At 37.0% G+C, this 72,089-nt stretch overlaps 4 protein-coding genes across 8 annotated transcripts; 1 reads left to right on the top strand and 3 right to left on the bottom strand.

The window, feature by feature from the left end:
* Nucleotides 1–14,834: 14,834 nt before the first annotated feature.
* LOC135470980 (sulfoquinovosidase-like) lies at nt 14,835–22,402 on the bottom strand. The gene is made up of 10 exons (XM_064750028.1): nt 22,262–22,402; nt 20,400–20,546; nt 19,786–19,974; nt 19,340–19,535; nt 18,666–19,003; nt 18,044–18,185; nt 17,300–17,518; nt 16,748–16,963; nt 15,796–16,038; nt 14,835–15,352 (listed from the first exon to the last, which is right to left on the bottom strand). Exons 2-10 carry the CDS (start codon nt 20,535–20,537, stop codon nt 14,835–14,837), a joined length of 2,199 nt encoding a protein of 732 aa, XP_064606098.1. The 5' UTR covers nt 20,538–20,546; nt 22,262–22,402.
* A 5,017-nt stretch (nt 22,403–27,419) lies between these two features.
* On the bottom strand, nt 27,420–35,618 carry LOC135470129 (histone-lysine N-methyltransferase SUV39H2-like). Its single transcript, XM_064748890.1, has 6 exons — nt 35,317–35,618; nt 34,219–34,298; nt 31,236–32,096; nt 30,816–30,968; nt 30,066–30,195; nt 27,420–29,027 (listed from the first exon to the last, which is right to left on the bottom strand). The coding sequence occupies exons 1-6, from the start codon at nt 35,495–35,497 to the stop codon at nt 28,711–28,713; spliced, it is 1,722 nt and encodes a 573-aa protein (XP_064604960.1). The 5' UTR covers nt 35,498–35,618; the 3' UTR covers nt 27,420–28,710.
* A 1,819-nt stretch (nt 35,619–37,437) lies between these two features.
* LOC135471720 (glucose-6-phosphate 1-dehydrogenase-like) lies at nt 37,438–55,270 on the top strand. 2 transcript variants are annotated; one of them, XM_064751039.1, is made up of 13 exons: nt 37,438–37,561; nt 40,748–40,785; nt 41,489–41,597; nt 42,456–42,664; nt 43,033–43,194; nt 43,545–43,670; nt 44,860–44,953; nt 45,632–45,758; nt 46,760–46,849; nt 47,550–47,764; nt 48,138–48,307; nt 51,373–51,479; nt 53,182–55,265. In XM_064751039.1, the coding sequence occupies exons 1-12, from the start codon at nt 37,457–37,459 to the stop codon at nt 51,455–51,457; spliced, it is 1,530 nt and encodes a 509-aa protein (XP_064607109.1). In that variant the 5' UTR covers nt 37,438–37,456; the 3' UTR covers nt 51,458–51,479; nt 53,182–55,265. The 2 variants fall into 2 exon arrangements, with proteins under 2 accessions (XP_064607109.1, XP_064607108.1); XM_064751038.1 differs by lacking the exon at nt 51,373–51,479 and having other exon boundaries at nt 53,182–55,270.
* An 885-nt stretch (nt 55,271–56,155) lies between these two features.
* LOC135471721 (isocitrate dehydrogenase [NAD] subunit gamma, mitochondrial-like) lies at nt 56,156–66,800 on the bottom strand. 4 transcript variants are annotated; one of them, XR_010444465.1, is made up of 15 exons: nt 66,705–66,800; nt 65,746–65,811; nt 64,653–64,747; nt 64,247–64,362; nt 63,792–63,849; nt 63,114–63,246; nt 62,666–62,799; nt 62,079–62,181; nt 61,271–61,417; nt 60,929–61,023; nt 60,582–60,642; nt 60,090–60,178; nt 58,377–58,412; nt 57,446–57,508; nt 56,156–56,589 (listed from the first exon to the last, which is right to left on the bottom strand). XR_010444465.1 is itself a non-coding variant. In XM_064751042.1 (15 exons), the coding sequence occupies exons 1-13, from the start codon at nt 66,789–66,791 to the stop codon at nt 58,406–58,408; spliced, it is 1,191 nt and encodes a 396-aa protein (XP_064607112.1). In that variant the 5' UTR covers nt 66,792–66,800; the 3' UTR covers nt 56,156–56,589; nt 57,491–57,508; nt 58,377–58,405. The 4 variants fall into 4 exon arrangements, 3 of the variants coding, with proteins under 3 accessions (XP_064607112.1, XP_064607110.1, XP_064607113.1); XM_064751042.1 differs by having other exon boundaries at nt 57,491–57,508; XM_064751040.1 differs by lacking the exon at nt 57,446–57,508.
* Nucleotides 66,801–72,089: the final 5,289 nt, after the last annotated feature.

The raw sequence follows: 72,089 nt of genomic DNA, 5'->3' as shown, positions 1-72,089 counted from the left end.
CATCAGACAATGCTTAAAATTAATTAAATCCTATGATATAATTTTATTTCTCTTATGTTTATTAGAACTGAATAATTTAAATTTTGCTCCTTTGTCTTTTTTTTTTCATACAAGGGATGATGTTTTTCTTTTTTCTTTTATGAAATACAGTAACATTATTGAAACGCCGTTTTCAAGCCGATATGCTTTCTCTGACGTCCGCTATAACTAGGCCAGCACTGCTCTCATCTTAGAAGCCACCAAAACTGAAGCATTGTATTCAGCGAAAGTCGAATGCCTAGATAAGGTTTCAAAATCAGCAGCACAACCCCTCCGGAGGTTACGCCCTGAACCAGGAATACCCTAGCCGTGCATCTGCATGCTACTCGCCCAAGTCAACTTTTATCTGCCATAGGCTACTGCTTTGACTGTAACACGGAAAATAACTTCGTCGTTAGAAAGCTAGAGTAAACGTGGCCTCACCTTTCTGTCGATAATGGAGAAGCGCTGAAGCCGAGTCAAGACCAGGTTCCACTAAACTTTAACTGGTTTGAAAAAATTATAATAAAATATTTAGTGCTGGTTTAAGATACTTTGAATGGTAGTCTTTCAGAGTACATAAACATTAGTAAGGTGTTTTTACTTTAAATCACGTCACGTAGCGATAAGTAATCAGCTAACATACCACCAACCAACCCCGATCAAACCCATGTAGATATACAGGTAAAAATGGGGACGATACAGAAACTATGTTGAAGAATTATCTCGAAGCAATGGAAAGTAAGACTATAGAGAACGTAACAAGACTTTGAATCCGGATTACATCGAGAAATAATTCTTTTGGATTCGCGAGGCCTGGGAATTGCATTATACAACCGTAGGAGTTTATCGATTCATGAGCTTTACAAGTTGGGGTGGACCTGATGTTTATAACGTTAATTGTAATAAAATTTGTAATCCGCAATACGGAACTGACAAAGCACAGCCATCGGGTATGACAGTTATCTAGTTTTCTTGCATATGGGTATTTGTTGTACAGCTTGCAGATAGACGGTAGACTTTGTTAATTGTTTTCAGAACAATGACACTCAACGAAACTGACAATGGTATAACTGGGCTATCCATACGATTTGTGTCAAGCGGCAAGATAAAAGAGGCCTGTGAATGCCACATTGCGTGATCAAGACTATCTCTTGTATCTCCTCACAATTCCGACCGCGTCGAGATATGTAGCATACTCGCATTCAGACTCGACTCCTGCTATCAAGAACAAGCTCCATTAGGTTTTCAAGCCATAATGAATGACGTGTAACAGCTTAAAACAAGGTGGGCGCGCTATCAACTACTTCTTACACATTGTCAACGCCTGATGAAATTGACGACGCTTCCATAACAAGAACTATGCATCATCACGCAATCATCTCTAACAATCCGCGGAGAAGTGATGGTATCTATAGCTTGTATTTTATTTACCTAATAACACGTCTGATAGCATGTCATCTGGATTGAACTTTTAGAAGAGTAGGCAAAATATTTATACTTGTAAGATTGATAAAGGTGGCTTCTTCGATGATATACAACCTGTAAAGCATTTCACGAAGTCCTTTAAAACCTCGAATATATGTCACAAGATGGGAGATCATCCCGGCGTAGTGCTTAGGGCTGATTTATTACACATTGAATCTGGGTTATGATATATTAACACTGAAATGCTTAGCCATTCTAATCCACATAGATTTGAACCGACCTGGATAGCGCAGTTGGTAGAGCGTCCGCTCCGGAAGCGGTAGATCCAGGGTCAGTCCTGGGTCGATGGAGGGGATAGTACAACGACTGGTTGACCCTTATCGGTATAATGACTCGGGCGGGGCGCCTTACTTGCCTTCAGTAAGGCGTTTCGGTGAAGTAGCACTAGATAAAAGAGCGTTGAAAATCCGTCCAGTAGCAAGGAAGCACTTTACATGAACTCTAAGGATTCATTTGTCGTCTTAGGACTGAAAAATTGTTGAGTACGATGTTAAGCCCCAAGCACTCACTCACTCACTCCACATTTGATTTGACTTGATTTGATTGTTGTTTTACGCCGCACTAAAGAATATTTAATTTATACGACAGCCAGCGTTATGGTCAGACGAAACAAGGGAGAGCCGGGCAAACCCACGACCGTTCCCAGGTTGCTTGAAAACCTTCTCACGTAGGGCCAGAGGGGAAACCAACATGAGTAGGACTTGAACTCACAGCGACTGCATTGGTGAGAGGGTCCTGGTTCATTGCTCCACGCAGACAAATAATTTAAAAAAAGGAGTAATAAGAACAAGAAATACCATGTATAGGTAATCTTTCAGAAACCCAATATATGATGTACTGGGTTTATGAAAAAATCTGATGTCTGTATGTCAAAATACCTATTATTTGTTAAAAACGTTGCTGTATCTTCAATAAAAACGGAGTGCTCTGTGTGCCAACGGGCTCAGTAGATATGATTGTCATGTTAAAATACAAAAAGACGACATAAATAATACATAAATACATATTACCCGAGGTTGTGGTTATAGCAGACATAGACATATTCTTGGACTGCCATTCTGAATATGGATTTCAACACATTTTTCCACTGGATCCTTTAAATCGGAGTCTTTTCGTTGAACACTGAAAAGTGTTCTTGCATGCTCCAGGGTCATAGCTATCTACTGTTTACATGTAACTTTTGCAACGGAGCTTCTGTTACCGCTAAGCAAAACGTAATAGGGAAAATATGGATAAAATTACTCTTTTAGATAATGTTACATTCATCACAAATATCGAATTGATATGATTTTAAGCACTAAAGTATATCGAGGCCATGCGAATACACTGAATACTATGGGGCTTAAACTCATGGCTTCAAGTGTTTAAGATTACCGTTATATCAAATATACTATCAGAACAGAAATGAATGTTTTTTTGGCGATGTTCGCAACAAAGCTTTCGAAGCAGCGAGTCGTATCAGTATACCTTCAAAAGAAATGTTGTGAACTTATACAAACTGATACATTCACTGTAAAAACGAAAGTGTACATGTAATTACAAAACCTGTCCAATCTTGTTTCATAGCTCCAAATGATTAGCGAGGTGTGGCTGGACATTTTAATACTAATGAAATAAGATTTTATTTAATTTCTATCGATTCCAACTGATTCACATTCAATCGGAATAAATCTTCCGTTTACACACTGCCACAAGAAGTATATGTCCACAGACCTAATCATTCCTCGTCGTCATATGACTGAAAACTTGTTAAACACGACATTTAAGCCCAATCATTCATTCCAATGCGCATCAATGCGTATCATCGTGGATACACTGCACTCAGTTCAATACGGTCCCTTAAGCGTTGTTTTGCGGGAATTCCTGCCTAATGATGTTTCGATACGTCACACTTCCGGTAGAGTTCTGGGAATCCGTGAATTGCACACTTGCAGTTTTGATCGATTTGAATTTAGCAGAATGGAACCCTATTGCCGAGGACACATCATACCACAGAACACAATCGAATCGAATTTCCCAAACCATATACGTGGTTACATTACAGTAAATGGTCATCGAAACGAATTTACAATGGAATCTCTTGTGTCCACATCCGAATCCAATGCGAACCTATGAGCATCAACGCACATTCTATTTTGTTGTATCAGCAGTATTAGTCATCAGCAGAGTTCAAATATCCCTCAGGCGATTTTTTGCACTGAACGCGATTTAACTTGAAATATATATCTAGCCCAGATTTTCAAACATTGTAATATATGAGTTATTCGTTTCTAAACAAAGAAATATGCCCTAACAATGAAACTATATCATAACATGTAAGAGGAAAATCGGAGGCTTGGCTCAGAATCTAGGATAGAAACAGACTGACCAATAATAGTGTCACACCATATGAGGTGGACAGAAGGTCCCTTGGGCTAATAGCCCCAAAGATAGGGCAACATATGATGGGGTCTCACACCGCTCATTCTGATCCATTCCAACCATACTATTGGATTTTGAGATCCCTTACAGTCCACACACGACTGGCTGCTAAATGCAGCACCGTTCCGTGACCTTTTCGCCTAACGAAGCCACGTGTTAATCCATAGCACGATTCTACACCCAGTCGTCACCGGAGGCCACATCCCGTAAATACTGAACAAATTTTAGCCAAGATAAATGTGAAATTAGACACCATTTACGTGAGGATTTGTCGGTTTTGCACTTTTAGTCATCGACCTCGGTTAGTTCTTAGACATGACACGAACTAAAACTTGTCTGATTGGACGATAACTATGGATCGTTCATTTCTGTATATTACCAACACATATTACAGCTAGGAAGTAACTTCGTGAAAACCACATTTAGGATTTGACCTTACGTTAAATACCACACATTTCTATGCATCTGTTTAAATAATATGCATACTTTTCCCACCTTTCACACTACGCAAAAAATGACCGGGAAAATGTATTACAATGTATTTATAAGCGTAAAATGGAATCTTAAGCAGATTCAAAAGGAAACACAAGTTCAGTTAACTTCTCTTTGACCCAGTTAGAATAAAATTACCTCAGTTAGTGAAGATAACAGAGAAAAGTGTTAATTGCGAGAGGCATGACGCGCTTTAATCAGCCATACGCGCTGTCCTCGCTGGTCAATTCATCTGGACTCAGACTGGAAGCGTGTTGTGTTACCTCGCTACTAATTAACCTTTGCAAACGTTGACTCCACAGCGGACTCGTGGGTTCAGGCTTGTTCACCGCTGGTCAGCCTTATAAGATATCAGTTCGCTAGGGATCGGAGTTTTTCTCCAGAAAGGTGTGTGTAATTTGTCTCGTTCCCGTTACATTTTACTGCGTTTACAGCCACCTTGAGCCTGGCCGAACGGGATGGGTCAATTAGGAAGTGCGAATTTACGATGTCCAAGTAACGGCCACGAACAATCCTGATTCTTGAGCTCATTATGACGCATACTGATGTGAGTTCTCACAAATGTCCCTAAATTTATATACACATGCAAAGTAATGTTTACTTCAAAGTGGTATATATTAAAATGTTTAGTGGAAAAGTGGTTCTTTTGTATATACATAAAGAGTAGCCAACTTTGGGATCATGAAATATAAACATGAATATAGACATTGACATGGCGCCATTTTCCTTACAGGGCACTTGTCTGTGTGCCTGTTTATTACATCACATTGACGCTATAATATGGAACTATATATATATATATATATATATATATATATATATATATATATGCAGTTATTTTCGTGAGGCTACAGGCGACATGGGCAACTGCTATTGAGCACAGATTTTGTACGACTGACTGTAGACTAGGACACATTTGTAGTCATGGCAGGAGGGTGTGTGATTTCCGTCCACTCTGTCTGAAATTACAGATTTGGAATTATGTGTAATCCTTCTGGCAATCCTCCCAACGTCCATGCAGGACTAGGCCCACGGACGACTTTTATTATGATCCCAAAGATTAAGGGAAGCGAAAGCTATGCCACTGGAAGTTTATAGTGGTTCCTGTACCAACAGCAATTCTGGGATAAGCAGATTGTGTAGGAAAGAGCGTTCATAAAAGCGGACTGATCCAGACGAAATTCCGTTGATAAGTGCGCACCAAATGTCTGCTTGGCTGTAGACAACGTTAAGCCTTGGTTGAGTGATCGGCCGCGGATATGTTGTTCTCACGCAATGTTAAAGAGTGTATCAAAAAGATATAAGTAAAGCTTGTCATACAAATCGTCCTGAAAATACCACCCTGCGCCTTATGAGCACCGCAACATTCACCACAGTCACAAGCGGCAGAGTCCCAGTGGGTGCTTGGATTTTTCATGAAGGACCGGGTACGCTAAGGCGGATAATTAGTCCCAGAGACGTACGATAAGAAAGCGCAAATTTCAAAATCTCACCACAATTTTGTAAATTTCAGAATCAGAATAATAAAATTTGTTCGAAGCGCCTTTATAGGTTATACAGTCGTAGAAGAGTTGGCTGCTTAGCAGTAACCCGCTGAATATGCACTCTCAATCAAAAACGCCAATTTTGAGGTTTACTCTTTTGTGTGAGTGAATACATAGGCCAACTTGTATTAAATAAGTGCTTTCATGATTCAGAATCAATATCTGTTAAGGTATGCTAAAATGTAACATATGGCAACTATTCCGAAATCGTTTGTCAATCCTGCTTGAAAGCTTATGTGATCGTACATCATTGACTTGCCATCTATCTATGTGTAATATAAGTTACATTCGTTATATATTTTTTTATTTATTTGGTTGGTGTTTAATTGCGTCCTGAAGAAAATATTTCATTATTATTATTTCAGTAAATAACATTTGTGGTGCACTGACTTTGCCCAACCTACAGTGTCTAAAATTTAACTGTTGGTGTATTTCAGTGTAACTAGAGCACAGGCCACCATGTTTTCGATTTTACGAATCTATATCACTAACACGGATATAGATTCGCTTCAGTGCATGTTTGCAAGGTCCATAAATCGCCCACTTGTCAAATCAAAAGAAAAGGGGGGCAATATAAGGAACTGAAAACAGGAGTGGCCTTACACAAATGTCAACAGCTATCAATCACAGATGTAGTTTCACTTCTTGAGATACACACTTTCTTGCTCTGGGCCGTTTACCCGCCTTACCATACAAGGTCCATTACGCCTTATGCGCATATACTCTGTTTCTATTACGATGCTGAGGTGGACAGACTTAATTGGTCTTAATCTTCAAATATACAACTAAATTATAAGTGGTCCTTGGCGAAGCGGCTTAGACACTGTAAGATTGATAATATATTATATCATACAATATGATGTACAGATTTGTTTTATTTAAAGTCGTTTAAAGTCACATGTGAATACTGGAATACTCTCCAAGGAGCTTATACATGTATAGTTTTGACATATTGTAGCACATCGTTGACAGAATCTTCTAGACTGTATGACAGCTACAAGCACCCCACACTCATCAGACGTTTTCAATCTTGTTTCAATGGACACAATGAACAGCTGAAAGTTATAATTAAGCCATTGAGACCTGATACATATCCGTCTGGATCAGGTGTCACATTGAGTTATTGTTCGCTCTACAGTGGTAAGACAATACTATAGGTGGCGTCGATATACACAAACCATTATACTGCATATATTTACTGCTGGCACTTGTTCGACAAGATCAAGATGGGGACCAATGGCCTTGACAGCCCTGTGATATACTTGCATTTTTTAATTTAGAGATTTTGAAAAAGTTGGCACCATTGTCCGTACATCGTTAAGTAAACAAAGTAAAATCATCCTTGCAAGGAATAGTTATTAATTTTCAATGAAGATTACACATTTAGATATTTACATGTGTATTTATTTACTTACCATAGATTTGTGTTTAAAGCTGTAGTAAACGTTTTATTTATATCGCGGCAGTCAAGTTTATAGATGACGGGAAACAGAGTGCTCAAAGTAAACCACCGACCTTCACCTTGTACCAGACAGACCTTCTCACTAAAACGTGCAAACGAAATAGCCAGAGCTGGATTTGAACATTATCGATCAAAAGTCTGTAACAATTGCAGCCAATCACGATTTAACCGTTTGAAGAGCTCTACTTAATACTGAGCAGTGGACTGTACATGTAACTTTTATATCTCTACATATCTCTGATATGCAGTGCACTATACGATCAATTATGCCACTGTGTATTTGTGGAACGTATGATACAGTTACAGGTTGGAGGAAAAAGTAGAGAACGACTGTGTAAAAAAAAAATACCATGCAAAACTCCTGCGCATCGAGTCCTCATTCAAAAGAAAAACATTAAAGGCTGGTTTCCTGTTGAGTTTAAAAGGTTTTATTGAAAGAAAAACATGAGTTAGATTTCCTCCATTGGTATGTGACTCCCGTTCCAAACGTTGCGTAATTAGGCAGATTGATCTGAAAATACAAGGAAAGTCAAATCGGAAAGTGTCTAAAGCGATATTATAAGTGTGAAATTACAGGGAGATGACATTGTTTGTTATGTGATAAGTTAGTTATGTGACCTGCATTCACAAACAAAATGCACAAGTCTACTCTGTGTATGCCGATGTATGCACATTCTCTCTGTATAATGTACATGTAAACACAGCTAACATGTATCTCAAACATGTCGCCTCAAATTTCCCTGAAATGTATGTCCATATTTAGCATACCGGAAAGAACTGGTGAGTCCAGTTTCAAACGTTGGAAATTTAGGCAGATTGGTTTTAAAATATAAACATAGTAAAATCTGAAAGTATCTAAAGCGATAGTATAGGTATGAATTAGTTGCGGTAAGCGCATGCACTACATGTACCCAGTGACTGTGAATGCTTGCTATCGCATCTTCCCTTTAACAACTCACTCACTCTCCGTATAGCGTACATGTAAACACAGGAAGGTAACCTATATAATGCTCAGCTTATATGTAGGTTCTATTACACATGGATTTTAACGTGTGGGCTAACTACTAAGGCCTCAATTTTGACTCATACTTCCCTGAAATGTGTAGCAAACATACTTAGCATACCGCAAAGAACTGGTAAGGGGACACAAACACCCTGTGCGTCCATTTCCCACCATTGTGGTCTTCCATCATATGTCTGCCCATCTTCTGTCAAGCACAAAAGTCCGCTTTTGCACCTGAAATGTTTTTTAAGGATTTGTCATTGATGAACTCTTCTATTCTCCTACAGTTTCTAATAAACACGTGTATAAATGGGCCAGTTTTTAAAATATGTTACTAATTCACATGTTTTCATATGTGTAAGTGTGTTTTCATACACCTATTTATCCTGTATAAACATTTCTCAGTGAAGAGTATCTTTCACATGTTTTCCCCTTTGTCACTGAGACAGCAACAGTCATGCCATACAGTACGTCTAAAATACGTCAACGGGATTGACTTTAGGAACTGAGCGACACACGTGAGCAGTTTTAGGTACAGTCTAACCACTAATGTCCTAGAGCGGTAATATAATCCGAAAATTCAATAAAATTGTTTTATGTGTCCACTGGAATCGTCTCAGATAAAAAGAATGCATATATATAGGTTAATCAAGTAACAGCGCTTTCGTTCTCTCTAACATTTGCTGTCACATCATCCTTTGACCTTGGTATTGTTTAACATTTCTATTCAAAAGTTGCTGGTTGTGGAGGTTTATGTACAGTGAGCGTAGAAAGTGGCATCTGTGCTTCAAGGATTATGGTGAGTTAATCCGATCGATGTAATTTAGTCTGACGAAAGTTTGCCCAGTGAACTGCTTTGCCCAGTGAACTGCAGCTGTCACCACACTATCCTAGTAACAAACTTAATTGTATTTCATAAGTTTAGAAAGCAGGGCAGATAAAATCTGGTTCGGAACAGCGTGCTCTTCCCTATATTGGAATAAATGTAAACACCTGGGGCATGAACACACCTTATGGCATATAGCACCAGGTATGTCGAGGCGTTGTTGGAAAGCGTTGTCGGAAAGTCGGGAACTGTTAACGTTTTCTCATGTCATGACATGTGTAATAGATAATTCTTCATAAATTTCTCGCAAATACATATCCCATGTCATTTTATAAACTTTAATTAAACTGAGTAAGACTTAAAAAATCTGATATGCCTATAATAAGTCTATAATAAGTATGCGAATATTATTACTATTAAGTTCAGTAAGGATTTAGTGATAACTTAGGATTTAATGGAGTGAGTAGGTGAGTGCTTAGAGTTTAACGTCGTATTAACCATTTTTCAATCATATGACGACGAAGGAGTCCTTACGTGCCTCCTTGTCGCAAGACGGATTTCCACGCTCTTTTATCTTGTGCTGCTTCATTAGGACGACTTCCCGAAAGCAAGTAAGTGGCCTCATCCGAGCTATTATACTGATACGGGTCAACCAATCGTTGCACTATCCCCTTCATGCTGAACGCCAATCGAGGAAGTTACAACTCTTTTAAGATCTTAGGTGTGACCCGACCTGGGATTGACCCTGGATCTACCGCTCACCCAGCGGACGCTCTACCAACTGAGGCAACCAACTTGACCAGCTTGACTCAGAAATGTTAAATGTATATAAGAAGTGGCATACAGAGTGAGACAGTAAAATCTGAAACTTACGGCGCTTTGGCTGATGTGCAAACTTCACCAAATCCTAATTTACATACATCACAACATCCACATAGTTCCCGACCATATTCCTCGCATTGTGGCGGATCTGGGCAGGGTGTTGCATCTTGGCATGAACATCGCAGGGCGTCAGTCCTAATAGCCAGCACAGCTATCGTTGCAGAAACCAGAGCTATCAACTTAAATGCCATCATTGAGGCTCACAGGTTTTACTTCATTGCAAACAGAGTGGCATTCTGTTAAATATACTCTCCGCACTATCAGGTGTGAAATTAAAAGGACAAATCAACGTGCAGAACGACAATATTATTGACCCGGTCAAACGCGTGATGTTGACGCATATAACCGACAACTTGATTGGACAAGGAAGCGGACGCATGCATCCAATGGAATACACATATACTTAAGGTTAAGTTCCTGAAGAGGATACGTTCGCCATGTAGCCACAACATCCTGTTTAACTCGCACGCTTTCGTTTGTGTCCAAAGTTAAATGACATTCACTGAGTTGAGGGTATTAACGAGTTTCATTAGGGTTAACATTTCTTGTTTACCAACAAATGGTGCCCATGTATAAATACAAAACTATTGCAAAGAGATAAGGTTTCACACCAGTGATGTAAAATCTATAGGCTCCATTAATGTATTAGCTCTAATCTGGATAACAAAGTATCGCTGTTTCGATATGAAAATATGTCAAACGCAATTAACCGTAAATTATACGGTGAAATCCCTGGCAACTGAGGTGTACCGTTGGTTTCATTAAATCGTCAACGTAAAAATTAAAAATCTTTCAGTGGCAGATATAAGAATAATAATGTAAGAAATATATCATCTGAATCTTACTATTAAATGAATTTCAACGATGGTGCTGCACCACAATGGATGCCCGAACCATCCAACACTATCAGCCTCTTGGACAGTATGAGGCTGTCACCTGGAACTGTAAATTTATAACCTGCAGATCGAGAGGTAGCTGCACAATAAACAGTATACATAGATCAAATCATGTAGAAGTTAAACTCCTGAAATATCCCAATACAAAGGCTAGTTAACATTTGTTTCGTTCAAACGTAGCATTTAGTTACAAACTTCCATAGCTTTGGCATGTTTGGTAAGGTAATGTAACTAAGATCAGAAAGTAGGTACTCACTACAAGCCACAAGAAATGGGTGGCTCGAAGAAATGTAACCCTGAACTTCCTCACTTGTTGCGTGTTCATGTAAGTAGACGTAAGAAATACATAATTGTTTTTCATAAAGATTCTTGATTTTGTGTACTCTTGTCACTATTATGCTACATGTAGATGCATTTTCTACGGTTGTCTGTAGACCGGGCATTTAAGGCAGAAGTAATTTTCAAACCGAAACTAGGATACTGTCATCTATAGCCTGAGTACCTTGAAAATCTTCTAACCTATGTGAAATATCCATCTCTACCAGCATTTTTGGCCGAGTGATTTCAATGTAATTACTGGAGACAGAATGAAACTGAATATTGAAATTTATGTTTCCTACTAATGTGAGATGTCAAAGAACTGCCTTTATGAAATTCCAAGTCACATTTATTCATTTGGCAATCAGCTGCTTCACCAGTTTCAGTATGTGAGTTCAAGTGACCTATAGTCTCAGTATCATGGTGTGACATTTAAAACCACAAAACACGAAATCAAATTTGTCTGCTCATTACCTGAAAGGAGAGCTGGCTTCTACCTTGGATAGTACAAGTTTGGCTGTTGTTGCTGTTGTCATGTATTCAGCAGTGTAGACAAGTGGTGTTACTCGTCCGCAATGAGAATTTACTGACAAAGGAAATAAAACAGTAGATTTAATAGTAACATGTATGACAATCCAGTGGCGAAATTGAGATTTTCTGAGAATGGTTAAAATAAAGTTTCTGAACAGATGTATGACTCACCTCTTTTCACAAAGTGGGTGCCAAGGAAACTCCAGCTAGGCAACATCAGACTACAGGTGGAGAGAACCCAGCACGTCTTGTGTACACAAGTAGTGTTAAGTCCTACGAAAGCTACTTTTCACATCAAAAACTTAATAGTTTTCCATACATCAGAATAGATATGTACCTAAGGCATTTTACAGAAATAACACATGCACAACATTTACAAACCACAAAGGCTGTAGGCTGTACCCACCGCAGTAATCATAGCTTATCTTTGGTATGACGTCTAATTTGTTGGTGAAGGGAGTATGCGTGGAGTCAGTACATACGTAATAGTCATGTTAATATTGCGTGTTCGTCTCTTTTGTTTACTTTCTCATCAATTCAGTTGATACTGGAGGAGAAGATATTATGACTTCAGTTTGTTATCTCCCATGTTTAGATCGATTTTCGGCCTACATGGTAGACGGCCGTAAGGGGCCCATATTACGGACTTCGTATGGTTGTTAACCTTATATTGACAGAACTGCTCATCAACATAAAATTTAAGATGGGCCTAAAATATGGTGTAATTTACGGTTTTTTGTATCAGTGTATAGTGCAAAACGACAGCCGGTGAACAATGGCAACCCGACAGCAATGTTCTCCTTATTAACATCTATTAAAATAAACAGGATATTCGCTTGTATAATAGAAGTTATTTCCTCATAGAATTAAATACTTCTTTGTTTTGAAAGAAATTTACATCAAACATTTGTTATCAACAGGCTAACTGATATAAAATAATTTGTATATATCTGCAAATTTGCACAGGTTATCAAACAACACAAGCCGGCACTAATTAAGATGTATGTGTATACTTTAACCTATCTTTTGTTAAATTATCGTCAACACTCTGATCCCATTTTGCAAAGATATAGGCTAACCAAGATGGAAGATTTAACCATCTCTAAAACTCATCTATTACATATGCAAATCGTGGACCATAATGGACGTTCTATATCAGTAATCGCAAGACCGATTTCCCCAAACCTTCAACACAAACCACCGATAAATAGACCAATAAAATATATAATTAAAAAATTAGGAACGAGTCAAGTAACTGAAGACAAGGAAAAGGCGATATTAAGGAATGTTCTAGGCACCTTCATTTAACCACTATCCAGTGGGGCGTCATGCTACAGTAGTTCTTAAGTTGTTGTTAATCAACATTATGTTGTGCTTTGATTGCAACTGTCCATATATCCAACGTGGCGATTTTACTCATTAGGCTGCATATATCCAGCTTCTGCTCCGAGATTCTGGACACCTATTTGTAGATAAAACGGGCTCCAGAAATGTTCAGTGAGTGGCAGAGACATACAAAACGAATGGTGTTCTTTCTATTAGTGTTATAACCTTCGTCTCGTTACCATGACAAATTCGAAGATGGGGTTTGCTACAATATGTTGCCTTTTTGTGTGAAGTTAAGAAAGGTACTGGTACGGTTTACAACTTTCTCTTGATGTTCATGGCAAAGTATTTACTAATAAGCTCTTGCTAAATTTCTCCAATTTAGAAATACTGTTGACCATGTTGTAAAACAACGTGCACAAGAGGGACTTGTTGCTGGAATACCTTAGCGGAAGAGGAATGTGGAAATTTGCCCTACAAAATTGGTGGACACAGTGCTCTACTTATTGTGAAATTTAATTTTGCTTTACACACAGCCTCGGAATATCGCAATCTGCGTCTGTTGAGAGTGTTTTCCGATTCATCTATAGATTGAAATGTGTAATATATACATAGGATGTGTCGAAAAGCAATAAAGGTGGACTGAGTTCTATAAGGATTAAAGGAAAAATGGTCAAAATGGAACAATTTGAATTGTAGAGCAATTTTAAACTTTACTTCAAAAACGAGGTACTTCAACTGTTTGTGAGAATTTGCTATTTTTGTGTTCTATTAGCCTTGAAGAGATCTGATGGGGAATATAATAGAACCACGGACGCGCAAAGATAACTGAGTAAGTGGATAGCGTCGGGCAGATCAGTTAGATATCAGTAAATGTCTAAAGCTATCTGACGAAATTATTTCAAGAATTACTATCAATATCAACATAGCTCGCTAAATCGGACTTTGAACCCCGAGAAAAAAATATAAGTATAAAAACTGTGAAATTATTAATGTGGTCTGTTATTTGCTTATGGTATGTACATAACGACTTATCAGGAATGGCAAAATGTAAATAATCGATTGCCGAATTGAAAAATACAAGCGATCTGTCGAACGTCAGGCTTTTAAAGCTGATATACATTATATACATATAAATTAAATTTCTTCATGCAATTGTGCCGAAGGAAAAACTTTTCTATTTCACTCGCATATTCCCTGCTGTACCTGGAATATTCTGATCTATGCAATCCTACCCCACCCCCCCCACTCTCTCGCGCTAATGCGTGTTGCAGAGCACAAATGCGAATGTGTACACCTGCATACTGTGACCCATAGCAATTTATGGATATTTCATTGTCAAATTGTGATCGGTGGGAGTGTTGCTCTTCATAGTAGTGCTACAAGGAAATCACAGAATCCACTGTAGATTTAATTAATATTCGTTATCGATAATTCACATGTTGACCTCACTCGAACGTATTTACTGCCGCCTTAGAATTGCTAAACCCTTAAACCCTCTCATGGCTGATTCTTAAAACATACTCAAATGCAAACGATGGAATCTTTAATATAAGCAAATCAATGGCTTGAAATACACATCGGAATACAGATTTATTATATTTGTAGCTGAATACAAAATAAAATGCTAATAGAAGACTATTGCGTTAAAGAACAAACATATTAGCATAAAAGGAATATATAATAGTTCGCTAACGCCAGCGCCTGTGGGAGGTGGGATTTTTACGGTAGAAATAAGTTTGAATGTGTCTTTCCAGGTTGATGATTTTCTGTAGAAAACTGGCGGCTGTCCAAGAGGGGCAGGGACAGAAACTTTCAAAGGACCCTTGAATTGTCGCTCAGACCACAAATGTATCCACTGGTCAGAAGGCAAAAACACTGTCCAATTATGAGCACCTTTTAAGTAGACTGGAGCCACCAAGAGATCTGGGCCTAGCAGGTATTGGTACTTGATTGTGTAAGACTGTGAATCGTTAGGATAATGAATGAACAGTGCTCTCTGCGCCGGAAGTCCCGTGGTCGACGTTTCCAGAACGACGCTCCGCGTATAGTTGGCCAACATTGTAAACATCTTGCTCAGTCGAGCAAACTGGTTTAACAGCAACGGAGACGAGTAGAACTGTGTGTTGAACGACGGCTGATTTCCTAAAAAAAATGTTAACAAAATGTATCATTATCTACACTAAACTGCAACGGAAACCGAAAATAGTTAAATGTCAGAACAATAATCATTCACATTGTCCGATAGTCTCATAGATGATGGTAAACTGGCCTAGTGTTCCCAGATGAAGTAACAACAATCAAGAAATTGATGCAAGATTACAAAGATGTGATCAGTATGGGCCACCATATTTTGTCTTGAATTAATGGTCTTTATCAGACTCCTTATAGCGCATGCGTTGCTCCCTACGTTTCCTTCACATTACTACCACCACTAGCAAATCTTTTACAGGAATTCTGAACAATGCCAAAGTCATTGGGTTCGCGGAGATGAGGCAGGAAGTGATGTTAGAAAACAAAAAATGCTAGAAGTTGATAAACAAAATGAACATATCTGGCAGAAACCTTGACGTGGACACCTTGTATACCTTCATGTGTTCGCATGGTAGGAGTAAATACGGCCATTTCTGCAGACCGCAAGAGAACTTCTTGAGAACGACGCAACCCTTTTTGTCCTTCGGTCGTATAGCCACCTATGTCAAAATGAGTTAGCCCCATTCCGGACATTCCCATTGACAGCGCAGCCGTGACGGTTGTCCCCACTCCATCTCCGTAACTGAAATCCACATTTTGGTCCCCGGCCCACATGGCAACCGTATAGTTTTGAGAGCCTTTGTTAAGGAGATAAACAATAGCCTGTAGCCAGGTGATAAAGCCGGTATATGTTTAAATGACTGAACTAACAGGTCTAATTAAAAAACGAAGCCTTTGACTAGATATGGAAAAGGTAATCACGTAAAGGGAACATGCATGCTAATAAATTTGTCCATTTCACGATGCAATATCATTTTGACATTTCTTTAACAGAAATTCAAACAACAAAATGACATATACGACTCATTTCTTCAACAGCAAAATACCACACAGGCTTATTTCTCGAACACTAAAACACCCTACATGATTCAGTTATCTAACATTACATGCGTTTCATTTTTCCAAACAAAAACACCACATCAAACAATTTCTACAACCCAAGAAAACATTTCTGCAAACCCACATGTTATAATAGACATATATTTAAAACACCCAAATGTTGGACATGGCATTTTTTTTCCAAAAACCAAAATGCCATACATGCAACTTTCGTCATCACTTACACCCCAAACACGACATGTTCCTACAACAAATTATATGAAATATTCATTTAAATGAGATACAGAAAATGTAAGCTTAACAGGCAAACAGTCTACCAAGGATATTCTTATTCTATATCGCCCTTTGTGAAGGGTTGTGTCACACAGAGGAAGAATGCAAAAGGATGGCATCAAGTAATTATTCACTTAAACATTTACCTGAGGCTGTTTACACAACAACAAATACCTGTATATCCCGATCTCATAAAGAAGAAGACATCTCCAAGCAAATCCATCTCCTCCACAGCCTCTCGATTAACTCTCGCCCAAAGAGCCGGAAACTCATTGTGCATCTCAAGGCCGGATTTCTGGTTGTAGAATAGAGCGTCTTCTGGGATGTACTCGCCAAAATCTGCCATCCATCCTCTTATACCCAGGCCTAGGATATTTTTCTTGATTATGTCTGTAACAAAGCGGAATTGCTAATATTCCGTTAATTGTTAATACTATACACTACGGCAGATATTCTTTTAAATTATTATATTTATTATGTAGGGGCTATATATGTTGGTGGCGAAACGATTAATAAACTGATATATATTGATAAAATCTGAAATATTCACTCTTCACTGTCTTAGACACGAAAATATTGCAATTTATGACACTATCATTAAAGACTACGAGTAAGAGTCTTTATTTCTTATCCAGACATGTAGACACTGACCCCTCCTCCCCCTTCGCCAAAAAAAACAAAACAAAACAAAACAAAAAAACAAAAAAGGAAAAAGACGAGGCATACCTTTATACCAAGAAAAAGCCTTGGGATTTGTCAAGTCAACAGTTCCACAAAGGAATTCCCCAAAATCAGCCTTAATCGTCTCGTTCCTGTTATTTTTCAGCATATACCCCTTCGAATCACCTTCTTTGAACAGTTCACCTTGTACGTTCAGGTTTGGATTGATGTACACTAAGACCTGTATCCCTTGGTTCCTTAACGTCACAATGGCCTCGTCCAGGCCTGTTTAAAACATAAAATAGATACCAATGTTTCCGTTTGATGTACTTGTATACTAATAAACAATGAATTCCGAGTAGACCTTTACTTATGATGACATTCCAGCATAAAAACATTAACCGTATATTATGGAAATACATCTTATCAATATTTAACGTCATACCCAACAACTGTTTACTTACATGTTGTCGAGGAAATCTCAGAGTATAAGCCACTTACTTTTGGCAAGTTACTGATAAAATATCGTATTTTTGCATGCTATATTGGTGGAGGACAAGTGTTTTTCAACGAACATGAGACGCTCACGCCAGCGCCGTTGATCACTTACTGCTATCAAGGACAAATGGCAGAGGGTAATGCCACACTCTGTGTGCATGGTCAGAACTGAACCCGAGCCACTCGTGTCCCGTTGTGGGACTTGTCCACGTTTCTACTGAGTCCCGGACCCACCAATATAAATTATATAATTACTTTCCACGACATAATAAGTCCCCTACTGATATGACTGGCGTCCGCTCAGGTTTATACCTGGATAAGCTGTTTTGTTCCATTTCCAGTTCCAAAAAAGGCGAGAACCAAATGATGTTTTGAGGGAGCCAGCCCAATCCTGTATCCACACCCCAGCCACACGCATTCCATGTTTCTGGCACTCCGTCACATTGTTCCGCATCTTCGGAGAGTGAGACAAAGCTTAAATCACGTTATCGCATTGAACAACATAAGACGCCTGTCTCAGACGACATGTTCAAGTACAAGTTTGAAGTTTCGTTTGTGCGATGATGGTTGGTTTTATGGGTGGAGGAATCAGAGTAGCCGGGGGTAAACCACCGACCTTTAACAAGTTACGTAAGAACTTCATTACGTGTTACACAGAAGATAAGTGGTAATGGAAGATTGTGGGAACACGGTCGAAGGCTTATTTTCATCAAGGCCCCAAGAAGAAATCTATAAATTCCCTGTACAACGACGGGACTGGCCCGCATTTCATAATGAGCGAGTCGGGTATCTTATTCATTGAGCAATAATCCATTCTAACCCCCACTAAGAATCTTGAGAACAACAAAATCAAACGTGACAACTATGCTGATTTCATGTACATTGCAATCATCAATGGGTTAGTCAGAATAGCTGAATAGTGAGATGGATTTACCACGTTCGTTCCTCCTTGAGTTGCAATGATCACACCAGTGTTCAGCCATTCTGGGAGCTGAGGTTGCCTACCAAACATATTTGACATTTTATTTATTATGTCAGGAAAATCGGTACCATAGTTGAATAGAATGCTTGCCGATTCTGCATATATTTGAATTTCGTGGAAGTCAACATGTGAAAAATCCATGACGGAATAAGCCTTGGTGTCAACGTGGCAGAGGTACTTCTTTGAACTGATGAATGTTGGTTGTGGGTAATAGGTGGTGTGATAGTCTCCCCCGGAATACAAAAGATCCGCAAAGAAGGTAACCAATTCACTCCTGTTTCTTCCAACACCTTAATTAAAACAAGAACAAACAGAATTTATTAGTATATTAATGGGCATATGATTATCGAATACCTCCATGGCGATAGTTAGTTGCTTTATTTTTAAACACATGCTCACTTATCACTTATATGAAGGCTATCGCTTTCATGTTTGAGGGAAATTGGGATTCATGGGTAAACGACCAATCTTTAGCAAGTTATTGACGAACTCTCACACGTCAGACGTACATATATGCATACCATATTTGATCTTCACACGTCGGCCGCTTAGTGGAGGAAATGTGCGGAAAAAAAGACTATGTGGTTTGGTATGGTGCACAGTTTGTACATGCACATGGCTCTAACCTTGCTCGCGGGTCCATATTGGGAAAACACGACCTTTCAAATCAAAGTAGGAATACTGCTCTCCGCCACCATACAGGTGTTCTTTGTCGTCCGACTTAAGCCTCACCCACATCCTGTTAACACTACCAAATGTCTGCTGGACACTTATGTCCACGCTGAGCTGAACTGCAGCGGTAGACTGAAGGGTAACCGTGGCCTGTTGAAAACAATGTTATGAGGAACAGCATAAATGCAAACCTGTAAACATGAAAAGTAAGTCAACTGGCAACAACTTGTGAACAATCTCTCGAATCCCTAAACCGGAAATCACCCCGTGCCATTCTAACTTCGACAAAAGCGTTATTTGGGTCGATGATATCAACGATATTAGCTTTTTGACTGAACGAGAAAGATGAATAATGCAAAGGTTTCAATTTATTTACTTTCTTATAACAAGATGATCGTACCTGAAAGGTGTTGTCATCACTGAAGAGTTCCAAGACGTCTGAATCATTGCTTTGCACGTGGGTGTAATTTGTTAATGCCACCCGTTCAGTGAGATAATCATTCATTTTGAAATTACCACGAAATTCTGATACCGATAATTCCCCACTGCCAAGGTACATAAAAGGCTGAGAGGTCGTGTGATGGATAACCTAATGGATAAACGTGAAACAAAATGAATAAATGGTTATCACGAATAAATTGCTAAAAGCTCCTAAATCCATAAAACTATGCGCCTGTACATAATGTTGGTTATGATCAGTTTAAGGCATATGTAATATAACTACTGACTCCAGAAGTGCGAGGTTCTAAGTAATACATGAACAAAGAATATAAAGGTATATATATATATATATATATATATATATATATATATATATATATATATATATATATATATATATATATATATATATATCTTTTATCAATTTGCAGATACAAGGATTAAGTCTCATGAAATAAGAAAGTCACAGGGAAATTTAATATTCATATCAGAGAAAAAATACGCACGACGGGCTCCCTATATCAGACCTGACGGGATTCAATTATTAACAGCCAATAAATTTAGGGCACTTACTATTATTGATGACAGCTTAACATAGAATCCCTCCTTTGTAGCAACGAGCTGATATTGTTGGCAAGAGACATGCAAGGGAGATAATTCCTGCAACACTATCACTGCGACGAACCACATAAAGGATATCGATATCTGCATTTTGATTTTCTGCAAACAGAGAAACACCAATAGAAAACACCTTGCAATTACGCTATCAATCGGCAATAAGCACACTTGCAAAAGACGTGTGTTTAAAAGGTAATGGATGTACGGGCTCAACGACTTTGAAGAAAAGAAGGTTCATGCAAAAACGACGGTTTTCTAGAAATGTATAAACCTGTCACAAAATATAACTTTAATGACCACAATCACCTTGAAAAAAAGTAGAGGTACCACAATTGAACAAGGTTCTTCCCAACCTGTACATGTGACATAAGCGTGGTAAATCTGACTAAAGATTCTAAGTGGAAGTGTTTACAAGACAACATGACCAACGACCTTGAAAAATATGTGACGGTAACTAAAACAATAATGTTCTTCTAAATGATTAGGTGAACATGTGGTGCAAATTTGGTGACAATTGCTTAAAGAGTCCCATGGGATGTCGGGTTTACAAGTTAGTTACAAGACATAACTTCAAATTTTTTAAAATCCCCACTGGCCAAGAAGAAATAGGTCTAGGTTAACGACAAACAATACAGTTCTTTTATAAGATTAGGTACACGTGTGGTACAAGTTTAACGAACATTCCTTACACTTAAAGGGACATCGTATTTACAATTCAGAAAATATAGCAAAAATGACCCAAATGGCGTTGAAGAAATCGACCAAGATCATCGAAAAGACATAGTTCCCTTCCCAACACCAAAGTTTACATGTAGTATAAGTTTGTTTAACCCTGATGCATGTATAAACGCTTATTTACAAATATATGGACCAATGGACAGTGACAATTTTGCAAGGGAAAGAAGCGTTGAAGGAAAGCTCATCGGTCTATGACAGAGAGGCCATGCGCATGAGTCCATTGTCTCTGACAGTGGAAACAGATCATGATTTGCATACTTTGGTCGTATCCAGAAATGTAGATAGAGGATGCAACCTAAAATCAATATCAATCGGCCAACGCCGTCTTCTGCTTGGCTCTTGCAAAGACATAATGGGATATATGTCCCATGTAAATTATAAGGCTGTACTACTGGGTTATTGTTAAATGCTTCAGAGACAGGCCTGTGTCATTGGATACATCCAGCTTGTCACATCAATACATTTATGGTAGGAGTGCTGTCCTACTTGAGACAAGTTTTAATTACATGTGATTCCTTCAATGGTTTCACCATTTATTTCCCTACACACAGCTGGGTGTGTGGATGCCGCGATAGTGTTCCATGAACGTACCTGGTATTTTACCTAGAAACGGACATACACGGACGCATCTCGGGCTTTTGCGGTTTTAAGTACATGCATAATGTTTGTAATATGCTTATACGCGTAACATTTGGGATTAAGCTTCATTATAATTATCTTATATTTAACAACACACCAAAAATTTATGATAGAAACTACACAAATATGGCCAGCCCCAAAACCTAGCTATTTAATCGTGTCTTACTGGACTAGTTTATTTATTTCTCCATTTATTTATTTGATTTGTCTTTAACAGCGTACTTAAAGACTTTTCACTTATATGCATGGCGGCGGTCAGTAATGTCGCGTGTTGGGAACCTAGGTGACGCTGCTCACCTTTCGCCAGGTATAAAAGGTATGAACTACTCTTGCTCAAATCCACGTGTAACTGATAGGTAGGCCTACCTGGCGCAAATTCTCTTAGGCAGCTTTGCTCAGGTGTACTGATCAATCTCGGCCTTTATACAAAATCTTCTTACCTGTATATTTTACCTGTCGTCGTCTCCCCAACCAGGTTTTTGAGTCCACGCGTCCCATGCAAGATATCTAGCCTTCCTTGACCTGGACTACAATTGTATTCACAATCACACGATGTTGACTATACACTGTCAAGAACTGATTATACCATTGATGGTCATGATGTCAAATGAAGGTTCTGTAAAATATATGGAGAAATTTAAATAAACACCATATATTTAAATGAAAGTTAAATGAACACCGTATAAAATTGCCGAGAGATAGGCTACTACATGGGGATTTTTAATGAAACTAGCGGTCACAGTCATTGCATGACCTCTGTGCCGACATAGTAACCCAGAAAACAATTGGAAGTGCCTCATCGCTGTAGCTTGGTCTAGGGTATATATATATATATATATATACAGTTCACTTATGTCACGAGAGAACTCATGTACCCGTCTAGACGGGATTATTACATTCCCGCTTTTATTCGTATAGAGTATATAAATATATATATATATATATATATTTATATATATTCGCAAACAAACTTAATTAAAATATTGGCTTATTTACTGCGCGACCTTTGCCTTTTTTCTGTGACGCTATCGAGGTATCAAAGTTTACAACAGAGATAAAGAGCCTCGTTACGATAGTTCGGCAAAGTACAATGAGTGAGCAGTAGACAACCAGTTATATTTATCAGTTCCGATAATGCAAAAGCCACCCACTACTCCTGTTTAATGAGTGTTGTACCTGTGTTTTTGCAGTTGATCGTACAGAGAGAGTAGTAAAGGGTCACCCACTGATGAGTTTGTCTATCCTGGAGCCCATCGAGCCTCGCTCTACTTGTTGCGTAGAGCCTGGCTCACCTCCCGAATGTTGGCGGATAAGAAAATTTCACTTACTTTTAGAACTTGAGCCCGTTCTAATATTTGATATACATTGAATCAGCTAATCAGTCGGGATTTAGAGATGTCATAATCATTTCAATACTCCGACCCATAAAACTTTCGAAGAGAAATGAAACAAATTCGTACGCCATTTTCCAAAACGACGGCATTATTGTTAGATGATTATTGTTAAGCGATGTAAATTTTGATCTCTGTAAAGTCCAAATGATTTGAGAACTGACGACTGGCTCGAGCTGCTAACGTAAGGGAAACTTTCCTGCTAGACGACACTGATCTAGTGACTGGGAGGTCCATGAGCAGGGGTGTGCGTACAGAATAGTGATTGGATGGGCTAGCCTTGTCCGCTAGCTACTTTCAGTGAATATAACGTGATGCGCTAAATGAGTGTGAAAGTTTTCGAATTGCAATACTCTACCCTGCTCATTCTTCGTACTACCACTTTTCTGATAGATTACCTATTTATTCGGGTAAGCGGCACATATGTTGTAGCATAATACATTCATTGAGCTGACGAGTAATTTGGATGTCCAAGGTGATTAGCGTGCCAGCGCGGATAAGTGACATAGGAGCCTCTCACAAATGCGGTCGCTGTGAGTTCAAGTCCAGTTTATGTTGGCTTCCTCTCCCGCCGTACGTGGGAAGGTCTTGCATCAACCTGTTGATGGTCTCCCCGGCTCGGCCCAATCACACAAATCAAAGGAATAAAACGTGAGTCTTCAGGTCTAATAGATATATACTGACCGCAGGACAATCCTGAGAGAATGCCCCGAGACCTGACACCCATGTTCGCACCTATGCTGACAATGAAAGGATCTGTTCAGCTGGCATCTATCGACAAAGTATCGCCAATTCTACATAAAGATGTTTTAGACAGATGCACCCGAACATGTGCATGTTAATAAACTTTTATGGTAATAAAGAACAGTCAGACCAAATGTTGGCCTGTAATTAAGATTTATTTATTTGTTTGGCTGGGGGTTTACTCCGTACAGTCAAGAATATTTCATTTACACGACAGCGGCCAGCATTATGGTGGGAGGGAAGTGGACAGAGCCTGGGGGAGACCCACCATCATCGGCAGGTAGCTGGCACACCTTCCCACGTTCGACCGGAGAGGAAGCGAGCATGGACTTACAGCGACCGCATTTGCAGATGGTCTCCTGGGTCATTGCACTGCACATTACTGTAATTAGGAGTGTTGCTCTGTAACCATGTCGAAACTGAAAGATGAGTTCCCTACCAGTAATAGATTAGACTATATGCTCTACGTCTGTCAGTCCGTTAGTGAGAAGTCAGTTTTCTGGATTTTTTTTTTTCGTCGGGGGTGGCGCTAGCGTGCTGGGGCTTCCTAGCTAAAAGCCGCACTCGCCTGTTACTGATTTAACGAAAGACTTCTTTCTTACTGAACCAAACTGCTGGTGTAGCCAAAAGCCATGTAACCGTAAAGAAATGGCATCCCGATGTGACCTACGTATTGACCCAGTATTGGTGGAAGGCTATCTCACTAGCATAATCAATATCTTGTTGTCGATATGAACAGTGCGACTGCAGGAATCAAGAAATTCCGAATCACGTAGTACTACCGTGCATTAAAACATTACCAACGTGTCCATCATGTCTTACATTTACCTATCCTGACATGAGAATGGCTCACATACATTTTGTCATCCACAAAAGGAATAAACTCGTGCATGGCCAAGGTCACCCTCCACCCCACCCAAAATTTATGCTCACTAAGGTGGTAATCATGTATACTTAACAGTAAAGTATCATGAAACATGCAATGCATGCACGTAGATGAAAATAACAAAATTTGGTACCGGTAGCACCAAAGGGCTTGCCGGTAGGAGAACCTCATCTCAATACACAACGTACTTTTCAAATACTACCAGCACATTTATCATTTATGTTAATGTTGAATAACACAGAAGGGCAACGGACCGTGATATATGGGTTGAAAGCAATTGTGTTTCAATGGCTTGGACACGTGGGGTGTGGATTCAAACCCAGTCACAGATAGGGATTTTATAGATTATTCCAATTATTAGTGCTTGTGGGGCCTTGGTGACAATAAGTGGTCGAAGACGCTCGTGTGTCCATTTGCCCTGAAGTTTATTGAAGACTACTAGCTTTCGACCAACATGAAGCGCACCTCTGCATCACACGTGGGAAAGTTTATCAGTAACTTGCCAAAGGTTGACGATTTACCGGGCACTCCGGTTTCCTCCATCCCAAAAAACTGACATGCATCAGGCAATCACCCCAAAATACGATTGTGGGGATAACCCACCCAACCCTTCACTAAAAGGTCCTACACTGAAAAATGTAAGCCTACTGGTCTTTTGATGGAATTTCATGAATGTCACAAATTTTGCTTTTTACGTATACAGGGCCTCAGATATAGACAATCCCCTTGGGGTTTTGTAGTTTAGATGTATTCAAAACTTTGGTGTAATACATGAAATCTGAATAAAGTTGTACATAGATTACACATTAGTCAATTAAGTCATTTCTTTTTCAACTGGCTGAAATTAGCAGGCATGCAAGACTTCCTCGGAGGAATATCGTGGTGGCTTCGTGCATTACATGTGCACGTATATAAAAATCTTAGCCTAGTATATGTACCTGTGCATATTCTACTTTTTGAAACGCATGAACTACCCGTAACATATTCATGTTCCTTAACATTGATTCTTAACATTCCGTAAGGCATCACCGATCGAATGTCTCCCTTTTGTCATTATGCTTTATATGTCTGAGATATCACCCTTAACATTTGAAAGTCGTGAACACTAAGCGTTCTATATTGAATCTGGGTTCAAATTTATTGCCGCCGATTTATAAGTGAAATATTCTTCAGTACAGCGCAAAACACCGATCAATAAAATTTATTAGTCAAGGTATACTATAATAATACGCATTATTGAAAATACTTTCTCTTAAATGCTCCCTTCTCTAAATGTTAGAAACTCTCATTTCAGGATTAGAATATGGTAAAATTAAACCTTGTACTTGCATTACCTGTTGCGTGATGCAGTAATCAAAGGTGAGCCAAGGAGGTCCCTCACAAAGGTGTGCAGATAGCATACTTGTAATTTGTACAGCAGCTAGCAAGCAGCAAGGAGGTTGACAGTGGCATTTTTAATTAGTTTTTTTGTACATATATAGCCAGTTTTTTGCATATACAAGAAAATAAAGGAAGACCTGAAAAATAAAATAAAATATAGGATTTCTGATTCCTGTATGTAGTTAGATGTAGTTGTAGTCTCGCTATACTGGAATCTGCTTTTAGTATGCACTTGCAATTATATCTCCATTTTTTGAACGTCATTTGACCGGAAAACCCCGTTGCCGTGAAACTGACCATAGGTCAACAGGTACATGAATTACCTTTTTAATTTTAGTAAAATTTGGCCTCGTGGGATAGTTTTGGGACAAGACGTGTTTAAAATCGTATGTTCAGTTACATCATCTTCATCAGTGACAATGCCTAGCTAGAAAACATAATTTCACCAACTCAACAAAATGCCACTAAGTAAGCAGTAGTTAATAAAGTTTGCCGTGTTATTTTTATAACGACTGCGACTGGCGGTTACAGTTTTCTAGATTTCGACCCTTTCGTCCATTTTCAACAAAATTATCAGATTTTCTTTTTTTTTTTTTTTTGTTTTATTTGGTCTGGACATTATTATTTATTATTATATTTATTATGACGCCGTAATCTAGTACGATAAAACGTCTAGATTCGCAATGTGCGTTCTACTCAAGAGTACCGGTATATCACAGCGCGGTACAAGTTGCAAAAAACAAAATCCGAGCCAACTACCGCACCTAGTTTTCTACCAACCTTCTGGGCCGTGTTGTTCGACACTGAGGTAGATAACACTGGCATTAATTCACAATATATTCAAAATTTTAGCGAAACTCCACAAGAAACACAGCTGTCCAAAGCAGAACTATAACATCTGCAGATTTAGCCAAAATTTAATATAATGTTAAACAATTCTTCTTTTGGCTTAAGACAAAATATGGTATTAATTCATCAGACAATTCTGAAAACAGACGGCTATGATTTAATGCATGCGCGTGCATGAAATATCAGGTTGCTGATACGGTTTCGGAGAAACCTGGACACAATATATACTTTAAGTTTCTAAGGTTACACAGGAAGAAATAAAGCAAGTATTTGACACGACAAATTTATTCAACTTTATATTTAAAGAGTGCAAAAATATTGTCAAATGAACAAACAATACAACCCTTGTTTTGTAAATAATTCCTGATCAATTTGGCAGTATCAATTGGCATACCACCCATCATATATGCAGGCACTTTGTTAATTTAAAGCAAATGTCCCTCATTTCAATGTCTTAAGAAAATCATGCAGCACAATCATGATTAAATTATAACAATATAATCATGAAACCATCTAGTACATTTGGTAAAATACAGCCAAGACACATTTAGCTGCAGCTTAACTCAGTTAGGGAGTAAAGATGATTTAGCACTCATTTAAAGTGGAAGTATAAAGAAATCTGCATTTAATTCCGAAGGGACCCTTATTAAGGCAGTACCGTTACATACACTAAAATCACAAATGAAATATGGATCCCACATAAGTATGAATTACCTATGAAGGGCCTTCAAATTTGTAATGGATGGATAACCCTGTGAAGTCTGAACATCATGAAGAAAGGAAAATTTTAAAACATATATTCTTCAACTGCCAGCCAAATTCTTTTTCTTGAGCTCTAAGTACCTAAAATAAAATGGCTCACGTATTTCCACAAACTGATGTTTAATTTTATTTAACTATTTGATTGGTATTTTACCGGGTACTCAAGAATATTTCTCCAATAGGTACTCCTATTAATGCAGTACTTTTATAAACACTTACATGTAAATCACAACGGAAATTCGACCCCCATTCACATAATTATTAATGACGCTGGAAAGATGCACTCAAATTTGTAACGAATAGATAACCTTGTGTTGCAAGAAAGCAAAATCTTAAAACACGTCCTAAAACTGCCAGCCACATACTTTTTATTGGGTTCTGTGTTATCGTACTGCCTACAGGCCACCTAAAAACACAAACGTAACAAATCACCTAACAAATCTGCATGTGAAACCAGAGTATCGAAATTATTTTTAGATAATTTCATGACCTTAAGTAATACCAAATACATTAACTAACACAGAATTTAAAAATAAATTCTGTGGATTTCAAGAACTAGAATACTTTAACAAGAAAGATTAAAGCATGCAATAACTTATTAAACATGCTTGGAGAATAAATGTACATAGTCAAGATCTGTCATACTACCGAAAATATTAGTCATAGAAAATACTAGTCACATCAAGACTTCGTTCTCACATGTCCTGGTGGAAAGATCTACATGTCATTACCTAAACCAGTTCCCAAGTACATGTACAATTACAAAGAAAATGCAGAAGTAAGAAAACTGTAATAAAACAGGAAATGTAAAATGCAGAGCTTGGGCATGTATCACATGCAGTCTGGATGGCAAAGCTGAAACAGATGTAAAGTTTACTTAGAATAAGTACTGTCTACAGTTTTTGGAACCACACTGGCAGATGATACGATACTGTGACATAGACAATGAATTCCCACTATCTGAAGATAAACCTGACACGGAATCGTCCAAATTTTTCTGCATAGGTAAAGCTGCTGGTATATCAGATATGTCCATCTCAGAAGGGCTACCGTTGACAACTGTGTGTTGAACAGGGGACAAGGAAAGGCGCCTGGAAAAACTCACATTAGGAGACCCTGATTCTGCTTCAGACGAGTCAACAATGTCAGAGTATGCCGACAATTTATTGTTGCGACTTTGTTGTGTTGTGTCACCTGTGTAAATTTAAAGGATAAAGCTTAGTATCACCTTAGATTTGGGAGTAAGCCTACAAAAGAACATCTCGTTCGTGCCATTATGGTTTATATGAATGGACATGTATAACTTCTGGTCAATACATGCAGTACTGTTCCAGATACCATCCGTAACATTTACTTTAACAGTGAGTCCTTTACACAATACACTGCCGTAAATTTTGTGATTTCCTGCATTTAATATGCACAAAGCGAATCAACGATGAAACACCCACTCATGTTATTGTTCTCTACTTGTGTGCAAAATCTGAACTCAACACAAGCAGTACTTGTACTAAAAAGATACCATCCTTTTAGCATTTTGTTTTACATTGCTATTCCTGTCACAGGATGCCAATGCCAACAATCAGCTTATAAGCTATGTCTATACTTTGAACAGGGCAGCTAAAAAAGCTGACAAAAACTTTTTCCACATCTATGTGTTAAAACAAAGCCAGATATATCTTCCGAAATTCCAGCTTAAGCTCTAAGGATTCAGAAATTTCACATAGCTCTAAGTAGCTTAAATAAAATGGTACATGTATATCTACAAACTGTTTTTTGATTTTATTTATTTATTTACTGATGTTTGATGTTATATCTTGTGCTCAAAGAATATTTCACTTACATGACAGTGGCCAGCATTATGGTGGGAGGAAACCGGGCTCCACCCACAGCCATCCGCAGCTTGCTGGAAAACCTACCCAGGTACAGCTGGAGAGGAAGCCAGCATGAACTGGACATGAACTCAAAGCAACTGCACTGTTGACAGGCATTTGGGTCATTTCATTGCATTGCATGGCATGTTAACCACCAGGTCATGGAGGCCCCTCATGTTTTAGCTTACCACTGCATGTACATATTTCCATTTAGGTCAAGCTACACTAATGTTCAATGTGCCACACTTGTTCAATTCATGGTATAAAACTTTCTAGTACATGTATTACCATATAACAGGAAACATTTAACAATAATTCTAAGCATGTAAATCAAAGAATAGCTTAATAATAGTATTTGTACCTGTCATCATGTAATCAAACGTCAGTTCCTCTCCTTTGTCGATGTCTCGAGCAGAAAAAAGCGCTATGCGCGGCAGTCGAGGATCTAAAGTATTTATCCATACTCCATACACAACCAAGTTTGGGTCACACTGTAAAACATCATACATATTTTTATACAATTTTCCTTTTCTTTTCAGCATGTAGTAGTAGGTGGGAAATGGTTCTTGGATAAGCAGATTTTCAGATGTATATTATACATTTGCTCATATATACAAAATTCCAAAAGTACACATAACCTCAACCAATTCATATGAGGAAGGATGTTGAATGGAATGAAAAAACAGAATGAATGTTTGTGGTTTAATGTTGTATGTAACAATTTTTCGGTGATATAAAGATGAGGAGTCTATAGGTGTGTGTACATATACTGCAGCCTCTTGTGGCAGGGTGAGTCCATGCTGCCGCCACTGAAGTATCTTGCTGGAATGGACACTTTCACTCACAAACGACAAAAAAAATGAAAGACAGCATGTACATCATGGTTTGATGTATTTTATTTAGCAGTATTTAATTGCCGTTTTATGCCAAACTCAAGAATATTTCACTTATATAGCAGCCAGCATTGTGACACGAGGAAAAAACCCACGACCATCCGCAGAGTGCAGGCAGACCTTCTCACACTCCCAATATGGTTTGTAAATCTGTTACACGTGTGTGCAAAGAATACCATTGTCTGTATTACCTCCTAACGGTTTACAATTAAACTCACCGAATGGTTAACAAAGTGAGATATGTTCCCACAGAATCCAGCATCGACAGTGAATGGACAATCTCCATCATTGTAGTCTAAGTCAAAAAGGTAAGTTCTACCTTCAGCATCATAGATCTTCCCGCGGCGCTCCGCTTCCTCACTGGTTATCACCTGTAAAGGAATCGGGGAAATATTTAAAGAAAATAGCTTTCCATTTAAAAATTCCGGTCATAAAGAATGTTTTCGAAATTTTAGGTCATTTACCACACAGAAGAGGTCATATTTGTTATGAATGGGAGTGAGAGCAAAGTAAACTGGCACTTATGAAATTTTGAATTGCATCATGAGACAACTGCAGTACTGCAGATAGGTTTTGTATAGGTAGGTTAAATTTTTAGCAGATACACTGTTACAAACGGAATCAGATTATTAATTTACCTCTCCAACATATTCCATCACAAACGTCCCTTTCTTCATCTTCTGCAAGGTCTTCACGCCCCAACCTCTGCCATTATTGGTACGGAAGATGCTCACTTTACACTTGCGGCCCTGCTGGACCACTCTGTTGGCACAATTATCATCACATTTACACCGCTTGTTACACTCATAGATTGGAGTACCTTGTGGAACCATCACTCGTTTACATCTATAGTATGCAAATTCAGCCCCGCTGTTATGTGGACAGCAAGGGCCTTTCTTGTTACAGGTGCCACAGTCGCAGCCCATTATTGGGTCCTGAGGTATATGAATGCCTTCCCCTGCACGATAATCATTGATGTATTCGAAATTGTCAGGAGGACCTTCCAGATCTACGTCATTCTCCACTACTATGGGAGAAGGATCTGTACAAATAGAATTTAAATGCGCTTCCCATTCCCACAGAGCTTTCTTCATTTCTGCCTTTTTTTCCTTATAGTTCTTTGTCTTCTTGCTCTTATAGTTTGGTGCTGGCTTGAAGCGAAGTTTTCGTGTATGTTTTGACCTAGATCCCAGTGCTAACAAACCTTTCACCTTTTTGGGGCTTGATGCAGACAAGAGCTCTAGTGGGGTCAACTTCTCATGCATTCCATTCTTATTTATTTTCTCCCACAGCTCATTTAACTGCATGTTCCGAAAAGATTTCTTCGACTCTGGGTATGCAACAGCAGCTCGTTTTAGTGTCCCATTTTTCTTCATTTTTGCACTGTTCAACCTTTGAAACTCATCCAGAAGGCCTTCACAGTTCAGGTTATCATTTGGTTCCCATGAGTTGTATGCTCGACTCCAACCTTTCCACTTAATGAGGTAATAATCTTTGCCCTTTAAAACAAAATAGTTACATATAGATGATACATCAGATCTTGTATAATAATATCTTGTGCAAAGTTAACCATTATCTAATAAAGACAATATAATAAAGCTTAGGAATAAGCTGCAGAACAAGGATAATGTCCTGCACTCAGCAGTATTTCCACAGGGGTCAAGTGTGGGGTAAACCTTCTTCAAGATGTGGGTTAAATCACTAAGATTTAGTAATAATGTCACAGGCTTGATAACACATTCAGGTATGCCACCCAAAAAAGATGCATAAAAAATCTCACTAATTGCTTGGCATAACCAGATTTACAGGCATGTACATAATTAAGTTCTAACAAGATGAATAAGGTGCAGACTGCGCATCTCATATTTGGGCCACATTTAATTCTGCTTGCCTTAATAAAAATGTGTAGAAAAAACTACAGTTAAAAATAGAATCACTGAGGTTTAGGTTATAATGGTGAAAGAGCTAAAAGTTCATGACCAATTCATCATATAATGCCTAGAAGTCAAAGGTGTACGAAACATTATTACCCCTGAGAGTAGTTTCTACGCTATTTGATAGGTCGATAACCCTTTGTTTAGAGCTCGTCAGGTGTCTTACTCACCTGATGCAGCAAAACCTTGACACAGTAATTTCCATGGGAACTGGCAAATTTTGACGTACAGGTATATTTCATTTCAGTGTTACAGATAAGGGGCGTACGGCTGTAAATACGCTTAAAAATTAGATGATACGCTTCTAAAATTAAAACAGTAGATTTGTGTAAAGTTTCCGAAACCCAGTGTACATGCAAGATTTAAAGCAGACAGTCCTGTCCCAATCAAGAGATTGCCTACCGTGATATTTGTCTCTGTGACATTATCGAGTGTTTTCCATGAAGATGATATAGCAAAGGGTTAAAAATGGTCTTTTTGGTTACTATACTGCAACTTCTGCTTCTATATTGCGCAGAATCATCCTTACCGTTCCCAAATCTCTGATTTGAATTCCACACGAATCGTCCAGTTCCTGACACATACATGTATCTATGATATACTGCCAATAATTAAAGCACAAAATAACAAAGTCTTGTCTGCTGATATAGGCCCAAAATTTGGATTTAACCTCGATCAAAGACTGTTTTATCATCTTTTGATCCAATAATGGCAGTTGTTAACAAGTTTGTATGGGCCAAGAAATGTTTATGCAGGTAAAAAACAATTTACCTGGTATCAAAGCACAAGGAATGAAAAGTACAGAATAAAATTGTCAGTGAGTGAGTTACTGACATGAACCCCACAAAGGTTGATGCAAAATAAATGTATTAACTTCATTCAAATTCATTCCTCTTGCAGAAGAGCTGAAATAATTACTTTATTCTAGAATGTTTTTGGGCAATTTAAATGTAGCCCTACATCTACTTGTATACGGCTAGTCCTATATAACTACAGAGGAAAGAATCTCTTTACTTGTCGGCCTATGTATACATATATGCACATGTAGGCCTAGGGACCTATATCTTTTCTTCACCCCCTTTCACTTGATCAACTTCACACTTTGCAGGTGTATTACTGGTGACCCAAAACAGTGAAGTGTTGGGTAAAAAAATGTGTCCTGCGGCATCGCATACTTGGAAAGTCACAAGTAACGTATTCCAACTCTTTCGAAGTCGGGAGGACAGTTCTCCATCTGACAAAAACATTATCTGAAGAACTGAATGTGGCTGTGACATCTAAAAAATAAACACAGAGTGAAGTATCACTTCTTCTTGCCTTGGGTCAGCCTGCTTTGCCAGCCAGCCTTGTCAGCTAGCCATGCTAGCCTCTGCCAGCGACATCTTCCACCTCCTGAGTCTACGCCTTTATCTCGCCAGTCCCTTGATCTACCCTGCCTTCGTAACAAATTCTGATGAAAGTTTAGACAACACTCTTTCTCCTGGCTTTGAAGCACTGACGTGGTTTGTGTGAAAATTGATAGTGATCTTCCTTTCCCCGCTCAACCAACCACGATGACTAATACTATGTACATGGTCAAGTATGTTACCTTGGCTTATAACTTCATTAATTTTCTACAGAAAAAAAGTTGTTTTGGCAACAAATGCTACTATTAGTTGCTGTAAAATATTTGAATGACTAAACTTACATCTTCACAGCAGTGATCAACTATCTGTTCAACTTCATAATCTTCATTTTCATCCCAATTCAATTGGCCCTTTTCAACCACTGAAATGTAGAATTCCATGTAAACTGATGAGTCATGCTATATTCTATTCAGGTTATATTTTCATCATTGCCATCAAGATGAGATATATTTGTCAAATAGATCATGCAATAAACTTACAATTTATAACTGAAGTCAGTCCAATACAGAAACGTAGCCACATATATATAATGGAAGCCTTATTTATGAAATGTTTCATGATATTACGTGCCATAAATTTTAATTGCGAAATAACTTGGAATAAATTTTAGTAACTCTGAAAACAAGCATCACAGTTGCGAGAGTTACAGTGAGAAACAGCCACAAATGTGTCGGTAAGGATGGTAAGGGATATTTACTGCTGTTCACACTGGCATAAAGTCTTCCCTAGTATAAATTGGTGTCAACCATGTGGTCTCTAAGTAACCAACCTGTTGTGAGACTCGCTGAATTAAAATGGTCAATGGTAATCACATCTGTTTAGGAAAAATAGTCACATTTTCCGAGCCTATACCATAGCATTTAGCGAGTTTTCAAAAAGACAGTTGTACTAGGGTAAACCCTAAAAATGTACTTTTTAAAAAATTTGTCTTATAACCATGGCCTCATTTTGGTTAGGCCAACATAAGATTAGGTTAGTTAAATTGTGATAAATGTTCCTTACAGTCTATTCGACACATTTGGGGCCGTTTCTCTCTGTAACTCTCGCAACTTTGCTGCTCGCTTTCAGAGTACATTCCACAACCACATAAATTGTAATTATATCAGGTGGCATAGGCGTAGGATTAAGGTATTCAAATTTTTATTTCAGGAGATTTACATTAGGTGAATTGACATTGCAAAACTGGTCAAAAAGAATCTTATTTTATCCCAAAAGGTTATAATATAATGCCGTACACACACGTTCGCTTGACTACTACAACTTTAGGAAACGATGAAGTCTGGCACATTTATTTTAATATTCGATACCGGGTCGACACTGTCAATAAAAATCAAACTACTGTCATGCAAATATCTAGAGCATAATTTTAAATAACTTACGCTTAGATATCAGTTTCTGGGCTAATATGGGACCAACTTGTTTAAGGGTTTGGTATAACAAGAACTCATTTGTTTCGGCCGAGAACTGAAGTTGTTGTTGTTCACATTTTCTTTGCAACCCAACGATGTCCGAGAGACAAGCGACTTGTACGTCATATTCATAAATTCCTTTATCCTCCATGGTAACAAACAATTAATTAAACATTTGTCATAAGGGTAAAGGTCACTGTAGTACTAGTTAAAATTAGTTACGACTTCATTTAACAGATAAAACATATCACGGAGCAACTTCTGCATTTCAACTTGGCCTATATAAAGAGCGGAAGCCCGCTACTGCGGGCGCGACTCGTAATTTTCCCGGCCTACAATCTGATTGGCTTATTACAAATCACGTGACTGATTGAAAGTGGGCGGTTGTTTTTAAAGGGAGATAAATGTTTTGAAGGCAAAACAAAGGGGAAAAAACCCGAAATTTTGTAAATCCCCCCTTACCGTGTAAATTATACTTCAGTGGCACCATCGTATTAATTCTGATATGTTGTTACAGGAATCACAGACATATTAACCATCTGCCTTTAATGCGAAGCGATGTATCGTGTGAAAAAGACAAATATCTCAAAATGCACACCAAGTGTTCATTCCGTATTTTACCTACAAGACTGAAGCCAAATTGACGGCCATGAATTGATACACCGGTAGTTACGTGATAACATAGGCCTATGTACATGTAGAATAATTCTGTTTGTGCGTGTTCTCAAGGTATTTGCCGTTTGTTGCATAAATAGCTGCTTGTAGATTTCTTTTTATCTTGTGCAGCTGGTTGAAAAAAGCCGAACAATTAAGCTAAGCACACTTAATTTTTGCAATATTCTTTTAAATATTCTTAACTAGCCACTTTGATGTGACAAACCGCTCACCCCACCCCAAACCAACACCATAATTTGTCTAGGGCCCCCTACGTAGGCCTATACGTACTGTATGCACCAACAATTAAAAGGTGACTTGTAATTTTAACAAAATGCGTACCGGTAGGGCCTACATATTTAATCACCAAGACAATACATTTTTCCACTTTTCATCTATTGCAAAGTTGCTAATTTTTCCTATATTTGCAAAACGGTATTTTAATTGCGGTATGAACTAACTCTGCTACTGTTATACTTTGACTTTGGACCAGTGCATTTGCCGTGGAATTCGGTTAATGTCTTAAATTTATATCTGTATTAATTAGCGTAATTTTTTATACAATGTTTTGTGTGGCCACTATATGAATATAGGAAGCAGTGCTCCCCCATTCCAACTCCACCCTCATGGGTACAACCTTGTCTAGGAATTAAGCTGTCACAAAATACACCTCTCCAGGTCACGAGTCGGTAATTATAATACCTTGTACCAGTAATCCTCTCAGCAATACCCCACTGATAGGCGCTAGGTCTGTCTGACAGCAGCTCTGAAGCTCGAGAGTAGACAGCATAAGCTGACGTCATCTTCACGTGTATTTTGTCAAGTACAAGAAGGGTACGGATTACGTGTGACAGCTGCATTTTAATATGTAGCTGTTATAAGGTGACCCCCCCCCCCCGATTCATAAATAAAAATGCAAATTAAAAATTAAAGGAAAAAAAAATCGTATTTTTGAAAATATATTATACGTTGATTTCTTATATATAAGGGCCAACTGAAACGCGTTAAATTTATAGAAAATTAAATGTTTTCTAAAATTATATGTTCGTTTTAAACATTTTGTGCACTTTTCTTCATCACAATGAAACATTGTCATATATACTTTGTCATGCAGGCACGTACTCGGTGATTTGACCAACATATGTAGATGTATACATTCAGTTATATATGTCTTATGCTTGTACTATTATAGCGTACGCTTTACGTGTATGTTTGATGTACGTCAGTGACAGGCGGAAAGCTGTGAGAAATTCGTAAGGTCTTTGGTTAGGTAGAAGCTAGCCTTTGAGTGATATGTCTTATGACCCTCATGTACCGTACATACAGGAACAACATAAATGAGAAACAACATTCTAAACCCGGACTTTGCTCATTGACACTAGCGAGTAAAAACCAGGAAGTGCGTGAACATCCGGGCACTCTGGAGCAGAAATCGTCTGCTGTGGAAAAGAGGAATATGGCGTCGAAGGGAGAAGCTGAAGGGTTAGCGCTGATACAAAAGGGATTGCAATCTTTGAAAGATGTCAACACACCACACGTATTTGTTGTCATGGGGGCTTCGGTAAGTGTGGGAGGTTTTATATAAAACTTATCAGTTGATAATCTCCGTACACGTGTAAATGTTTCATTTAAATTGCAAGTCATGACCAATGTTATACGATAGGCGACTTATCCGAGTTTCATAACGAACCATGCAAATATTCGGATTGTTGTACAAAGGAACGAACGAGTAAAGCTTTGGTATTCATTGATATGATCATCAGTTATTTGGCTCGAGTTGCTTGCAGGAGTGAATTATATAACATAATATATTACAGTACATCAGACTACTGCAGATTTACTACTGGTATCTACATGTATCTTCTAGTTGCTGTAGGCCTTCTGTTCTTGTATAAGTAAGTTATATAAAGTTAGTTTGGTTGTGAGGGCCACGTGTGACAGGACGAGCAAGGAATGATAGAGGTCAACTAGACATTGCACTATCCCCATCATGCGGAATGCCAATTTGTTGTAAATAAAAAATGTGGTGATAATTAACACACTCATTACATTGTCCTTAAATCATTGTCAGTAAATTCTGCTGAGTCACAATGTGAACGCGATGGTTCCTTGTTACATTCACTGTAGGTTTAACATGCAGTCAGTTATTCTTCCTCTAGAGGTACACATGTGCCTCACACATGTAGATATTACATCCTAGATTTTTTTGTAATGGTGTTAATATTGATCTTATTTTAACCCAATAAAAATAGTAACAATTAATATAAGCCTGGAAATACACAGCAGGACAAGGACAAGGTCCTGCACCAAATAGTATTTTGATATAGGCCAAGTGTTTGGTACAGGACAAACTGTCATTTAAACGATATTGTTACTTTCTTTTAATGATGTGAATACTGTGTAGCTGGAAGATTTGCCACTGTGTCCTGCACCAACTTAAAAGTCATTTCCAGGCTTGTTCTGAAAATGCCGTGTACTGGGTAGAAAAAAGTTAGTCAGTACCTTTACAGGCAAGCAAGGTTATCTCCCCTTGCATAGTACATGTATATTTGTCCACCCTCTGGCTACTGTGTGATAGTAGCATATTCATTTTACTATACAATGCCAGACAACATGAACCAACGAAGTGTGCATGGCTGTAAATGTCATAGAGATTATTGAATTGCTGAATGTTCAAACAAACTTCCTTTTCTGAATTTGCAAAAATTAAGTGATTTCTTCCAGATCTTTTGCAGTAGCACATAATGCCCTCCTAGTTAGTTAATTAAAAATTAAATTCCTCTTGTCTTGGAATACTGAAATAAGTGTTCTTTTATGAAGCTTAAGTTTCCCTATTCTTTTGTTTTATCTCTGTAACAATCTGAATAATGTTATTGTATAATATGTTGGTGTTGGTTTCATAGTGATATTGTAATTTATCAGAAAATGTGTTATTTTAAATTATGACACATGATTATTAAGATGATGAATCTTTTGATAGCTCACTAACTACGTTTGGCTTGTCTGTCAATTTATGTATTTAGATCATTCATTGAACAGCATACATGTGAATGACATATGAAATAGAATGTATGTGGCAGGACTTCCTCTGTAGGTATTTTAAAACAGGATTATAGAGAATTAAAAGTAAGAAGAAAAAAAATGAAAAACAGACCATCTATTACCTACATATACATGTATAAAGCCATATGTAAAAGGCATTTAATAGGAAATGCATAGTAGCCTCTACAAACACTGACACCTGTTTTCACTATTGAACATGTGATTGGCAGTTCTATATCACAATAGCTTTTCCAGGGCGAGAGCATGATGCTTAGATAATGTATTATCTCATGGACAAGTTTTTGGTTAATCTCTTTTCAATGCTTGAATCACATGGAAACCTCATCCTGCTGTCTAGGTGACTTTTGACAGTTAACACCACCGGTGAACTCTGCGCTATCAGCATGTAGTAACAAGTGTGCAGATGTACAGTGGAATCCTGCAGCTTTGAATGTATGTTCAGTGTGGAGTCAAATTGACAGCAGTGTAAATGATAGTGTATTAAAAGGCTTTTATGGTAGTGCTTAATGGTTAGGCTTCATTTGTACCCTGCTGTTATTGAACTATTATCCCGGCAAGAATACTTCTGAAATTACAATGCACACACCTGTCTTGAAATTAATCTTGACCGACATCTAGCTTGACAGTGCTGTTGAAAAAAAAAAAAAAAAAACGGTTTTCAGCTGCAAGTGTATTTATGCCAGTGCATGTGCTCATGCCAGTGCATGTGCTCTGACAATTATGTGTAGCTCATTAATGCCATGGATTTCATTTGGCAAATTTGGATTATTGTGAGTTTTTATAATGAGTTTATAATGAATGGAAGATTGCTATATAATAAATTGTATTGATATCCTATGTGCCTAAGTTCATTGTTAAGCTTGCACAGTTATGTGAATGGTATACTGGAAAGCAAAAGGAAGTTAATTGTAAGCTAAGTATGTCTTGATACGAGAAATCTCCCTGGGTAACCTTTATTCTTATTTCACAGATTTATCTGTTTTAAAATGACACATAGTAACATGCTCATCTTCAATAAGTCTGTAAGGGTTGTCGCTTTGAAGGTGTATTTTGGAAATTTTATTAAATGAATTTAAGAGAGAAATAGGGAAACAAAATTTCATGAATGAAATATCCCAGAAGCATTAATTGCAGAAAAGGAAAAGACCTTTAAAAATTGAAGTAGGCATCACCAAGTAGACCACTTAAAACTATGCATAAATATACTTTGATTTATTTTTTTGGACTTTTGTGAAGAGAGTTGAAGGCATTCAAACATTTGAATGATAAGGTGGGCGCTATGAACTTAATACTATCAGAGTTAAGAGACATCAGAGGAAGTTTTCCCAACTCTAATCACAACACTGAATGTTGGAATAAGTCTTTTACCCGTGAGTAAAAGATTACTGATAAAACCAAATATTCCTGCCTTCTGCTGAACATCAAGAAAAAAGGTGATGTGACATCAGGGTTCCTAGATGCTGGCAGTATGGCTCATAAAACCGACCTTACTATTCAAATATTTGAAAACCTTTCAACGCATTTTGGCCTTCTTTTACTTTCAACATTCAGGAAAGTTGTGATGTCTGATGATGAAGTAATGATTAAGTAATAATGATATTGATTGTAAGTGTTAGCACCATAAGTAGAACTTCATGTGTTTACATGTTTGAATAATGGTTATTCATTTTTTGTATGCTTTCAGGGTGACTTAGCAAAAAAGAAGATCTATCCAACACTATGGTGAGAAGATAGTATTTATGTTGGATGTGTGTATGTACGGGTATTCAATTGTGTAGCTGTTATAAAGACGCCTTGAGCAACTGTTATTGATTTACAAAAGAGCCAATCTCAAAACTTCCATATTATTTCATCTTGTTGTAATGATAGTTGTTTTAAAAGTGAAATTTAAGTACATATATCTGAACCCTTGTAATTATTGGATAGAGGTTGTTAATCTGACAGAAAAAGTAGGCTACTAACTGTCTACCTAAGGCAAGTATTTGTACTTGTGGTTAATTTTGGAACGATTGTAGATATTTACAACAAGGTCGAACCGATTGTGATTTCTGACTATTATTTATAATCCCTTTGTGCCAAGAGGGTGTCGATTGTAAGACTGTGATCAAGGCCTACAATCAGGCCAGAGTTACAATAGTAGAGCCTTATTACTGCATGGTCATTTGAACATCCTTTTTTTGACAAGCAGTGTACAAAATTTGTTATATATTTTGAAAAATACATATGAAAAATACTTTAGTTGACTTTTCCATCAGCTATGATGAAAATTAAATTTTTTTAAATATAAATAAAAAGTACATGTTTTACTAATCACATGGAAATTTTAATGGTGTGTCCATTTTCTAATATCCTTTGAAATGTACATGTAGGTTATAGCATCTTGAAAAATGACAGCTTAATTTGACTTAAAAATTATAATTTGTAGGTGGCTTTACAGAGATGGTTTGCTTCCTCCAGAAACCCATTTTGTGGGATATGCCAGGAGCAAGCTCTCTGTCCAAGATATTTTTAAAAAAGCTGAACCCTTCATGAAGGTATGTTTTGTAGATTAATTCCAGCTGTCAACAGCATTCGTATGTTTTTGTTTTGACTTTTAATAAATGCTTTTCTAGACACTTTTGATTTGAAACCAAGAACTTTTTATAACTTGTATATTTTTTTTCTTTGATTTTCAATATTTAATTCATTAATATATTGACTTTATTGCTATTCAAGTGGTGTTTTTTTTTATTTTCTTTCAATGTGAAAACATCATCATTAAATCATCACCAATGCAGTCGCTGTAAGTTCAAGTCCACCTCTAGCTGGTTTCCTCTCCGGCAGTACGTAAGAAGATCTTCCAGCAGGATGCGGATGGTTGTGGGTTTCCCCCTGAGCTGTGCCTGGTTTCCTCCCACCATATTGCTGGCCACCATCATATAAGTGAAATATTCTTGAGTACGGCGTAAAAAACCGATCAAATAAATAAATAAATAAATCATTTAATCATATTTACACCCTGCATGTTTAAAGCAGATTATTATATAATGATTTAAAAAGGTTCTTGCCTTTCAATCGCTGAAATACACAAGGAGAGGGTTCATCAGCCTTGTAAGGCCTTGATTATTATCAAAGCAATCAGCAAAGCTCATGTACATATAGATGTTTGCACAGTCTTACATTTGTTGAAGACCACTTATATACTTACATATTATATGTGGGAAAGTTTGTCCAATTTTTTATTGTGAAAGGTAAGTGATTTATACAGGGCACTCCGGTTTCCTCCACCTATAATGCTGCAATCAAATAAGTGAAAAATTCTTGTGTGCAGTATAATAAGCAACAATCAAATAAAAAACACCCTGGATATATGTTTTCATTGATGATACTTATTCTTTGTCATTTATTCTCAGGTTAAGAAAGGTGAGGAGGCAAAATATGAGGAGTTTCAAAAAAAGAACAAATACGTGCAAGGGAGCTATGACGGTACACAAGATTTCTCCAAACTCAACAAAGCCATTGAAGAGATTGGTAGTTGTAACAGACTGTTCTACCTTGCTCTTCCGCCAAGTGTCTTTCAGTCAGTCACTCTCAATCTCAAGGCTGTGTGCTTGGCAAAAGGGTAGGAGTTTTAATAACTTACAAGTATATATGAGTAATGTTTTGTAGACAGTACATTATGTAAAGAAGTAGGCTAATGATGATGGCTTCCTGGTAATGCTGTTGAATTGTCTTCTCTGCCATTTGATGTATATATCAAAGAAATTGAAATGATCCAAAGATATCAGTGAAATCAAGTAGTGGATTTTTTATGGTTTCACTTTCAGTATGATTTTTAATGATTATGTACATGTTATTATGACATGCCAGGTGCACTGTGAAAGTTTATACGTAGATACATGAATGACTTGAGGCTCATTTTTTATGTCGCATTGTAATTCATTCATGGCTTAATGCTGGTTGTACTTGCATGTCTGAATCACGTTTTAGGGAAAGATGGAATCGTGTCATCATTGAGAAACCATTTGGTCATGATTTGGAGTCATCTAATAAATTATCTGAACATCTGGCTGCTCTCTTTAAAGAAGAGGAACTGTACAGAATTGACCATTACCTTGGAAAAGAAATGGTTCAAAACTTGATGGTTCTCAGGTACAGACTTTTATTATATGTATTGGTGCAGAACATATGTCTGAGGAAGAAATAAGTAAAAAAAAGTAAAATGTTTGATTATAAATTTTATCAGTATGTAAGTGTTTGTGGTGGGTGTCAATCCATCTGTTTGTCCACCCATCTGCACGTCATCTGTAAACACTATAAAACTACAGAGAGTTAAATATGTAATGATACTCTTCAACCTGTTTACATTTTGTTGAATACAAGTGAGATAAGTCAAGCTGTTTGCAGGTTTGTTGATAATATATTTCCTTCTTTTGAACTTTCTTTCAAGAAATCTGTCATGTCTGCTTTTATTTATATGTATATCTCTGTCTTTGACACAGGTTTGGGAATCAAATATTTGGTCCAATTTGGAATAGAGACAGCATTGCTTCTGTGGTTATAACATTCAAAGAACCATTTGGCACTCAAGGAAGAGGAGGTTACTTTGATGAGTTTGGAATAATAAGGTATGGCTTGAGATTCACCAATTCCCCTGCATCCATGATTCCCAGTGTTCATTTGAGCTGTTTAAGTGGTCACCTTCCTTCCAACATTGCAATATATGTTCTCACATGTGGAAAAGTTACTTTTCCGTTACTTGTCAAAGGTGGGTAGTTTGTTCCTGGTATTCCAGTTTCTTTAAGCCATAAGAGTGACTGCCATTGTCCTCAGTATCACAGTAATCCCCATTCAAGTGTCTTAATCGATAAATCAAGGTCATGGCCAAGTGATGTAAAAGTTGCTTGTCTCTCAGTCACAAGGACACGTTATGTGTGGGTACAATCCAGGCCTTCAGCAGGGAGTATGTGGATTCCTTTGCACTCACTGTTCATTCGACCTTGCATGGTGACAATAATTGTTTGACCACGCACATTTGCGCAGTCTGGGGTAGGCTTAACTGTAGGACACCTGTGGGAAAGTGTGTCACTTAACAAAAGTCAGTGTTTTATCCTTGGCGGTTGTTGAGCGGCAATCGAAGACATATGTAAACCTGTCACAATGGTGTAGTAAGGAGCAGTTAGGGCAGTTAGATATCAGGAAGGTAGCTCAGCAGAGTAACAGTGGTGTAAGTGAGGAGTATGTAGTGTAGAAGGTAGAGTTTAGGACAAAGTCATAGCAGTGTAATAAGGAATACCCTATTTCTTCTAATTTTGGGATACCTGATGTACTCAATTTAGCCAATATTTATGTAATTCCAGCAGGAATATTGAGTTTCTCTTTTTCTCAAATGGTTAGACTATCTAATGAACAACATACTCATGTCTTTACTTTTCCAAAGGCTGGTAAAGAAATTTAATATTCTACTTTCAACATTGCTAACATCTGTCCCATATTTTAGAAAAATTAGAATAGTTAGGTTTGGAAGGCAGAGTTCAGGGCAAAGTGACAGTGGTGTAGTGAAGAGTGTAGACAAAGTCGCAGTATTGTAGTGAGGTCTCAGTTCAACATGGAGCTGGCATTTTATAGCCTCACTGCCACCTGCACTCTCCCATCAGTAAACTGAACGTATTAAATTACAAGTATGTATGTACATGTATAGGTATATACAGGTATTAGTATGCAGGTTGTTTTGATATACTTGATCAATACTATTTCTCCACAGCTTTCAAGGGTTTGTTTGTTTATAACAATGCCATCCTTTTTCCATGACCTCAGGGATGTGATGCAGAACCACTTGCTCCAGATCTTGTGTCTGGTTGCCATGGAGAAACCTCCTTCAACAGAGGCAGAGGATATCCGGAGTGAGAAGGTATCACAGACTATAGCTGGCACTCAAGCCTAAGATGTTGATGGATTTGATGTATACGTATAGGTGGTATGTGAAGTGACATGAATCTTGGACTTCAAAGGGATTTACTCATTGAAGATTCAGCATGGCACAGCATACTATGATTCATGCAGCAAATACTGTGTAATGTGTTTATGAATAAATATTATTATATGTGTGTGCATGAATCCAGGCTTAGTATTCAGACTTATTTAATATTCATGGGTTGTATTGGCATGGGTAGGAACAGTTTCATATCAGTAATACATTGCTAGGGTAAAAGAATAATATAATATATAATATAATATAATAATATAACATGGGACTGACAGTATTTGGTGAAGATCTTGCAACTGTCATATTAAGCAAAGAAAATCAATGAGAGTTCCTAGACCTACTGGGAGATGATGGTTAATGGCTGGGTTTCAGTTTTCACCTGCGAAAAGTTCAATTTTGTCAACATGTTTGCTTTTACGTATGGCTGGGGCTAATACAACTGAGTCCCAGCCTACAGTAAGCATGTTACATTAGTATTGTGCATTATTTCTTAATAAATATAAGCAGATTATTCATTATTAAAACAGCAATGCTCCACATCATGACACTCATTTGCTGTTGTTGAATTAGTGTATTATGGATTTAAAATTCCATTTTTAACAGGTGAAAGTACTGAAGTGCATAAAGCCTATAACAATGGAGAATGTGGTGCTAGGTCAGTATACCGGTGACCCAGAGGGTGAAGGGGATGCCAAGCAGGGATATTTGGATGACCCAACTGTCCCAAAAGGTAAAGGAACCAATTAACATCAGCATTATTATTTTAATCCAGTTGACATACTTGTAGTAAATGAACAAGTATTACTGCTGGTATATATATATATGTAAAAATAAAAAGCAACAACAACAACATATGCACATTGAAGTATTGTTTTTACTGGCTAGCTGGATAAATCAATAAATATTGCTCAGGCAATTCATTTCTGTATACATGTATCTGTATTTTATGACTGCAAAATTGAACAATACACAATTACTTGCTGATAATTAGGGATAATTTAGGGAATTGTTGGAAGCCTGTATTAAAGTTCAGGGCTTTTAGCTTTTTAATATAAACCGATGAGATGTTTGTGTATATATGTCAATTTGAAGTGTTTCTAAATAACACAGATCAAATGGCAAGCGAGCACAGCTGGTGGTTTATGTCACACACAACTGCACACATCAGCAACTGGTTAAACTAACCAGAACTAGTTGATCGCAATCGTAAAAGCCCTCATCGCCACTCCAATTTTCTGTCAGGACCTAGTTTGGACCACATGACTGCCATGTCACCTGTCCAAAATGGTGAAATAAAAGTTGAGCTCTGTAAATCATTTTTATTTATGCTATTTAATTGGCTACTTGTACAGATGCTGTAGTAACTCAGTCACCAGAGCACTTATGTTGCTTGCATGCTGGAGGAACTAAGCAGAAACAGTTCCAACAGATCACAGAAAGTATAACATTTTCTACTGTAAGGAACTCATAACCAGCCGCCAAAAAAACAAAATAATTATGGTCATATCACAGTCATGACTGAACAGTTGCTGACAGACACCCACTACTTCCTGGAACTGATTACGACTAGTTCTGTCTTGACACTATTCTGACATAAGCTAAACTTTAGAACATGTATACATAAACTAAATATAACATACAGAGAACATTATGTTTAATGATTCCTGGTAGACAAAATAAGTTTGGCAAGTTACAACACTGAGTAATTTGAATGTATTTCTGATATTTCAGGATCAGTGACACCAACCTATGCTTGTGCTGGTTTGTTTGTGAAGAATGAAAGGTGGGATGGGGTCCCATTTATCCTCAAATGTGGGAAAGGTAATTGACTTTGAATGTTTCACAGTCTCCTAATGCTCGAATTTGCATATACATGTGTGTAATACAGACCATAATATCAGCTTGGACTTATCCGTCCTTCCGCATAAAAGCAGTCATATTTGGTATACGAGTTAATGCTTTGTATTACAGTTAAACTTGAGCTGTTTTGATCAAATTTCTTGTGGCCATTAGAGTTGACTGGAAAATGCAAGGTCCAGCAATGTGGTCATATTAGATGTTATACTCCCTAAGATCAACACTGTTATCTCATATTGAGGTGAATTAGGTTCCTATTCAAACTTAGTCTGTGTCAATAAAATTTCTGGTTTCCATGACAACATAAATAGAAATGTAAAGTTTGAATGATGTCAACAGAATCAGCAGTAGTCATTTCATTTCAAACTGAATTGTGATGAATTAATTTTATTTAAACTAGGCAGTGGAAACCATCTCATATAGTGATAAAGCACTTTCAATTTAAACTGAAACTAGATTTCTGGTTTGTACAGCAACAATTTGGAAATAGCAATATTACATGCATGAAGTTACTTGAGTTTTGCACAAATAAAGCTTTTATATCTGCAAATGGAATTGTATGTGACACTCACTGTTGTTTGTGCACAATAGTTTTCATTATTAAACTCCCAGCTATTTCTGCGTGTCTGTTGAATCATATGGCTCTGTGCCTTGACTGTTTCAGCCACTAATGAGAGAAAAGCAGAGGTGCGCATTCAGTTCCGTGAAGTTCCAGGTGATATCTTCACCAAAGGTGAACTGAAACGAAATGAGCTGGTGATTCGTGTACAAGGTGGCCAGGGAGAAGCTGTCTATATGAAAATGATGGTGAAGAAACCAGGAATGTCAATTGAGTCCACCGAGTCTGATCTTGATCTGACATACAACAGGCGTTACAAGGTATCACTTCGCATTCCTTAGTCTCAAGCTATCACACATAAACATGCACAATACTGTTCTAATGTGTAACTTGTACTTGTGCTATCTCCATTTATTTTGATGAAGAAGTGAACCTGAAGTGGTGACACATGCATGTAGACTTTTAAATATACATTTAACAGTTTAAATATTATTTGATCTATAATGCTATATATGTGTACGTCCTTTATTTAGCAATTTCATGATGTTTTTAGGTGTGTACAGTTGACTTTACCTGTTACACATATTTATGACATATGTATGTTAATAGTTTGATAATAATTAAAGTACACTTTACATGTATATATTTGTATTGATACATGTAATTACACACTCTTCTACCCTTTATTTTTAGGATATGAAGTTCCCTGATGCCTATGAGAGATTGATACTCGATGTCTTCTGTGGGTCTCAAATTAACTTTGTTCGATCTGATGAGCTCAAAGAAGCATGGAGAATTTTCACCCCTCTTCTTCACACAATTGACAAGAATAAGCCTAAACCTGTATTGTACAAATATGGAAGGTAAGGGTTTGTAGTGTGTCTGTGAATATAACATATCTCTGTGGTCATGCAGATACTGTCTCATTGTTAATCACCCATACCCTTCCCTATTTTGGCATCTTATCCCTTTTCCTTCCTCCCATGGAAATCAGTATTGCCTAGTGCTGGTTCAGTATCTGTGTTGCTTCTAGCCAATTAACATTCATTTATGTAATGTTTCTTAAGAAAGTTAATGTTTCACTATGCTTCTAGAATAAAATCTTCAAACTTTTTATGTAAGGCATGCAAGACCAAGACCAAGAAAAGTCAAAGAAGTGAAGTTTCTTTGTGAAAAATGTATTTGTGAAACATTAATTTTTTGGCCTTTTGGTGCATGAGGCTCTGTGGTTAAGCCACGCTAAATTTCATGAGGTGTTTTTGTCATAATACAGAAAATGGTGTGTGCATACATGTAATATCCGAGACAAGGTTGGGCAGGAATGCATGCATAGCAGCCAGCAAAGCCATATACAGCTTTTTGCCAAGATTGATGAATAAGTCATCTTACATTGACAAATTAATAACTGACATAGTTTTATAAATTATCATTACCATACATTTTACCAGGTAATACCCTATTTATTTATATGGACTATTTGGGTTGAACACATTTAAGAAATCAACTACCAGCCAGTAATAAATTGATATCTTACTTTTGACTGTTGGCTCCTCAAATACATGTATAAGCCTACCACAGTGACTGAGTAAGATACAATTTTGATTAGAACTCTACATGTTTGAACAGTTTTGTGTTCATGTGGGTGTACAGTGACACTGAAACCCAAGAGTCATTGGGACAGATCCAAGCTGATTTGGATTAACCTAAATTCTGTCACGAATAATCCAAAGCCCTAGTAAAGAATTCATCAGACAAAAAGGCTTCCTCTCTCAGCCCATACCTATCTCATTAAAACTACACCTTCAAAGTTCATGTCATAGTGTTTTTGTGTTTTTGACAAACGATATCGTTTTTGTGCTTTGCTTTATCTTTGCTTGCTACATTATTGCATTTTTTTTTGTATATATGAAAATCACTGTATTTGTTTTAGACATGTACATATATTTGTGTGTCATTAATATAAAGCAGATGATCAGACCATTACTTGTATCAGTTAAATCTTTTCATGATTGGCTTAAATTGTTTAAAACATTTTCTCACACCTAAGCAAATCACAAACATACTTGCATTCATGCCACATACAGTACAGCTGGACCCTAACCATCAATCCTACTCCTACTGTGGTCAGATGGTCCATGTATCATATGCCCACTATATGCCCACCCTGGCCAGACCCTGATCAGACACGCTGTCATTCTCTCCTCACCATCCGCACAGGGTCCGCCCACGGTCTGCCGACATTACGTGCATGGTGGAACATTCATTCACTTAGTTTGGTTTGATGTAAGGAAATCAGACATACACTGTAGACTGCTTTTATTACCCATTTTGAACATAACACATGCACAGATGAGGCTGATATTTCATGAAAGGTAATTATTTGGGCTATTCTAAAGTAACAGCAAGAATTGCATTGGAATTGCGCTAATAGATTCCTTTTATGGGTACCAAAAATCTCTGGTTTTCATTTTACTTTCTTCAGTATATTTTCATAATTCATACATGAATATGTAGAGGAATATTCTCAAAGTATGTAATACGTGTTATGGCTTGCACGATTTAGGATGTATTTATATATGTAGGACTGGGAAAGACATCGCATGTCTTCTCACATATATAAAGGATGCATATCATTACACTCCTCTTTGAATAAACATGTTTTTGTACTTGTATTTAGCATGAAACTGTGATAAATTTACTTACAAGCCAAAGAACTCATCCATTTCCAAATGCTGAAATGCTGCCACAGTTGTATATAGCCGTCAAGTACAGAGCGGACTACAGAATGTGTTGCATATACATGTACATGAATTTGTCAGCACATTACTCTGCCGTAAATGCCTCTCAGTAAGCTTGTTATTTAATAATTAGTGAAGTAATTTACATGTATAATAAAACAAAATATTGTATACTCAAGACACCCGGTACAAACTTAAATCCCCTTTCCTCAAGAGGACGATGTATTTGGGTGGCAGACAAAAACAATAGGGATCCCAAATAGTAAGCTGTTAAAACTCAAATTTAGTGTCAAATTTGTGTGCAAGTAAATATGCTGTGGGACATCACAGTGTTCATGAGAGGCATGGCGGTTTAAAGGAAATCGGTCTGTATTTAGTTTTAAAACATTTGATGATCATCGGCTGAGGGTCTGTGGACGGTCTGATGTGGGTCCACGTACGATGGCGGGAGGATGCCGTCACAGGACGCGTATGATAGTGCATGGTCGGCATATTGTATGCTGACCATGGGCCGACCGTCAGCGAATCTTCGGGCCACATTGGCGGAGGATTGATGGTTAGGATCAGGCTGTATTGTACTACATGTGAGACAGGCATGTCATAGAACTTTTTGAGAAAGGACAAGATAGATAATCATAAACATGTATGGAAACTTGTAGACTCATAATAGTAGAACAAAATATTAATGAAGTTGAACTTGAATTTAAGATGTTTAGCTAGAATATACATATACATATGAAGAGATATGTAAATATATAGAATTATGAGTTTCTGAAACTTATTAATTTCTGTCTGAAGTTTGTTGGGGATGAGGCTATAAATACAGAATGTTCTTTTGTCTGAATACAGGACTGTATAGATTATGGGAAACTCCGCATGAACAATTCATTAATGATGTATAGACTTGATGATGTGGAGTATGATGTGGAGTTATGCAGACATGAACTTTTGTACAGTGTATCATAAATCACAAATTTCATTATTAAATCACCACATTTGGTTTGCCATCCCAAAAAGACTGTAAAGCATTTCTGGATATAAAATGAAAGTTTAAATAATTTAACTGTTATAAAATGCATACCAACTGAGTCAACAAGTGTTATGGCCTGGTCATCATTGCTTGAAGTGGTATGAAGTGGTGGTTTGTTTCACTCTATGCATGTTTGGATGACCAGTGTTTTTGATTTCAGTCGTGGACCAAAGGAAGCTGATGACTTGATCGCGAGAATGGGGTTCAGTTATACCGGAACCTACAAGTGGGAAGGGTTTGCCTAGGACCGCCCTCTTAGTTGCCCTGGTAGATACAATTGGTTTTGTTTTCAATCTGAGGATGAAAAAAAAAAAAAACTTGGGTTTAAAGTTTTTAACCTGCTTAACAGATCTATTAGGAAAATTAACACACACTTTATAAGTTTTATGTCCAGTGATCTAGTGATGTCATGCAATTTAGCATTTTCAGCATGGCATGCTCTGTCAGACCCCTATGTTACTTAAATTCTGTTATGTGCTATCCATCAGTTCTACTGTATCTTTGCACCTTTTCCTGAACCATTTGGGCATGTCATAAAGGATAAAATAAAGGATACACAATGCAGAGAGAATTTCATGTCAAATGTAGTATGAGAAAAAAAGTAGGATGTAAATAGGGAGCCCATTGATATGTGTAAAATGTGTAACTTCAGTTTTGAATGGCAAAATTAATTGTTATTTTTCTTTTGGAAAATAGATAAAAATGAGTGACCATGTCATCAAATAAGTTTGTTGTGCTACTAAATATGCTATACCTAAAGGCCAACTTGTTAAACCAAGCCAGATTTTAGGTATTGTGACACTGCCAAAGTCACAGTTATACCATGACTTTGTTCCTGCCAGATCAGTTTATATTAGGTGCTACTGCATTTTAAGTACAGGTTGTGTTTAGGGAAACTGTAAGGTCAGGATAGCTGGTTCAAGGCTTGATACTACAGCCATGGTATGGCTTAATTGTGGGGAAAATCTGTCTACACTGAAACCCTTCAATCTGGAATATTAATGTATACCTACGTGTGTATGTAAGTGCGTACATGTGATCCCGAGTGTTCACTGCCTGGTTAAAAGGCCTCAGAAGTCTTTTGTGTGTGACGCATTCTTTAGTACTGTAGAATATAGCTCTCTGAATGTCTTTCACCTTGACAACCATTACTGGTATTAAAGCTTTATGTTATGCTCCTCCACCTTCACCTGATACACCTGAAAACCCGCTTTATAAATGTTTTATACTGTCTAGCTCTAAAAACACTAATTCTTCATTGTTCCGACATCACCATACATTTTTCCACTTTGGCTTTACACTGCCTTGTCCCCATGTGAAGGGAGTATCCTTATTAGTCAGTGATTTGTTACTTCTTCACCTCATGACCAGCATTAACCAATGCAGAAAATGTATTACTTTCATTTATTTTCTTTATAACATAGTGAATAATTTAGACTTCTTATAATGTTCGATGTAATTTAAACATTGATGTCAGAGTTTTATTATATATAGAACTTGTAATTTAAGCACATAGAGGGCCAGTCAGTGGCTTATCATTGGTTTTCCCCTATCATTCAAAGCTTTGTTCTATTGCGATGATTTATCTCAAGTTAAAAAGGTATACCTTTCAAACCGTCACTAACATAAATTAATAAAATAAATGGGGGGGAAAAAAAGCCTTTTGACATATTTCATATCTACTTTGGGTTGAGTGAATGTAAAATTTCAGCTACAGTGTATTTGCAATATTTGCAGTGTAACTGTCCATGTCCTGCTTGTACATGTGTGTTGTTTTGTATACCAGTGTATTTGTATTCCTTTACTTTTTCTCTGATATGCTGATCTAACTAATGTTTGCATGTGAGTGTGCTTTCCTGTGCATGTGTTCGTTGTAATTACATGTACCTGTACTATACAACATGAAACTTGTTGTTCATTATCTTTGTTTGCATACATCTACTTTACCTGGTCTTGTTTTGCTTTTCAGTCGAGGCCCAAAAGAAGCAGATGAGCTTTTAAGGCATTTGGACTTTCATTACACGGGAACTTATGAATGGAATGCGCCTTACTCTCAACTTTAACTTAGAAACAATAACGGCATATTTTGGAGCACTTCTGATGCGACACATCATCATTACGCCGTTTGCTCACATGAGCGAGATCACATTTAAACAAATAGCCTTAGTTGAAATCTAATATAAAAAAGTTACTTTAGTTTATAAAGCATTGAAAGTATTCTGCATTTTAACAGCAAGTGCCATTAGGTTTTGTCTACCCACACTTCATGTTTAGACCATTTCACAATACATGGGACGAGGTCACCAACTACTTTTGTATCTATTTATATGATATTCTGTGATGACAATCCCTGTATTGGAAGTTTTGGAACATATTTGTACAGAAACTTAAGCCTCACTTTGGTGCATAATATGAAATAGGTGGCAGGCCTGTTTTATGTTTTTGTAATTTTCATCAAAATTTGTTATTCAAACTGCATGGGTGTATAACTGAGAAGCATACAAGTTAAATTGTAACACACTGATGCTCTTGTTACACATATTTCTTTAGTTAATGGATTTCTTTCATGTTAAATCATCTAAACCCTTGGTATACAATTTTTTTTTCATTGACTTGTGTTAAGTGTGTATGAACATGTTTAAATGTATAATGTATTGTTATAATAATAATAATGTTATACGGATAAAGTTAATCATCGTCAGTTTTGCTCCAGCAAGTGTCCATATTTACGTGTATTAATGACTTAAGAGACCAATAACCACAGGTTAATTGTGTGTAGTTTCAAGTGAAATAGTGCTGTTTTGCTTAAGATTTCCCAGTGTGTAACTCATTGTGAAACTGTCTTCTAATTAGTGTTATGCTCTTTCTTGCAAGTTACAGTATTTTCAATTATTGACGTATACTTTTTACATTAATGATTCTATCTGTGTTAACTTTATTTTTGGAAATAACTTTTTATACAAGTTTTGGTAAGTGCTTTGAAATTATATGCTATATCGACAACTCAGATTGAAGGTAAGTAAGCTCTTACGTCCTAAGGCATATTGTTTAACTAATCAACAAATGTTTTTCTCATAATTATTATAAGCCATAGTTTATATGTTGCTGATGTTAAAGAATGTGGAAAAAGTGTTAAGGATAACCGGTGCATAAATGATTCTATTGTAGGTTCTGTGATTTATATACACTAATTACCATGAAACACACTATTTTCTTGACATAAGCATAATGAATTGTCTCAGAAGTTGTTCAGTTCTGATGTAATGTAGTAACAGCTGTATGAACATGTTAATAATTATTTTAAACTATTGATGAAAAAAATTGATTTAAGTAGGTGAGAATAGAATGTTGGTGATGTCGTATAGAGTTGTCTTAATATAAAGTAATATGTCGTCAACAGGAAATACATGTATGAACAGAGGGAGGCATCTTTTGCTATTCCCGGTGGCACCCTGTATACAGTCTTTCAGCATAATATTTACTAGGACAGCACTAGCTGTATTAATATTTGTAATTTTCTAGATTTGCGTTAAATCTTAACTGGGTAATTAATGCATGGAGATTGAACCAGAAATGTCTTAATAGTTTTTGCTTTCACTTCAGGGTATGGCACAAAATGGTGATGTGGTATATTGACACTTTTACTGATGTCTTTGTAAAATGCACGCAAAAAAACAGAATAGACATACATGTACCAGTACCTAAATGATAGCTAAAATTCCAGCTTAGTCTATTTTGGTATAATTCATCCTGTAATTTATGTAACATTATCTCTCAGGGGTTATTTGGTACCTTAGTATTTCTTGATATCTACCACATTTCAAATAATGCTTTGTTACAGTATATACAGTGTGTAACCAAGAGCATACTTAGTATCAGCTTTAGGTTTGCTGCAATAAAGATGAATGAGGAAGTGTGGTATTAAGTACTCTGCATTGTACATGTACTTCTTCATAGAAACTGACATAATAATGCCATTCACAGTTACATTTCATTGCTAATTTTGTACTTCTAGGGTGTATAGTTTGTTATGTAGTGAATATGTAATCAATACCATATAAAGACTGTATTTTTGTGTTATTTTCTTCATGTTAAATGGCCCAATGGATATTTACATCATTCTTGCCAATGTGTTTCAAACAATATAAAAATCTTAAGGTTTCCCTAACTGTTTTAACTATCACCAACATGCATTTTAGCCTTGGTCACACTATTCACAGTGAAATTCAGCACACACGAGGAATGTACAGACGAGTATGTCAAATATTTCCAAGTTTGCGATCATTTAACATGTTTGACATCATTTCTTTCAAGCATATCTTAACATCATAACTTGGCTCCGTTTTTGGACATTATTTTATACGAATGTGGATTTGCATTGGAGAATGGTGTTTGTGAGTGGGGGAAACAAGAATACACGGCATAAATCTTCCATTTTTGGTGAGTTACAGATGTGCATCAAACTGGTGGAAGATAAAGTGTTTTCAACAAACATTAGACTACACAAACAGTTTTATAGGCATCATCGACTGCTAAATTGTCACCATGTTCAGTTCTGAACCTGCAACTTGTGTGTCCCAGCAGTTGAAAGGCAAGCACCTCTTAACCACTTCACCGAACGGAGGATGCCTGACTGCCCACATTAAAAACAAACATTTGCCCAGATACAGATACTGAAATATACTTTCCTACAAGTGACGCATGTACCATAGATACTTCTGGAAACCAAGGGGTGTTCAACAAATGTTCGACTCTGCTAATGGCCACACAAGTGAAGGGTTTGTCATTAATGCAGGTTCTCCAAGTCACATTTTCTGGAACTGCTAAAGTTGTGTCTACGTATATGCAGTGTATGCCAAGTCAACATAGTTTTGATGATGAAATCACCACCATTAAATTCAGTTTAAATATTGATGAAGAACAACAGATAAGTGGGTTATAATCACAGTTTTTACTTGCTGCGTAGATCAACATATAGGTATAGATCATTAGATCATTTATGAGCAAGACTACATGTACCAGTAAATGCATCAATTTAAGACATCACAGACCCCAAGAAAGTATCAAACATGGAACAAACATATTTGTTCTAACAAAACCACATCAGCATATGTAAGTAGGTAACGTCAAAACAAAAAAAAAAAAAAAAAAAACATTTACTAAATTAAAATACTGTTCTGTAAAAGCAGAATCTGCTGAATCATAAATCAGCAAAAATATTTGCAATCTAAACTTAAGACCCAATGTCATTCAGAGTAATGTGAATATCTAGTGTCAACATCTTGCTGAGCAAAAGGAGAGGACTCAAAGGGGTGGGCACCTTAATACTAATGTGAGCATCAGCAACAAACTTCCTGCACTCTGTCCATCCCGCAATCTTGAAACAAAAAGTGTAATAAAATGCATGATATGATAATTATAAAGCCAGGTCTCATCCAGTGATCATTTCAAAACTATACAGTGTAGTTTACGATATGCATAGCAGTAATCACATGAATACACACATTTTTTCCTTTGGCATGTATAATGATATTCACTGCAAGCCTAATGTACATTAGGGCCTTTCACAAAGTGCCCTTAGCGTTAGGCGTAACTACCATAGCAACCAGAAATGAAGGCATGGGTTCCCATAGCAATTACATGCAGGTACAAGTATGAGGGCTTTGTGAAACTTGGCCTACATGTAGGCGTGGATACCTGTTGCGGTATTCAGACATGTATTGATTCTTCTCTTGTACTGAAAATGAGTATGTATACCAAGACCAGTTAAACATGTTAAGGCATTCAGAACATGCTTAATTCTACTGGGAATACAGGGTCTTCCCTATATGTACAAGTTTTTATGCAGTGAACTCATTTAATTTTCAGAATTCACCTAAATCACAGCCCTCAGACTATAGGATGGAGGAAACTGGAAATCAGAGTTACATAAAATATACATACATGTAACAAGCATGTACATATTGTCTTTACGTAAAATGGCATGCTACCACAATTCCTAAACCATTCTGCATACATATTGCAGGTTTTGCACCTACACAATCTGATTTTGAGACAATTTTACACTGGTTTGATTGACCAAATTCAGGACTTCCTGAAATTTACAGCATTCCTGTGTTTTGAACATTGAAAATTACTGGAGAAAACCTCAACAGTTTTTTTCTTTCACCAATAAACGTGAGATATTAAATTTACTCCAAGACATCTACTAGTAACTCTGACAGGCAATTCACCTTGTAAGTTATCCAACACCATTCTCACCATTTACTATTACTTACTGTCAGTAGAATATCAACCTAGAAAAATAATGAAAAGCATGCACTAGTACCACAATGCCACACATACTATCCATTCATGGTACACCTAATACACATAAAATGATGAAAAGCATGCACTAGTACTTGTACCACAATGCCACACATACTATCCATTCATGGTACACCTAATACACATAAAATGATGAAAAGCATGCACTAGTACTTGTACCACAATGCCACACATACTATCCATTCATGGTACATTTAATACACATAAGAAGGCCTACATCTAAAACAGCCTGCAATTTTTGGCATTTACATGGTGCAGAGTAACTACAAAATAGTATGGCAAATATCTTGACTATGACCTCTAATATTCTAAAATACAGAGAGTACCAAACTGTTTGGCTTCTGCTCTGTGTCAGTTGCACATTCCATATTTATTTATAGCAGATATTAAGGCCAATATCAATGCACTCATAAGTTTATTTCATACATGGCTGCAATGATCTGTCTCGCAAATCATTAAGGATGACTGTATACCACACCATGTAAATAACAAAAACTGCATATTTCAATAATAACTGCCAACAAAGAACAATACAAAATAATATCTGTACTTTCCTGCTTGGTGTAGACTTCAGAAAGTCCTAGTTAAATGTATTTCCAGGGCAATCAATGTTGCTCAAAATACAAAAAAAAAAAAAGCTGTGTACAGATATGCATCCAAAACTACTCAATAATCTAAGATTCACCTTCATTAACATGCATATGTATACAATCAGAACAAGGCGAGAACACTGAAAAAAATACCTAAGCACTGAGCAAGAGGAAGTACAACAGAACTGTGCATGTAGAAAAGCTGTCCAATAACATGCGGTCAGAAAGTAAAACCACAAACACTCACCCCATTCAAAAAACACCACATACTCGTGTTCAAAGCCTGAAACAAAACCCTCAATCAATTAATGCACACAGTCAGTTTTGGATTATTCTACAATACACATGCACCGTTTGGCAAGACCCCCCAAAATAACTATATGCACCGTTTGGCAAGACCCCCCAAAATAACTATGTAGATTGTAAATATGCATGCAAAGGTACCTTGACCCAAAGCACTATTTGATAAGACAGATACTTTTTCACAAAGATGATACACTAGAAAGCATATTTAAAAAAAAAAATGGACCAATATATGAGTAATCATTTTAAAAAATCAGGCACATTTTATTCACTTATGCTACTGAGAATGCATCAGTGTCACCCTGCCCCATGAGCATGGCATAAGAAAAATTATGTACAATATGAGTACAGTATGTTTTTATATTTCAGCGTAAAATTTTTGATCACACTGTAAACCGTCTGAACTTTAAAATACATAATTTTAGTATGTAGAAATTTTGCATATACAAATACATGTATAATGTGTGTGTTTATACGTAGTACAATTCATGTAAGGAAAACTGAGTTAAAATGGCCTTCTGTCGTTACAAGAGAACTATTTTCTTCAACACAGAACTACTTACTAAACATTCATGCATTAACAATAACTTTCTTGTGTGTAAAAACTCGTGAAGATTTCACAGATAACTGGCACTTTCAGACAAACAGATTAAATAAATGTAAGATAAAAAGATTCAAACAACTTCATGTAAAGCACTGGATCAAAAATACATTCAACATATACAATGTATGCAGACCAAAGAGGTCTCCCATCATATTATAAATCCCTGTAACTATACAATATAAAATAATATACTTTTTTAATTCAATTTACGAATCTACATTGTGGCATCTCACAAATCCCAAATTAACTTAAAATGTATTCAGCTATTATTATTTAGAAATGTGAGTAATCTCTGTATGTAGAAGTAATAATCAGGGTGTCAAGTACCCATGCACATCAACAGTGATGGTCATATGACCAGTGATGAGATCTTCCCATTTGTTTTGTCATGTAACAGTTAACCAATCCTTTATATGTCCCCTGTGGAGGTTGTGGAATTTGTGCAGTATCTTGGATCTCTGTTCACATGGCGCAATTTGTAACACCACCTTGTACACCACACCAATTTTTGCATATAGGGAATAGAGTTAGTCATACTTCCAAAAGACTATGACAGGCCATTCATACAAACTCAACTAAAATGGGGATTTAGCGTGAAGTTAACCAGCATATGGTCCTGTTGGTGACATCGTACTTTAGAGCAAGACTGGAGGCTAACACAGCAGCTAATCTGGATCAGAATCTGTAGAGTGAATATCACTCACCTCTGATACTGGTTAAATATCTTAGCCACCTAAAAATCTTCTTTCATTTTTGGTAAATGTTATCAGCATATAAGCCTTTAAGAAAGCATGCCTGAGGTAGAGACCATGGATCTCTGACATGATTCAGTCACGACAGCACATGCCTTTGAGCAAAACACATTTACCTTAGTATGACAAACTCTCAGCTTGCATTCAACTGAAACTGCACAGCACGTATCACACAATCTACAGCCTATCTGCTTTCCCACATACACATCTATGCCTTTAACTCGATGCAGAAGTCATTAATAATAACCTAGTGAACATTTGAACATTCATGCAGGGGGACTGCATGGTTTTCTTGTTTTACCATGTTTGTGTCTTTGGTCGAATATCCTCTATAATTGATTGCACTACTTCAGCTGTTGTGGCTTGACCGCCAAGATCTGGTGTTTGAATCTGAAATAAATCATACTTAGATCTATACACTTGCACACAAGAGGATTAATAATTATACAGAAATTAACAAGTCCTACCGTACCTTAAAACTGGAATTTTAATACATATGATCACCAAAAAGGGACTTCTGATTACAGTATTAAATTGCAGATGAGAAATCTGAAATTGTTTACTGACATATGAATGATGCACATGGTAATAACTTTGACAAAAAATTACTAAACACTACAGTTGTTCTTGTACATTTTTTTTATTTTTTGATCTCTGGCCTCTTGTATAAATACATTATTCCATTTGAGAGTTCCAATCATCATGAATCACTACTACTGCTCTCAACAGCCTAAGTTAAACCCCAAGCACTCACTCACTCACTCACTCAACAGGCCTATGGTTAATCACTTACTTGGAGATCACTCAGAACCTTCATGACAGAATCACGAATAAGAGTTGCATGTTTGTTGTGGCTAAAAAAAAGGGAAAAGTATTGTATTAAACATTATTAACTTGTGGAGCCATACAAATGAACATGGGGAATATAACTACAACATGTGCACATAACACATGATTTACCAGAGAATCTATTAAAGACCATCTGCAAATTAAGTTCAGAAAACAAAAAGATGAAAACAAATTACTATGTATAGCACAATAGACAAGTATAACATATTAAAAGACATATTCAATAATAGCAATAAGTGGACTTACATTAACACAGTGACTTTCTTAAAAAAAAGAAGGGAATTTTCTTACCCAAGGTAATTTAATAGATCACAACCTGCCATGAGCATCCCTGTTGGATTTGCCACATTCTTCCCTTTGATTGACTTGCCAGTGTTACGTGTTCCCTAAAAACAGAAACTAGAACTGAGAAGCAGAAGGTGGAACAGGGCAAAACATTACCACAGTCCAAGAAAAGCAAGAAAAGAAAACCATCAACACCTATTAAATTTGGCAAATTGCTTTAGAATGCTCTTATAGCAATGCTAACAATGCTACAGCTACAAACAGAATGCACTGTACATCACAACTGTATAACACTAGGCAAAAAATGTTTTTCGTCAGGTGATTATTTATTTAATTTGTACATCTTACCGCTTCAAAGACTGCATATTCTTTGCCGATGTTCATTCCTGCCACTACCCCAGCTCCCCCAATCAACCCTGCTGCAATGTTTCCTAAAATGTTCCCATACAGGTTGGGCATAACCATGACATCAAATTGCTCAGGGGCAGACACCATCTGAAATGCACAAAAATAATCAATATGATAAAATATCATGTTATATTTTCCTTGAATGATACATTAAATGCCATTTGAATTGGCAGTGAGATATTAACACTATCACTGTGCCAGTATTGTGTAGGCGCATATACATATGTACCTCTGAACAGCCACATTGTTGTTTGGAAGAATAGTCAGCAAACTGACCCATGTACATACAGTGTCACATAAATAACCAGAAAATAAGTTGTCTAAAATTTATTATAGACATTATATCAGCTACATATCAAGCATGCTCCCTATTCTCACTGTATTCACTACTAGCAAATCTGCAGCCTTAAAACTTGGATACATCAATCTCTTGTCATGACACAGGAAGATAACACAGGAAGCAGAAATCATCTCTCATGCCCTGTTTCTGTTATTACACATACATACATGGTAAATGAGCTAAAATTTCACCCATGATTAAGTCACTCATCCCATCTGATTCTGCTGACGAGCAAAACTTTAGGTCTTTCAGCATGTTTCATCACAGCATGAATACTCATTTAAATTAAAGAATGGTTATGCACATAGATCGATGAAGAGATATATAAATGTACGTGTATAAAGCTTAATTCAACGTGTACTATTGACAGAGATGCACACATTTCACCAAAATAACACAAAGGTTTACCTGCATGCTACAGTTATCAATAATCATGTTGGAAAATTCTATTTGAGGATATGCCTCAGACACTATCCTGCAGCATTCCAAAAACAGGCCATCCCCAAGTTTCCTGTAACACAAAAGTATCAACAGCTACTCATTTGTATCTAACCATCAAATATGAACTATATATTGTACACGTTCCTAAACAGAGAGCAGGATTTCTTTTATTTATTTATTTATTTATTTACTTATTTATTCATTTGGTGTTAAACACCATACCCAAATTTTTTACTTACACAAAAGCTGTAAATTTATTGGGTGGAGGAACCAGTGAACCCAAGTAAACCACCAACATTTGCAAAGTGTCAGGCTTACCTGATAAGCAAGCCATCTGAGCTGTTAATAGAGTAGGGATCGGCATTCTCTTAAGTAATAAGTAGGATATATTCTAATTAGAACTGATAACTGATCTGTTAGTGTGGTCACTCCACAGGACTTGAGTGTTCATGGACTAAAAAATGTGAACTGTGCAGCTTAGCGTTTATTAGAGTGAACAATAGTAGACACAGCATAAGTCTTGTTATTAGTCTTGACAAACACAAGTCTCTTACATGATATTAGCTTTATGCACAGCAGTCACCTTCTTGCGATTATGTTTTACCGCATAGTCAAAGGCATATTTGGCAATCTGTTTGGACTTCTCAGCTGTGATTATCTTCAAACTTTCAATTACACCAGGAACATTCTATAGTGAAAAAAAAAGTAATTTAAAAAATTAAAAATGTATTTCAATTGTAATAAGAATTGCTGGTGTACACTAATCAATAATCGAAAGGGCAAATTTTGTTTAACGACATACATAAACATATTTACAACATACACACATTTCCATGACTGTCTATCAATTCTAGAGGGCTCCATGGTTCCTACGTAACAGACAAACAATGCGACAGACAGCATGCTTTACACACATCTTATATTTAGGGAATTAAACTATTACTTGCAGATTTGTGTGCTATTTTTAAGATGTCAGTAAAGTATTTGCCTGTATGAACACACCTCATGTTCTAGGTTGGAGTATTCTCCCTCTGTGTTTTCACGGATCAGTATCACATCAATGTCCTTATGGCGAGTTCGCACACCCGGTATACTCTTACACCATATAACGTTGGCAAACAAATCCAAATTAGTCCTGTAAGTAAACCCAAATCCAAACAACAATATTCACACAATGCTACATATTACACAGATCTTAACAATCTATCACTTGTTAACAATAAATTTAAAGAAGAAAGCATTCCACATTTCATAAACAATAGATCAGTATAATACACTGGAGATTGTTTGTTAAACAAAGACATTCTTAATGAGTGAGTGAGTGAGTGCTTGGGGTTTAACGTCGTACTCAACAATTTTTCAGTCAATATGACGACGAAGGAATCCTTAATGTGTATGTAATGTACCTCCTTGTTGCAGGATGGATTTCCATGGCTCTTTTATCTAGTGCTGCTTCACGAAGACGACTTACTGAAGGCAAGTAAGCCGCCCCGCCCAAGCCATTATGCTGATACAAGTCAACCAGTCATTGCACCATCCCCTTCATGCTAAACGCCAAGTTAGGAAGTTCCTCTTTAAGCCTCAGGTGTAACTCGACCCAGGATTGAACCTGGATCTACTATTCCCTTCTCTTTTTCAAAATGAAAATATTGTGTAGATTTAAATCTGAACTGTACATACCTTAAAGCAACGTTCATGGAACGGGAAGTGAGGTCTGATTCTTTTGTTTCAAGATTCCCTGAAATAAAACATTATATTCCTTTTATTTTACAGACCTGAAATATGTTTTCTGTACAAGATTTCAAACAAGACATAGGTGTTTCAATAATATCTCCATGAAATATCAGATGTGTTATTAAAGTAGTTTAAAGTAAATGCTCATGATTAACAATACAGCTTACAAGTGTATCAGTATTATTACAGAGTAGTTTTTGCTCAGCTAGCTTCCACAGCCGAAGAGCATCATTCAATTTAGGCTGCTCCATGGATTGTGTAAGACCTATTGAACCAGGAGAAACCAACAAGTTTATGTTAATTATGCAGCAGTTACTTGATGAATACATGTCACATGGAAATATAATCTAATATGATTCTAATTAAAGTACACAGAGAAGAGAGATACAACAGATACATACCTTTCAATGCCACACCATTTCGTTTCACAGAAAGTAAGGCATTTCTCATAAATTCTGGATCTGTTGTTTCTGATGTAATTTCAACTACTTCAAAGTTGATAGGTGCACCAGCATACCTGAAACATTTATTATTTCCTTGAGTCATTCATCAATTTTGTTTATATGACTCTATTAATAATAACCAGATTCCTGCAACTACAGTCTCTTGGACTCCACATCTGACAAAGACAGTTTATCAAAGACAAGAAAAAAAAGGGAAATAAAATTGGTAGGGGTTAGCTTGGGGAGCCCAAAATAGGTTGGTATCTCCAAAGTATGCGCATCCAATTAAGACCCTTTTTCCTACAAATTCAATAGCTGGAACTACATGTTGTTCATGTTTAATTTACCTGTAAAAAAACATTACCTGTACACTTCCTGTACATGACCTAAAAGCTCAGGTCCAATGCCATCACCAGGTAACAAAGTTACTGTATGCCTCCCTCCATATTGTGCCTTATGCTGTAATATGTCAAATATACAAGAAGAGAAACATTGAACATTGCAATGTGTTTAAAGTGCCAAGTTCATACATTGTTTTTGGATAATCAACTTACTTCAATTTTTCAAAAAATATTAAACATCACATAGATACAAGCATAAACCTTTATTTTTCCACTGTCTGTCCCACATATTAGTTACATGTGTTCCATCTTTCAATGAGAATGGAATGAAACATGAAGGTCCATTTTGCCAGAACTTTGCCAAGCTTGCTTCTACATCCATATACAGGGAAACATTAATTTATTTTTGTGCATGCAATAACTTTTTTGCTCCATGCTAAATTGAATTTACTTAAAGAAAAATTTCTTACTTAAAAACAGAAATCACAAGATACATGGCATTATCTCAAAATGCATGCTGGCAATTAGACAAATAACTGCAGACTCAGTTTGTTCTGGTATTAAAACGCTATAAAATTCTCAGGCTACTTTCCAATCCCTATCATCTGTACCATACAGATTAGCATGATACATGTACATGTATGTCAGACAAATAACCCTGTTAACTTCACGATAAACATACTTAATCATGGGTAAATATGAATTTAGCAACACTGCATACTTTTGCAGCTAGCATTGAAAACAAAGTGATTAATGCATTGCATGTTAAGGCAACCTAACTTAAATTGGCTTAAATGTACAGAGCATGTCAGTCTGAATTCTCAGGAGTGCATACTACATCTATTTCTTGCCCTCTTTTCTATCAGATAACCTAATGGAAAATAAAGTTGTTTAGCATCATAGCATAAACAGACATATGATAATAATGAAGTTGATCCTCACATATATGTAAAAATGTAAATAGTGTTGAAACCTCCACTTCATTATTATTACTAGTGAACCATGCACAACTATGAATTTTAAGCAGTGTATAAACAGACATGTTACGATATATCTGTATATAATTATACAGATGGGACAAAAAAGCAAAGTGTAAACACACGAGTATCCACTTACTGTTATCTGTTCAGCTGTTGCTAATGATCCATAATGTTGTTTTCCAGAGGAAAAGAATGAGCTGGTCTAAATGGACATGAACAGAGAAAATCAAAACAAAGATTTACTTCTTCTTGATATTTTGTAATGCCATACTCAAGAAGTTTCCAGTTAACTTCACTTTTGCACTGTGGTCTCAATTTATTAGAGTCCCACATCATTTTATCCAGCTGCAATTAATGGCATTAGACCTACATACCGACCATTAATCTTTATCAATACAAGCATTATGAATGGAGTCTAGTACTGAGCTTATCATATAAAGACAATCTACAATTTTGTTTTTGATCATATCTTCGTGTACACTGAACATAGCATAACAATTTGGCTATAAGGTCCAGGCTGATTCTCTATGTTATCTATGTTAAGTCTCGTGCAAATAAAAGACACCAACCTAAAAACCTGCTTTCCACATCCACCGCACCGCCACCATATGTCCCTACTCTCTTTAGAATAGATTTATTACAGCCTCGAAGGCTTCCATAACAAATTATCATGTAAAACAATCCTCACGTGTCCATGAAGATAATACCAAACAAATAGGCAGGATATAATCAGTGTACAATCTAGATGGTATGTATAATATATATCCCATGGACTGTTCAGACAGGTCTACAGTACCCTGTAACTTAGAATTGTTATCCAACTCCAAGCCAGGAAGAGTTGTGTACAAGTCTACTGTAAATGTGTTAAGAAAATTAACAGAAACTCAACATAAAGTTTCCTGCCATCGTATTTTGGGTCACGCTTATAGTTTGCACCAGGGCTGATTGGCTAGAGACGCCGACGTGTTGTTGTTGTCTCTTTTAATCTTTGTTATTATCAACACCGTGTTACCATCAATAAATTAGCAAAACTTGCACATAAGCAGAGACAACGGAATTGAAACGAACGACTGGTTTTCTTTTTTGAAAAATTACCTTTAAACTTTTTTCACATGGAAATGCATGTTTTTCCAGCTTTAATAATCCCCTACTATATCGGATGAATGACCGTGCTGCCGCCATCTTTGATGCTGTTTTCGCCGGTGACAAATCAAGAACGATAACCCTGTAACGAAAGGCGTTTCGGACAGTCCTTTTATATCGCCCTTGTCATGAGTAGTACACTACTCACACTTAGTTCATCGTCGAGTCATCACATTCTTTAAAGCTTATCTTGAATAGAGAGATACCTGTTGCAGAAGATTCTACAAAACTGTGGGTTCTCATATTTTTTTTTCTTTTGTTTTTCCATTTGTAACAATTGTTGGTTATAACAGACCCCATTTATGTATTTTCTTACATCATTGTTATTCCTGGACCGTTAATATCATTAATGTAATGTAGTCAGTATACGCCAATTATATATAGTCCTATTATAGCTTGTACATCGCCCTGGACTTAGTATACGTTACTAGCATGGGCCTACTTGGCCACAGACCCCCATTAGTTTTCCATAAGCGACAATGTTAACGTTTAGCGCTGTAGCTCAGTCCCAAACATTCCGAGGCCAATAAGTTTTGGTGCATACCTGGCCCAGCATGTGAGAAAGAAGCTGTAAAAATCTTGACATAGGTTGACCGTCAAAATCTGGACCTTTCCATGCCGGCAGCTGGGAGGGGTGCCTAGCAACGCCAAGGGGACGTCACTCGCAGCCTCATCACCACCTGTCTCCTTGTGTCCTCTCGCCCAGAATTTCAAACTTTCACCATTAAAACTCATACCTGCCCAAAGCTTAGACAATTTCCATCATTTTGATACTAAGCATGCACCTGTGCACCAAAAACGGCAGGCTGGCAGCAAAAAAAGACTTTACACCCTAAAATACACAGAACTACAATCGTCCCTACTGAAAAACGGAAGTTGTAATGGGGGTCTGTGTCCACTTGCACGGAGCCTCTTAACGTTAAGAGCACGTGACTACCATGGCGACGTAATGTCTATGTGCTGGTTGCCATAGTATTTACGTGTTCTTAACGTGGGGTCAGCCTGTTTGCAACGGAATTACCTTCTCGTTAGATGAACAAATTAGTTAATAAGTGCTCATCGTCGGTCGGTTTTTCGTCGGTTTATATATGTTAAGATCATCTACTCAATCTGAAGTATTCAGGCGTAAGTTCATTCTGTTACATACAAAATATTTTGTCTAGCGTTGGTTGAAAACATTGTATAAAATATTTTACATATCCAAACTTAGCTTGCATATATACTGTATATGCCTAACTTATTTTGCATATTTTCCATTTCAAACAAGAGCCGCCAGCTTAATTCATGAAAAGATGTTGATGAGTCCACATCGCACCGATGAGACTAGAGTTCAGTGCTTGTAGTGATACCCGGGATTAAGATATGAATGCAGCTAGGTATATCTTAATCCCAGACAGATATTAATTTATATTGACTGGATCTATATCTCAATCCCAGGTGATACAGATCTGGATAGGTCTAGCTACACATATGTATCGTCTTAGGTTCAGTTAGTTGAAACTTCTCTGTATTGTTCCGGTCCAATTTTAGAATATTTACCGTCAAAGAAAGTATATTACACATACCATATTCACGATTATTCCGCCTCCGTTTATATCCAGGACACATGTATGCATACACCTTAGCCGCCCCAAATCAAAGGCACACGTACATGTATTTAAACTGAAGCACTCGAATACTTCATTTTAAATACATGTACATGTATATATAGTCATATATTCTGCTAGAAGTTTTTGAATTTAGTATGACAAGTTTGGATTCTGACAAAGCCAAACAGTGGTCTTCTATAGGCTAAATACTCAATATCCTAGAAGTTCAGATGCAATAGCCCCACAGTATTACTCTCGCTATAGGCCTACCAGTCATTGATTATGAAGTGCAAGTATACCATACAGTAGGCGAAAAATAATCCTGGGTATTAGCTGTAAAGTTGCTTGGACTGCTTGGGTCTAATATAACCGAGTGCATGCAGATCAAATACTACTCGTCCTAAAAGTGAAAGTATGTACTATATCTGAGCAAAATTACTGAAGTTAAGGGTACGAGCTGCAAATTTAGCAATGTTTGTTTTTTTTTATGTCGGAGATTGCCTGCATGTTTACGTGTGTGCGTCAGGGTAATTATGATGTGTTTTAAGTTTTTCACGAGTATGAAAAGCGTAAAAAGCCATGTTGACCACTCCCAATAAGTGACAAATTCAGGATGAAATTTTCATTAAGGTACTTATGCTTTCTTCACGGAGACATAATAATTAGGTTCTTTTCTTAACAGTTTTTCCTGAGAAACATGTTACTGTGTTTATAGACAGTAGACATAACATGTTAATGTGTTGTAGAAGTGTTACAGGGCTATTAACGTGGTAAACGTCTTATTTATTTAACATTTGAACATGTTAAAGGCTTTAACACAAGAGTAATTTCTTTTAACACATGAACACAGTAACGGGCTGGTAAACTGTTACAGATATGTGTTAATAACAGCGTTACTTTAATAACACTTTTATCTAGTGTGTAGCTCTTAACATCGGGCTTGAATTTCCTAATGAAGTGGATTTCCACATATGAACACGTTTCGTAATACCCTCAGAAAATAGCTTAAACATGGGTAATATTAAGAATTTAATCACAAAATATTGTACACATGACCAAATGTGTTTATTCCCTTTAAGATGTCGGAAAGAGTCGGTGTTTGTTGTCGGTAAGACGTAAAGACCTGTCCACAGCAATGGTACATATCCGTTTTGCTAAGTTGTAGGATACGTAGGTTTTAGTTTATTTTGTGTGACATGAAATTTAGAATGCTAAATATTGTTTGGTATCTGATGGTTTGTGGTACATGTAAGGTATTATTTCACCATCTCTTCTTTTTAGTAACATGTCAAGAAAGGGCAGTTCATTTTCACTAGTTTCCACAGTGAATTGTCATCGAAGCAGACATTTGTTTAAAGGATTTTACGTCTTCGCCGTTACTGGAATAATCACCTAATTACCGTTTGAATGATTGTTTCACAGAATTTGAAGTTGCAGCACTGAATTCTTAGTTCATAATTTTTATATAATTTGGTTTCTTGCCCAAACTTAATTCCCACAATAGTACCTATTGTTTGGATATAATTTGTTACCTAATGAATTGAAAAGCATTATTTTGTAAAATAAGTTTAGCACTATAGGGGAAAAAGTAAGAAGAGAAGCGTTCACTATTTGGGTTTGGGTAGTGGGATTACCAGTGTGTTAAAGTTTCTATGTGATACGGTGCTGTGTTTAAAGTTTTTTTACATCAAAACGGCAGAAGAAATCTCTCGATCCAGTGTTCACAGGAATATGTATTAAAAAACAACGATCGTCTCTGACACCAGTATTAATATGTTTAATAAATTGTTTCAGTAAAATATCAAGAAGTTCAATCGTATGACATGTTGGGCCAGCAATAATAGGGGCAAATGTAAGACATGACGGATTAAAAGTAGAAATTCACTCGGAATTTCGTTGTTGGGGGGGCTTCTATAATTTATATACATGTATACCTTTATGTTGCCTCAAACCTAGAGCTATCCAGTTGGACGCTAGTTCACATATTGGTATAACAGATGGCATCTAAACTCTTCACCTCGATAAAATCATTTTACATGTCCTTTTCTCCTCATTTCATGTCATATTGCAATACAAGACAGAAACAACCCCATATTTGCATTGACTTCACTCTGGAAATATACTACAGTGGGTTCTAAGGATGTTAATCTCGCGGCATGTCGACATATCTTATAATCTCTTTGATGTACTATTATAGTGGCGGAGACATTTACCGAGAAGCACTTACTGCCTGCCACGCACTCATTAAGACCACCAAACAATGAGAATGAGAGCTAATGATCTCCGTACATAGTTCCAGGCAAAGTCGAGGAAGTATATCTGGGAGATATGGATTGGGTGGAGGCGGAAGTTGGTGTGTGTGTGTGTGTGTCGGGGAAAGGGGGGGTGGGGGGGGAGAAGCCCCAGTAGAAAGGAATACTAATGTACACACGGAAGATTTATAATTGGTCGCATGTGAGAGGATCGCTCAAGTTTCAATCATCTGATTCCCGTCCTATTAATGACTCACTTTGAATCATCATGTATACAGAGGTTGCTTGCATCTGAGAATTTAAGAGCAAAATGTTTGACGTTTTTGCTTATAGCAACCACAGATGTTCGGTCAGTCAGGAATGGGAAGTTTGCTTTTAGCATGCATGTTTAGTTATATGTAGGCTACGCACAAAAATTACATTAGTGATCATGCCAAGATGGTTTTTCCCGAGTATTGCATGTTTATGCCAGCTTAAAAGATTTAAAATAAACTTTTCGACATAAAATGGAAGCAATTAGCGCAGAGTCGCAATAGTTGGGTCATAACAAAGATGTCGATGTTCACATGCATGGCACCAAGTCAAGTTAATGGCCTTTGTTAAAAGATGGGATATGTTGCAGCTAAAAGTAATTTCTTCAGCTTTAAGTTTCTTTTCTCCACGTAAAACTATGTTAATGACTTTATTAAATTCTTCAGTTTTGTTCTCGTTACTGATTCATGCATGTTGTATTGAAATATTCATGCTAATGAGCAAATCAAAAGCGGATCAAGTCGTCGAATAATTCACTATTTCGCTAATCTTATATTAGCAGCAAAATGAGTATTATATCCGTTCACTTCAGAAGGTTTGTATAAACGTGTATGTGCATATTTCTTGCTACAGTCAGAAGATTTATATGTAAACATAGATTATATTAAAGAACTTCAACCTAAACGCTGGATTTTTACTGATATTAAGTTTGGTAGATCTTTAATTTCGTAGTTATGGAAACGCTGGTGCTTTGATAATGCATATAGACACTCACGTCAGGCAGGGGTAAAAAACATACCTTTTTGTACTGTTTAGATGTCGCATAACCTATATATCGTAGTTCTTCGTAAGGAACATTTTCACAGTTTGCATGTACCCTAGTTGTTTCTGACAAACCGAGAACCCAGTTGTTTTCGCTTACATCACTCGAACTCTGTTTTGCCGTTTAGCCATATTAGCCTAATTCACGAGTGATGCATGTTTCCCGGTTCACTAACATGCATGCGCTTCTCATGGTATCGTAACGAATCGAAATTCAATGTTTACTCATGCAGATACCAGGAACGTCCAAACAAAATTACTGTGGCCATTTAGATATCTTTCCACTTCTCTTTCGAAAAAATAAGGTTAAATTATTTGTTGTCTTTTCTTTTAACTAATATGTAAAAGGTAAATGGTTCTCATTGTGGTCTCATATTAAACGCTTTCGATCATATACATAAGCCTATACAGCAGCTTGGTTT

Source organism: Liolophura sinensis, chromosome 7 (genome assembly GCF_032854445.1).
Source record: "Liolophura sinensis isolate JHLJ2023 chromosome 7, CUHK_Ljap_v2, whole genome shotgun sequence".
In the NCBI taxonomy this organism is placed as follows: domain Eukaryota; kingdom Metazoa; phylum Mollusca; class Polyplacophora; order Chitonida; family Chitonidae; genus Liolophura; species Liolophura sinensis.
The sequence above is the reverse complement of the archived record's forward strand: the minus strand, read 5'-3'. Positions and strand labels throughout refer to the sequence as shown.

What these genes read in the sequence shown, in the direction of transcription:
- LOC135470980 (XM_064750028.1), bottom strand. Translation starts at nt 20,537, where the DNA reads ATGCAGATATCGATATCCTTTATGTGGTTCGTCGCAGTGATAGTGTTG. An exon ending in AATATGGACCCGCGAGCAAG is followed by an intron (nt 19,004 to 19,339) that starts GTTAGAGCCATG and finishes GTTTTAATTAAG; the next exon opens with GTGTTGGAAGAAACAGGAGT. An exon ending in TATGAGATCGGGATATACAG is followed by an intron (nt 16,039 to 16,747) that starts GTATTTGTTGTT and finishes TCCTTAACAAAG; the next exon opens with GCTCTCAAAACTATACGGTT.
- LOC135470129 (XM_064748890.1), bottom strand. Translation starts at nt 35,497, where the DNA reads ATGGAGGATAAAGGAATTTATGAATATGACGTACAAGTCGCTTGTCTC. An exon ending in TGATGGAATATGTTGGAGAG is followed by an intron (nt 30,969 to 31,235) that starts GTAAATTAATAA and finishes ATTCCTTTACAG; the next exon opens with GTGATAACCAGTGAGGAAGC. An exon ending in CTCACTTTGTTAACCATTCG is followed by an intron (nt 30,196 to 30,815) that starts GTGAGTTTAATT and finishes GATGTTTTACAG; the next exon opens with TGTGACCCAAACTTGGTTGT.
- LOC135471720 (XM_064751038.1), top strand. Translation starts at nt 37,457, where the DNA reads ATGGCGTCGAAGGGAGAAGCTGAAGGGTTAGCGCTGATACAAAAGGGA. An exon ending in TTGTTGTCATGGGGGCTTCG is followed by an intron (nt 37,562 to 40,747) that starts GTAAGTGTGGGA and finishes GTATGCTTTCAG; the next exon opens with GGTGACTTAGCAAAAAAGAA. An exon ending in GCTGTGTGCTTGGCAAAAGG is followed by an intron (nt 42,665 to 43,032) that starts GTAGGAGTTTTA and finishes ATCACGTTTTAG; the next exon opens with GGAAAGATGGAATCGTGTCA.
- LOC135471721 (XM_064751042.1), bottom strand. Translation starts at nt 66,791, where the DNA reads ATGGCGGCAGCACGGTCATTCATCCGATATAGTAGGGGATTATTAAAG. An exon ending in ACTCCAACCTAGAACATGAG is followed by an intron (nt 62,800 to 63,113) that starts GTGTGTTCATAC and finishes TTTTCACTATAG; the next exon opens with AATGTTCCTGGTGTAATTGA. An exon ending in GATCTATTAAATTACCTTGG is followed by an intron (nt 60,643 to 60,928) that starts GTAAGAAAATTC and finishes CCTTTTTTTTAG; the next exon opens with CCACAACAAACATGCAACTC.